Source organism: Mobula birostris, chromosome 2 (assembly GCF_030028105.1).
Source record: "Mobula birostris isolate sMobBir1 chromosome 2, sMobBir1.hap1, whole genome shotgun sequence".
In the NCBI taxonomy this organism is placed as follows: Eukaryota; Metazoa; Chordata; class Chondrichthyes; order Myliobatiformes; family Myliobatidae; genus Mobula; species Mobula birostris.
The window spans coordinates 14,155,471-14,225,334 of record NC_092371.1 but is presented as its reverse complement, the minus strand read 5'-3'; the positions used below and the strand labels follow the sequence as shown (position 1 = coordinate 14,225,334).

At 44.7% G+C, this 69,864-nt stretch overlaps 1 protein-coding gene, 1 long non-coding RNA gene and 1 pseudogene across 2 annotated transcripts; all 3 read right to left on the bottom strand.

The window, feature by feature from the left end:
* Positions 1 to 15,507: 15,507 nt before the first annotated feature.
* LOC140212648 (immunoglobulin lambda-1 light chain-like) lies at positions 15,508 to 18,232 on the bottom strand. Its single transcript, XM_072283732.1, has 3 exons — positions 18,078 to 18,232; positions 17,614 to 17,967; positions 15,508 to 16,145 (listed from the first exon to the last, which is right to left on the bottom strand). The coding sequence occupies exons 1-3, from the start codon at positions 18,175 to 18,177 to the stop codon at positions 15,817 to 15,819; spliced, it is 783 nt and encodes a 260-aa protein (XP_072139833.1). The 5' UTR covers positions 18,178 to 18,232; the 3' UTR covers positions 15,508 to 15,816.
* Positions 18,233 to 22,266: 4,034 nt separating this feature from the next.
* Positions 22,267 to 28,464, bottom strand: LOC140212657 (uncharacterized). The gene is made up of 3 exons (XR_011889763.1): positions 28,247 to 28,464; positions 27,746 to 27,884; positions 22,267 to 23,018 (listed from the first exon to the last, which is right to left on the bottom strand). It is a non-coding gene; the product is annotated as an uncharacterized lncRNA (long non-coding RNA).
* Positions 28,465 to 61,101: 32,637 nt separating this feature from the next.
* LOC140207736 (immunoglobulin lambda-1 light chain-like) lies at positions 61,102 to 63,626 on the bottom strand (annotated as a pseudogene).
* Between the last annotated feature and the right edge of the window lie 6,238 nt (positions 63,627 to 69,864).

Sequence of the window (69,864 nt, the reverse complement as noted above, 5' to 3'; positions counted from 1 at the left end):
TCAAGTGGTTTATGAGTCCAATATTGGCTTTGAAAGTTCTTCCGCATTCAGGGCAGGTGGCAGATCAGACTTTGGTTGCTGCTGCCTCTCTTTCCATTTTCTTCTCTTTTCTTCTAATTCTGCACATCTGTTGCCTTCGAAAGTTGATGTTCCTTCTCGGATTATGGCTTGCCAGAGATTCCTGTCCGTGCCTTTGGTTTCCCAATTGTTGATGTAGATGTTACGTTTCTTCATGTTGGATTTTAAGACGTCTTTGAATCTCTTCTGTTGTCCGCCCCTTTTACGTTTGCCTTTTTTAACTTGAGAGTAGAAGGTTTGTTTCGGCAGACGTTCGTCTTTCATCCGACCGCTCATTCTTAGTTGGTTCTTGATGACGTAGGCATCAATGCATGTTATTTTTGCTTCATTTAGCACGCTGATGTTGGTTCTTCTATCTTCCCAGCTGATATTTAAGATATTTCGAAGACAGCGTTCATGGAATTTCTCAAGTGCCTTCAAATGTCGTCTGTATTTTACCCAAGGTGTTTTCCATTTCTGCTGGTTCTCTAACCCGTCACAGTGTACGTGACAGGTAAGAATAAATATATCGCACCTCCCCTCTCGAGTAATCTACGCTCCTCTTTCTACCTTCTCGGATTATCGACAATCGGTAGATAAACAAAACATGGAATATAGAACATAGAAGAATTTATGTTTACTGTTACACGGTAACAGGCCCTTCAGCCCATAATATTGTGCCGAACCAATTGCATTAATAATTAGCTACCCATCTAATCACTTCTGACTATATAATAGCCATTTTCATCACATCCATACGCCTATCTAAACGGCTCTTAAAAGTCCTAAATCTGTCTACCACTACCACCACCCCAGCGCATTCCAGGCTCCCACCACTATCTGTGTAAAATCCTGCTCTTCATATCTCCACTGAAATTAGCCTCTTTTCACCTTGAAATGTAAGACCTCTAGTGTTGGAAGCTCCTTATTTGTTCTACCAAATTGTTTTTTATGCCTTCTGAATTAGCTGCCCAAACTCTTTTCCGCACGACATTTGGGTCGCTGAACTTGCAGTAGGTGAGAGAGCTGAAAGACCGCCAAGCATCTCATCGTTCGTGACCGAGTTAAACTCTGGGTGTTAATTGCAGGCGCATGTCCATCGCTTTGTAAGTTCGATGCAAGGGAGGGGGGAGATCCTATGCAATTGATGAAAATCAAACGCAATGCTTATTAATATATGTTTGGTTGTATTGGAAACAGGCAGAGGCGCGCTGTGGGTTTTCTGTTTACTGGAAGCCAGGCACACATTGATGGAACGTGGTTTGCAAACATATAAAAATACACGTCTACTAGCTTTGGTCAGATCACAGTTGGAGTCTTTACACAGTGCTGAACCTGGGGTATGAGACTGTGGGCAGAAGTCTGATTAGATTTATCAGCAGTCCTATTGATAGCAGGAAATCTTTCTCCAGAGAAGTGAGATGAGTGGGTTGTGTTGATGGCGAATTCATCGGGATTGATTTTAATGATGAAAGTATTCGATAGGGTGGGTATGCAGATATTTCCAGGTAGCAATGGTTATGTTGGAACAGGGCGAGTGGCAACGGACGCCGAAGCTAGTGGCCATAAGTTAAATTATAAAAGCAAGGAAGCAATACTGAGGCTTTGTAACGCATTGGTCAAACATCACCTGGAGTACTGCGAGTAGCTTTGAGCACCCATATCTACGCAAGACTGTGTTGGCGTTGGAGATGGTCCGGAGGAGCTTCACGAGAATGATTCCACGAATGAATGCGTTAACATATGAGGAGCGTTGATAGATATGGGCCTGTATTCTTGCTGAAGTTTAGAAAACTGAGGGGGGATCACATTGAAACTTGTCGAGTATTGTAAGGCCTAAATAGAGCGGATGTTTTTAAGAATGGGGTAGGCTGTGAACAGAGGGGGCAACCTCAGAAGAGAGGGGTGTGCCTTGAGACCAGAAATGAGGCGGAATTTCTTTAGCCAGAGTGTGGTGAATCTTTGGAATCCATTGCCGTAGGCGGCTGTAGAGACCCAGTCACTGAGTATACTTAGAGCGAATATTTATGAGTCTTGATTCTGAAGGGTTTCAAAGGTTAAGGAGAGAAGGCAGAGAATGGGTTTGAGGGGAAAATAATATCAACCATGATGGAATGACGTAAGGATTTCTGGGCTGAATAGCCTAATCCTGCTCCTGTTTCTTATGGTCTGAAAAGCGACTCAATAAGGAAGGAAAGTCAGGAAAAGCCATTCTAAGGGATCTTATCAACTCCCTTCCCAACGAGTTTTATCGGTGACGAACTCACGCTTCCATTATGTTCCACGTCTCTTGCGCGCCTTTCCAAACACAACGGAGTGTTTTTGTAATCGACCAATATGTGCACAGAAAGCTTCCACAATTCGGCAATGCACTGCTGACTGGTCTTTATGGGTCAGTTTTTCTTGTTTTCAGAATAGTGGCGATGAATAGACGGTCGTCAGTTTAACTTCTCGCCAGAAGACGGCACAGTGGGCACGGCGGCTCCCTTCCTCTCAGGATTCCTTCTGGACAGTTACGTAGAAATTGAAGTTAAATAAAGCTGGGTACGCAGGTGAAGAGGACGGTGTGAAGTGTTGATGAGAGTGGAGGGAAGAGGAAGTTATGGAGGGAGTCGGCAGCGATCAATAGGAGTTGGACTGATGTGATGAAATGATCTGTATACATGAGTCGCAGGAAAAGGTAAATTTTCACTGTTCATCGTTACAATTATAAACCAATTATATTGAGTGTACGATTGTTTTGATCGAAAAGCTCATCATATGCACAGATAAAGACATGTGCAGGACCCTGCTGAAGGGTCTCGGCACGAAACATCGACTGTACTCTTTTCCATGGATGCTGCCTGGCCTGCTGTGCTCTTCCAGCAGATGCTGTGTGTCTGCTGAATTCCTCCATCATTTTATGTGTGTGTTTCCAGCAATTGCAGATTCTCTTGTGTTGGAGATTGTATTTTTTTCCGGGCAAATATGTGTGGTTTTACACCGCAGGTAAGGAGGTGGTCAAATATAAGGGGAAACTATACCGCTTACGTCAGGACACCTAAAATCTTAACTGCACAGCGGGATCATGGGTTCGAAGTCCTTAACTCTTTGGAAGTAGCCACACTTGTAGATAAGGTGGTAAGTAATGCATATGTAATTCGTGCCTTTATAGGTCGGAGCATTGGGAATCTGAGTCGGGGTGACATGTTGCAGCTGTACTGAAGTTTGGTTAAGCAGCTAAAAATATTGTGTGCATTTCTTGCGCCCCGTTTCAAGCAGGATGCGGTGACTTTGGAAAGGGTGCAGAGAAAGTTTGCCAGTGTTCTGCCTGGATTAGACGGCATGAGCCATATGGAGAGGATGGATATTTTATTTGTTTTCTCAAGAGAGTCTGATGGTGAGAGACGACCCGCTCAAAACTTGAAAGATAGTGAGAGGCCGAGACTTAATAGAACGCAGAATGAGATTGCCTAATGCTAGGGGATTTAAGATGAGATTGAAGGAAGTTTAAATGAGATATGTAGGGCAGGCTTTTTACACATAGAGTGAGGGGTGCCTTGTACGGGCTGTCGGAGGAGATAATCGACGCAGATACGATAGTGATGTTTAAGAATAACACACACACAAAATGCTGGAGGAACTGAGAAGGTCAGGTAGCATGTATGGAGGGGAATGATCAGTCAACGTTTAATTATTTCATTCCACAGTTGCTGCCTGGCCTACTGATTTCATCCAGCATTTTGTGTATTTTACTCAGGTTTTCCAGTATCTCCAGAACCTCCTGCGTTTATGACAGCGGCGTTTAGGAGTCTGTTGGACAAAAACATTAATATAATGTACACGGATCACGTTCAGGCAGTCGACAATTAGTTTATTTTGCCACTGTGTTTGGCGGACACATTGTGGGCCGAAGGGCATGTTCCTGTGCTGTATTGTTCAACGTACTGCTTATTGAAAATATTCCAGAGCATTTGGTCTTTAGTTCCTGATCACAACCTCCTGCAAAAAAATCTTCTTTGTTCCCTGTTTTGAATATTTGGTAACTGCGACTCGGGCTCCAGAAACAATTCCCCTGTCCTATCGGATCCATTGTTTTGGTTGAAAAGCTTATCATATGCACAGATAAAGACATGTGCAGGACCCTGCTGAGGGAGTCTAGGAATAGACAATTTAGCCAGAGGGTGGTGAATCTGTGGAATTCATTGCCACAGACGTCTGCGTAAGTCAACTCGTTGGGTATATTTAGAGCAGAGATTGGTCTGTACTTGACTAGTGAGGACTTCAAAGATTACAGGAGAATGGGGTTGAGATGGATAATAAATCAACCATGACGGAATAGTGGAGCAGGACCGATGGGCAGAATGGCCTGACTCTGCTCCTCTATCTTATGATCCTATGGTTTATTTTCGAAAAACACCCTAATCAGTTTAGGATCAAGAAACAATTTTGTGCTGATGGTGATTGTGGAAGAGATGTTGCTGTCAATGCGTACTGACTGGGTTCTGCCAGTAAGGAAATCCAGGATCCTGTTGCACAAGGAGGTGTAGAGGCCCAGATCTTGGTCTATTGATCCGCCTCGAGGGGCTAATAGCTAAATCCGGGAGAATGATGAGTGTTTGATGGCTATTGGCTTGTACTCACCCATTTGTTAGGTTTCGATATATTTCCCTGACATGTAATAAATTTAATTAAAACAGCGATACAGACATTTATATCTTAATTTTATCATATTAGCCCACCAAATCTACTCGGCCTTCTGGTGGCGTCGTTCTTCATTTCAGATATTTTTTCCTCCAAAATAGGCAACACCATTCTGGAGGTCAACAACGTCGACTGCAATCCGCAGTTCCCCTCTATACTACATCTGTGTTTGAGAGCTTGTCTATATCCCTCTCTGTCCCTCTGTAAACCCCTGCTTTTGTCTGTTTCTCTATCTCACTCTATATCTGTGGCTGTGTCTTCCCGTCTGCTGTATGACTGCCTGTATGTCATTATCTCTCTCTCCTTCTCACCATCCCCCTTTCCGTCTACCCATCCATTCTGTGTCTGCGTCTGCCTCTACCCGTCTCCCTCTCTCACCCATTTCTCCTATCTTTCTCTCCCTTTCTCTCGCCTCACTCTACCTCTCCTCTCACTATGTCCCGAGATCCTATGCTGATTAATGCCATCTCCTGATCCTGCTCCATGACCGTTGTTGGATATACTGTTATGTGTGTGGTTACACCTGTTTTACCGTTTGGCACTTCACGGTCTGGTTCTTTGTGCTAACCCATCTCTGTTGTGAATCCCGCAGGTAACTTCTGGACCCGAGCAAGATGAGATGAGATGAGACATCCGACAACCACGGTGATCATCTTGCACAGGCTCCGTGTATGAACACAGATTCTCCAAGCTGTTAACTGTCAAGTTGCCCCACCTATTAACCAATCACCAAGTTCCCAGTGTAAGTGCAAGGAAACTGGTATCTTCTCTAAGTATCCTGTACACAGGGAGTTACCTCACACACTGATATCAATACGTGAAATCAAGTAGATCAAGCTAAGGACTACAATCTGTAAAGGAGGGAAGGCGAAAGGTCAAGTACTAACAAATAGGACGACAGTAGATGGGTTCTGTATGATCAGCATATACGTTGTGGGCTGCAGGGCCTGTTATGTGCTCTTTGACTTCAAAGCATGTTTGCATACAATCACATACATGCAACAGACATTTCTGGGATTCACTTTAGTTGTGAATAACAAAAAAAAACAAAAGAGAGAAATCGATCACCACAAATAATTATTAATCCTGGGCATATTCCATTGTTCTGTGTCTGCCACGCCCCACTGACCAGCCTTCATTCTGACGGGCGTTAGTTCGTTCAATTCTGGGAGTTTAAGTCTCAGCCTTGAACTATTGGGTTTAAGTTGTATTGGGGGAAGGCCACGCCGTGGGAGGGGAGGTGCTGAGGGAAGGGCACAATATGGTTGCAGAGAGTAAAGAATGCTGCGCTATGGAACTTGTGATGTTTTGAATAATTTTCTAATCAACCTCCCATCGACCTGTTCTAGGGATATGATTGAGCACAATATTTATCCTTCAGTCACCACGACAACACTAAGCAGGCACTTTTCTATCTGTGGCATCCTGTGCATAAATTAGCCGATCTCATATCGTAGCGTTTCCTGATCTGTAGGGAGTGGGGCTTTAAAGATTCCCGGTGCGAGGAGCTGGGGAATTTTTGAGCCGCTTTAACCGTTTGTTCTCTGCGCTGCCACCCCATCCACGTCTGCAGATTTTCCGAGAGGATTGCATGGTGAGCGGCTTCCGTAACCCACAGAGCTGAACCACGGACTGTCTCCTAGCACGTTCCATATGACTAACAAGATCTATTTCCTCCCCAATTTGTTACGCGTTGGAGCCAAACATGGCAACAGGGAAAGATGTTGCTGGCAGCAAAAGTTCAGACACTCTTCGGCCCCTCGGCTCCGTGCTTGTGTTCACTGCTCCACTCACGGCTGATCCAACCTGAAATAAGTAGGTTAGCAAGTTTTGAAGAAAACGCAACCTGCGTGCAAATAGGCGGTGGAAATGGTGAATGCTTGATGGTTCAGTACAACATAGCATGGTGTTTAGGATGAAAAGTGATTTGTTATTCAACTGGAATATGTTCGAAATTTTCACGAAACTTCCAGTCTCCCCGATGGCCCCATCTGTCCCAGGTTCATCGAGATGTAGCTCCTTAGAGACGGTGTTATGGAACTGGAGCTGCACCTTTTGCTTGCTAGTAAAATTGAAGCAGTGGTCGACTGAAGCTACGGGGAGGTAGTTACCCCAAGGCTTCAGGAGAAAGATAAATGAGTGATTGTCACAAGGGGGAAGGAAGAATGTCAGATAGAGGACAGCACCCCTGTGGCAGTCCCAATATATAATACGTACTCCATTTTGAACACTGTTGACGGGGGGACGGCCTACCTGGGAGAAACAACAGTGGTCATGCCTCTGGCACCGTGTGTGGACCCGTGGCTCAGAAGGGTAGGTAACCGAAGAGGATGGCAACAGTAATACGGGACTCCATGGTCAGGAGGACAGATAGGCAATACTGAGACGCAAAAATGAAACATGGATGGTGGCTTGCCTCGCTGGTGCGAGGGTCGAAGGTGATTCTGGACGTATCTGTAATATCCTGAAAAGCGAGTGCGAGCAACCAGAATTACGTGTACATTTTTTTTCTCTGCATTAAGGTATTTATTTACTTTTTTATACTTCATTTTCAAAAGTTTCAAAAAAAAACAATGCAATCAACAAGAACATACCAACTCAGACATGTATAAAAATGAAATAAGTAAAAAAAAAGAAAGAAAGAGACATAACATTAGAGGGATGCCTATTATATAAAGTGCTCAAAAATACTAAAGATTAAATCTCAAATGAGGTCCGTGAGAAATCAGCTGGAGGGAAATTGCTCATCCGCCACCGGACTCGTCCAGGTAGGCAAGAAACGGATCCCTGTTGTCGATTTTTTTTATTTCAATTTGTTCTCAAGAACCTAAGTTTCTCCATCTGTATGACTGAGATCATATCAGCCATCCATCTCCGAAAGGAAGCGGGAGAAGGTGATTTCAATTCCCTCAAGATAATCTTTTGGCAACAATCATCCCCAGCATCAGAGACTGTTGTATGGCTGCAGGGAAACAAATGGTAGATTGCGAGCAGCCAAATATAGCGAGACCAGCTTCCAGGGAAAGGATCTTATATAGGCCTTTGAGTACAAGTGGAATATTTTGGACCAAAATCCAGTCAGTAATGGGCAAAAACAAAAGGTGTCTGACAACGTGGCTTCCGTTCCTTGGCATCTGTCACACATAGGCGACACAGAAGCGTAAATATTTGTGCCCCTCTACAACGACTACACGCGGGGTTTTTTTGTTCAAAGTAGTTAAAGATCACTTTGCTTATCTTGGCTTGACAATCCCCAAAGATCCTAAATTAATATTCAAATTAAACTTCGCGAAGATTATTTCAAAACTTAAACAGAATATTGAAAGTTGGAAAACCCTACCTCTGTCCATGATTGGTCGTATAAATTCAATTCAAATGGTTTCCATTCCAAGGTTTCTTTATCTTTGTCAAAATCTCCCCGTTCTTCCTACACCAGCTTTCGTTAATAAATTGGACTCCATAATATTGTCTTATATTTGGAATTATAATTATCACAAGATTTCGAAAATTCATTTACAAAACCCTAAGTCTGAAGGAGGACTGGGAGTACCTGTATTTAGACACTATTATTGGCATGTCAATGCTAGGGCTTTAATGTTTTAGCAACAGGGGACTCAGGGTAACCTTGCCCCTGGGGCTCCCTTGTGGCTATGTATGGAGTTAACTTTGTTGTCAATTCCTCCTTACCAGCCATGCTGTTCTCTAAGTTAGAGAAGCCTGGGACTTCAAAAAGTTTGAGTTCTGTTTTAAAAAATTCCATCAGAATTCTAAATCAGATTAGGAGCGTTCTGAATTTACCAGAGACCTCTGTGCAAACAACAATCTGTTTCAATCACTTCTTTCTACCCTCTTGGTCAGATAAAGCCTACCATGCTTGGAGGGAGAAGGGTCTAGTTTCTGTTGAAGACCTGTACATAGAGGGACGGATTGCAACATCTAGTCTGCTGAAAGAGAAATTTGAGCTGCCTCATTCGCACTTCTTTCGTTACTTACAAATTAGACTGTACATTCCATCTAAGATTTGTAATTTTGAAATCTTTCCAGGGAAACGTATGCTTTTTGATATTTTAAAGAACCCTCCTGACTCCAGGCGCCTCGTTTCTAACTCTGTACGTTTGTTTGCTAATTGCACTGTTGCATCTACTGTGAAGATTAGAGACGCCTGGAGAGAGGAGTTGGGCATTGAATTATCTGAAACTGCCTGGGATAAGTGTTTGTCAATTATACAGGCTTGCTCTGTTAAAAGCAGGCATCAACTGATCCAGTTTAAAGTTGTCCATCGTCTCCATTACCCTAAATTTAGATTGGACGGGACTTACCCTTCTGTCTCGCCAATGTGTGATAGATGCCAAGGGACTGGTACATATTATTAAAGGTTAAAAAACCAGGTAATGATAGAGATCTAGATTATAAGGCCAGCAGGAAGGAGTTGAAGAATGAAATTAGGACGGTTTTGGCGAGCAGGATTAAGGAAACCCCAAGGCATTCTACAACTATGTTAAGCGCAAGAGGATAAGCTGTGAGAGAATACGACCAATCAAGTGTGATAATGGAAAAGTGTTTATGGAACCGGAGGAGATAGCGGAGGTGCTTAATTAATACTTGGCCCCAGTACTCACTACAGAAAAGGTTCTTGGAGATTGCAGGGATGACTTACAACGGAATGAAAAGCCTGAGCATATGGACATTAAGAAAGAGGATGTGTCGGACCTTTTGGAGAGCATCAAGTTGGATAAGTCACCGGGACCAGACGAGGTTTACCCCAGGCTAATCTGGGAGACAAGGGAAGAGATTGCTAATCCTCTGGCAATGATCTTTACATCATGAGTAGGTGCGGGAGAGGATCCGCAGGATTCGATGATTGCAGATGTTTTTCACCTTATTCAGGAAAATGAGTAGAGAAAGCCCAGGAAATCATAGACTGGTGACCCTTACTTCAGCGGTTGGTAAATTGGTGGAGAAGATCGTGAGAGGCAGGATTTACGAACATTTGGAGAGGCATAATGTGATCGGGAATAGTCAGCATTGCTTTGTCAAAGGCAGGTCGTGCCTTGCGAGTCTAATTGAATATTTTGAGGATCTGATTAAACTCATTGATGAACGTAGAGCAGTAGACGTAGTGCATACGGATTTCAGCAAGACATTTGATAAGACATGCAGGGCTTATTAAAAAAGTAAGGAGGCATGGGATCTAAACGAACGTTGCTTTGTGGATCCAGAATCGGCTTGTTCACAGAAGGCAAAGAGTAGTTGTAGATTGTTCACATTCTGCATGGAGGTCGGTGACCAGTGGTGTGCCTCAAGGATCTGTCCTGGGACCCCTCCTCTTTGTGATTTTATAAATGAGCTGGATAAGGAAGGGGAGGGATGGGTCAGTCAATGTGGTGATGATACAAAGGTTGAGGGTGTAGTGGATAGTGTGGGGGTCTGTCAGAGGTGACAGCGGGACATCGATAGGATGCAAAACTGGGCTGGGAAGTGGCAGATGGAGTTCAACCCAGATTGTGTGATGTGGTTCATTTTGGTATGTCAAATATGATGGCAGAATAGAGTATTAATGGTAAGACTCTTGGCTGTGTGGAGGATCAGAGGGATCTTGGGGTCCGAGTCCATAGGACACTCAAGGGTGCTGCGCAGGTTGACTGTGTGGTCCAGAAGGCATACGGTGCATTGGACTTCATCAACCATGGGATTAAGTTTAAGAGTCGTGAGGTCATGTTACAGCATTGTAGGACCCTGATCAGACCCTACTTGGAGTACTGTGCTCAGTTCTGGTCACGTCACTACAGGAAGTATGTGGAAACTATTGAATGTGTGCAGAGGAGATTTACAAGGATGTTGTCTTGATTGGGGAGCATGGCCTATGAGAATTGCTTGAGCGAACTAGCCCTTTTCTCCTTGGACCGACGGAGGATGAGAGGTGCCTTATGGAGTTGTATAAGATAATGAGAGGCATTGATCGTTTGGAGAGCCTAAGGCTTTTTCCCAGGGCTGAGATGGCTAACACGAGAGGACACAGCCTTAAAGTGTTTGGAAGTTGGTACAAAAGAGATGTCAGGGCATTTTTTTTCTACTTATAGGGTGGTGAGGTCATGGAATTACAATTTTTGAGGAAATTACCAGTAGGCTAGACAAGGGAGATGCAGTGGACGTTGTATATTTGGACTTTCAGAAGACCTTTGACAAGGTGCCACACATGAGGCTGCTTAACAAGATAAATCCCATGGAATTACAGGAAAGTTACATACGTGGATAGAGCGTTGGCTGATTGGCAGGAAACAGAGAGTGGGAATAAAGGGATCCTATTCTGGTTGGCTGCCGGTTACCAGTGGTGTTCCACAGGGATCAGTGTTGGGGCCGCTTCTTTTTACATTGTACATCAACGATTTGGATTATGGAATAGATGGCTTTGTGGCTAAATTTGCTGACGATACGAAGATAGGTGGAGGGGCCGGTAGTGCTGAGGAAACGGAGAGTCTGCAGAGAGACTTGGACAGTTTGGAAGAATGGGCAGAGAAGTGGCAAATGAAGTACAATGTTGGAAAGTGTATGGTTATGCACTTTGGCAGAAAAAATAAACGGGCAGACTATTATTTAAATGGGGAAAGAATCCAAAGTTCTGATATGCAACGGGACTTGGGAGTCCTCGTACAGGATTCCCTTAAAGTTAACCTCCAGGTTGAGTCGGTAGTGAAGAAGGCGAATGCAATGTTGGCATTCATTTCTAGAGGAATAGAGTATAGGAGCAGGGATGTGATGCTGAGGCTCTATAAGGCGCTGGTGAGACCTCACTTGGAGTACTGTGGGCAGTTTTGGTCTCCTTATTTAAGAAAGGATGTGCTAACGTTGGAGAGGGTACAGAGAAGATTCACTAGAATGATTCCGGGAATGAGAGGGTTAACATATGAGGAACGTTTGTCCGCTCTTGGACTGTATTCCTTGGAGTTTAGAAGAATGAGGGGAGACCTCATAGAAACATTTCGAATGTTAAAAGGCATGGACAGAGTGGATGTGTGCAAAGTTGCTTCCCAGGATGGGGGATTCTAGTACGAGAGGGCATGACTTCAGGATTGAAGGGCGCCTTTTCAGAAAAGAAATGCGAAAAAATTTTTTTTAATCAGAGGGTGGTGAATCTATGGAATTTGTTGCCACGGGCAGCAGTGGAGGCCAAGTCATTGGGTGTATTTAAGGCAGAGATTGATAGATATCTGAGTAGCCAGGGCATCAAAGTTTATGGTGAGAAGGCAGGGGAAGTGGGACTAAATAGGATAAAATGGATCAGCTCATGATAAAATGGCGGAGCAGACTCGATGGGCCGAATGACCTACTTCTGCTCCTTTGTCTTATGGTCTTATGGTCTTATGGAATGAACTGCCGGCGACTGTGGTGGAGGCGGATATGATAGGGTCTTTTAAGAGACTCCTGGAAAGGTACATGGAGCTTAGAAAAATAGAAGGTTCCGGGTAACCCTAGGTAATTTCTAAAATGACTACAAGTTCGGCCTCTGAGGCCATCTAGAAGACTGATTACAGCACTTTATAACCCTTATTGGCTTAAATATATTTACCTTCACTTACGCCTTGAAGTTCAAGTTCAGGTTCATAGTCATTCAATCAAACGAACTATAGTTCCACCTAGCCAAAGTACACAATAGGTGCGCAGAATTCATAAACAACACAGAAAGTAATACCACCATTAACTTAACACATAATGACATACATTCCAGAAGATTAATATTCATCATAAGGTGCATTTACGACACAAGTCGGAAAGTGAGCTGCGTAACACTATTGATCCTCCAGAGGTGATGAGACCTGTGTGGTCGCAGGGAGTTCAGCAGTCTTATGTCCTGAAGGAAGAAGTTATTCCCCATCCAAATAGACCTTGTCCTAATGCTCTGGTACTTCCTGTCTTATAGGGGAGGAGGGTGGTCAAAGGGGCGTTGTCGGAAAGCGCATCTCACCATTTTTTTCGTTGTTGAACCTGGTTACAGACTGCATGCCGGTGTATGGCTGGCTCCGATCCCCACCATATTATTAGTGCTCACCATTCCAGTGGGCACTCTTAAGGTTTTATACCAAGTAGTATTTATAATTCAGTAAACCACAATGTTTAAATGTTTATTGCAAATGTGCGTGACTATTTCAGGTGCTTTTCAATAAAGGCTATGAAAATTTTCATGAAATTTTCCAGTTATCTACAATACCCACATGCCAGTTATAGAGTTTAAGGGGCTGTCAGGACGCTGGCGCAGGGATTCAATCGCAGACCCAGTACTGTGCACACAGTGATATTAATTGAGTAACAAATCCCAAGGTGCAAACAAAGTCGGCGTCAAAGTTCAGGCAGAGATCAAATAATCCAGAGAAATCCAAAAACCAGAATCGGAAAACAGACAGAGTCGATTTTCAGACGTACAGAATACATTACGAATGCTGGAAAGGCTCAGGAAAATTCACAGGGGCAATCTCACAACAAACAGGTGAAAACACAGTACTAAAATGCACTCAGCAATAAACAGAGAGGCAGATGAGAGGTGGAGCACAATGAGACGCAGGTGGCAGCAAAACAGGTAATAATCAGAAACAGGTGAGAGGCGGAGACTTCAGCAATACAAGGGCCAAAGTAGAGCAGGAGCGGGGACAGCGGCACGTGGGGAATGAAAACAAACAAGAGCACTTGGTAATACCAAACTACAGACTGAGGGAAAGGGGGAAAATACACAAAAAGACAAAGTTCTGCTGGAGGTACTGACAAGCGCATCATCTTCCAGGTTCTCTGGTTTTGTTCCACAGTCAAAAGAAGTACCGGTTAGTAGGTTAGCTGGTTATTGTAAATTGTCCTTTGGGGCCGGCTGGTGGCGCAATGACATCAGCGCCGGGTCGCATCCCGAGTGAGCTTTCCATCCGTGCCGAGTTGAGTGTCAAGATCGTAATAAAGGAAAAAATAGTGCGAAATGTCCGTGTGCAGGCGTGCGGAGTGGCGCGCCACACAGTCTCTCTCTCTCCGTTCGCGCCTTGTAAAGGCATGAAAAAGACATCGTCCCGCCAACATCGCACACGCACACAGACAGAGAGAGAGAGAGAGAGAGAGAGACGCTGTGGGTCAAAACAGTGGGTTGTTGGATGGCATAAAGGGCCTGTTACGCACTGTATCTATGAATGAATGAAGGAATAAATAAATAAATAGATAGATAGATACACAGATAGACAGAAAGTCAGATAAAAAGATATAAAGAGAGATAGATAAGTAAATGCATAAATATCAAATAAATACATGTTGTCGCCGAAATCGTGGCGACATTTACGGTCTGTCCCCAGCACAATCCTTATTGATTTGATTTGACGCAAACTGCGCTGTATGTTTGTTTCAACGTATGCCAAATAAAGCTAATGTTTTATAATATTTAATGTATTCTATTTATGTACATTGATTTTTCTGCTTTCAGTGTTTTATAATGTGCTTGACTGTCCCAGTATTTTCAACGCAGTTTTAAAACGTTAAAAATGTTAATTATTCCAGTAAACCAAGTGTGGGCGTCATTTGCCTGATTGTTCAACGGATATCCATCTTATGGACAGGATTTATTTTCTCTGATGTCGCGCACGTTGCTCTATATAGTCCACAAATAGAGTGATTATCACGGTCCAGGGACAGGTTGACACCACCCAACCAACATAAAAACCCCATTAATGCGAAGTGAGATTTCTACACCAAATTCTTGAAACAAAAAGCAGCAGGTCAGGCAACCGTAAGTAACTTGTGTGAAATGTAGTGAATTTCTTGTGTGTGCGTGGAGCTAACACTCGCAGTCGTCTTATCAGTCACACCCTCTATAAATACCACGTTATTGGTCAGACAAGATATAAGTTTAACATAATTAATCGGGTCTCTGTAGTCATCTCACACTTGTTTCGCTCTTCAGCAACTCTCTCCCATCTGACAATTACAGTCTTAGATCCCTCATTACAAGTTTCAGGAAGAGTTCAACTATCATGGACTCACTTTCAAACTCATGTCCTCAGTATTGTTTATGTATTTATCCATTATCCTTTTATCCGTTCGTTTGTTTAATTATTTATGATTGAATATAATTGATTTATGTATTTATGGGTGCTTTGTTTAATTATTGGTCTATTTTTCTATCTATCCATTTATTTCTTAGCTGTTATTGGTCTTTGTGCGTCTCAGACTTTGTGTGTAGTTTTTCATTGCATCCATTGTACTTCTTTATTCTACTGTGAATGTCAGTAAGAACATGAAACTCAGGGTCGCATATGAAGACGTATACAGCCTTTGATAACAAATTTACCTTAAACTTTGAAGATAACTATGAGTTAGAGAAGCTAGTGTGCGGATGTGGCAAGTGGTGACGGTGGTGTCAGGGCGGGAATGGAGGTCGATCGCCTTCATTCAGGAACTAATGGAATCGATGGAGAGAATGGTCACGTCACGGGGAAACATCCCTACAGTGTAACACTCCCAGTGGTAAGACGTTGGCCGAAAGACAGTGAGAATGTTGATCTCCCTCCTACAGGGATGGTTATAAATGAAGAGCAGAAGTGCAGGACGACGAGGAATACAAAGCTCCGGTGATGAGTGCCGACGGACGAAGCACGCTCAGGACACAGAGAGGAGAGAATCGGAATAAGTTGTGTGACTGGATTTAACTGCAATTCTGATTGAGGGTGCGATACGGCACGTTATCCGCGACCATTCCACCCAACGTACTGCCAGCAGCCGAGTAAAGACAAGACATGATAAATCTACCGCTGTTTCCTCTTTTATTCAGAGTTGTGTACACAAGTTCAAACCAGCACGGGAGATCGCTCCTGAGACCACACAGAGCGGTAGTTCAGACACAGCACAGTGGGGGCAATTCTACACAGAATTATCCGTCGCAAAAGATGGATTATTATTGCCAACTGTTCTGAAATTTTTAAACATTCTGATTGTTTCCATAAGCGAACATGACTACACAAGTACATTGCAATGGGCTGCTGCACAGACACAATGATTGCTTCACTGCATTAAACAAAAACAAACAATCCACATGTGCTGCCAGCCGGCACACTCTCACTGCGCACAGGCGGACGAAGAGATGGTGTTGCGCAGCGATGAGCTCAGTGAGCTGTGGCTCACGCTGCAGGAATAGCTCGAGCCCTTGTTCCAGGCAGCGGTGGTTACCCGCAGGTAACTGCTCAGCCTGTAGGTCTGGTCGGTGTCCAGGGCCACGGCGCCTGTTGTCACCCCGCTCTCCGTCTCGACTCCATCCACGGTCCAGCGCAGTGCTACCAAGCCCGGCTTAAAACCACTCACCAGACAGGAGAGAGTGGCCGAACCCGTGCCGGTCTCCTCCGGGGAGGGAGGGAGCAGAAGAACTGAGGGCTCCCGGGAATCGCTACCTGTGTGAGAGAGGAGACGAAGGGGAGTAGAAACAATATTATTTCATAGATGTTCAAAGATAGAAACACCAGCGCCGAAATTAACACAGTCATTGGGACACAGTAAACGGCACATTTGACCCCTCGGGTATAAAGCTTTGAGTGAAGAGTTGCCCAGATTATTCGTAGCCTTGCGCGGCTACGAAGTGACATCTTTTCTTTAAAAAAATGTTTTTGAATCCACTCTGCTCCCGGCACTGCATTGTGTTAAAAGATAACTTCAACACTACTCAATCTCTTTGCTGACTGCCCACACCGTGCCCATATGATTGGTCCTTCTAGTGAGATCAGTTCCTTGTTGTTCTCCAATAACTCCCCAAATCTTCAACTCTTAGGACAATAACTGAAAATATTACACCTTCAGTTGGGATGTCCCGAGTTCGGGAAGCTCAATCGATATCTAAGACTCAGTACCCAGTGACTGAGGAGGAAATGGCGGAAAAAAGAGCAGGTCTGTGAACCGGTGAGAAGCGGGAAGAGGCGAAACTACTCATTCAGACCCACATTGCATTCCGAACCCCTAGTAACCCGGTTTATTACCGCTCGACTCTGTGACCAGCCTGTTTTCCACCCAGCACCTTCCCCTAGTGTGTATTATTTTTAAAGTAGGATGTTCTTCTCCTGTGTTTTCTACATAGACGATGACACGGTTCTTAACAACACACTGTCAACTGCGTTAACTTGAAGTGGTGAACATCTTGCTCTGTGGTGCAGGATTTACCCCAAGAAAAATTATGGAATATTCGCTCAGAGGTGGTGAATGAAGAGGAAAGGGAATATGTCATGCTTGTGGTAGCGATTATTTCCCCAAATATGTGTGAACATTATTTAAGACCTACGGGAGATAGCGATAGGATCGACAGTCAAGATTTTTTTCCCCGAGGGTAGAAATCTAAACCGAGAGGAGGAAAATTTAAAGGAGAAATTCGGTGAATGTTTACTTTTAATAGAGAGTGATGGGTGCATGAGGTGGAGGAGTCAGATACGAATGTTTAAAACAGCTGTTGGACGAACACAAGAGTGTGCTGAGAATGGAGGGATATGGAGTATGTGTAGACAGCAGGAATGGGTTTAATTTGACATCAAAGAGGGGCCGCTGTAATGAGACAATTAAATGGTTTTCTCGTACAATAAGATGGACGATTGACCTCGCAATCTCCTTCCTTATGATCTTGCAATTTATCTACCTGCACTACATTTCCTGTGTGGCTGGTCCATTTTATTCTGCATTAAGCTGTGTTCAACTCAATGCACTGCCATCACGTGATCGTTATGGACAGTATGCAAGAATAGCTGAACGGCCTCTCTGCCGGACTGAGGCAAATGGAACCTCCCACAATGCAGAAATATGAGCGTGTTTTATCCAGTTGTGGGGAATGAGATTGGCTGTAATAGGAATTGCTTGCAACATAATGAGGGAGTCACTTACTCTTAATATCCAGGATGGTGCCTGGACCGAGGATAACTCCATTATCCCACGTTGCACAGTAATAGACGGCGGAATCCCGGGGCTCCAAACTGCTGATGGTCAGGATGTGACTGTTCCTGGAGGTGTCTCTGGCCGGCTGAAAACGGTCTGTGATTCCTGTACCTCGGTATATGCTATTGCCTGTGGTATGTATTAACACCCACTTCGGTCTCTCCCCGGGAGGCTGTCGGTACCAGTTCATGTAGTAACTTCCAACATTACCGTTCTGTATCCGACACTCTAAGCGGACGGTTTGTCCCGCGGAAACAGGTCCGGACATTGGGGTCTGATTGAGCACTGGGGCCGCATGGATATCTGCAATTAAAAAAAACAATAAAGCCACTGGGTGACTTGGAGCAAAATAAAAATCAAGAGTAATCCCAATATTAACGGATAATCCGTGCGTAAACCAATCCGACTCTCACCTGGTAAATGAACCAGCAGAACCCACAGGAGATGCAGCGCTGGGGACATTCCTCCGGACAGGTGCAGACAGCGAGCACCCAAAAATTCCGACCGAACCATGCGTTGCTCTGCAAACTTCGGGAGACTGCTCAAATTTCAGAGCCAACAAACTGGGGTCTCTGTGCCCGTTTATTAACTGCGATGTAAATTAGTGGGCGGCGCCAGGGAAAAAATGTGGGCGGAGATTAACTTGTTGACCTTCGGAAACTTTGAATGGCCACCTTGTTGATGTTTAAAACCTTAACTTCGAATTTCAAGATTGTTCCGTCTTCAGTTGTATCACATATCTAGGCGTGGAGAACTTTGGAGAATACTCAGTCTAAACATACTTTAGACATTTTTTCGTCTACTTCCCTCTAGAATAGTGGGTGTGGGTGGTGTTGGCACTCGGCCCCTCGTCTCTGCTCAGAATGGCTAATGAGAACAGAATTTTTCAAGGTCACGTCAAATTTCTACAAGGTCTCTATGCATTCCCAAAACTACCTGGACAACTCATCGGTTCCTATCTGAGAATATGTCATTCCTGCAGAAAGCATGTCGCCGCTTTTCTTATGATAGAATATTTTTTTATATTCTTTTTATTTTTATTACAAACAAAAATAAAATAGCACATCTTCAAAAGCTACGACCTTAACAATATCTAATTAAATATTGAGCGGCAAAAGGGAGAAAAATATAAAGGGAAAAGTAAACGTACACAGCAGAGGTGTCCCCCACCAAAAAACCTCAGTCCTCACGCCGTAAGTCCAAAACAAGGCTCCATATCCTTTCAAAGATGTTCTCTCTGTCCTCAGTACATAGTCTCAGTCTCTCCAAATGTAACGTATTTGCCAGCTCGCTCAGCCACAGATCGTACGTAGGCACAGAGTCCATTTTCCACATTTGCAGGATTTACTTCTTAGCGATCACCATGCCAAACAATACAGCCTTTTTTTCATACTTATTGGCTGAAGATAGGCAGCTTGTTACTCCAAGGATGGCTATAAGCGGGTCTGGTTCCCATGGCATCCCATAAGCCTCAGAGAAACAGTGAAAACTACTTTTCCAGTATGCATCAATCTTACCACATGACCAGAGTAAATGTGTCAAGTTACTGTTCACAGATTTATATCTATTACAAACTCGTGAAGCATCAGGGTAGAAACTGTGCAACTTTTCTTTGGAGTAATAAAGAATATTTATTGTTATAAACTGTCTAAGTCTATGTTTGACGTTGACCGAACAATCATGTATACTCTTTAAACACCCATCCTAGACCTCCTCTGTCAGTTCTATACCCAATTCATCCAATTTAGAAAATAAATTTTGTCGCAAAAATGGTTAACTCCCAACGGACAAGTGTTTTTCTCTATCGTCTCTAAAGCAGACTTGGGCAGAATTCCATTTAACGACGGACATTAGGGTCATTCATTGTGCAAAGAGGTTGCAATGAAACGCAATCAACGCAGCTGGGCAGTAGGAGTGCTCCTCTCCGCAGTGATTCTTACGCATATCATTAGATGGGAATTTCAGCAATAATTGCACCGATGCTGGAATCTGGAGCAACTCAGAAAGAGCTGGAAGGACTGAACGGGTCAGGCAGCATCTCAGCAGGGAAATAGACGGTCGCCGTTTACGTCCGAGAACGTTCACCTGAAATCCCAGTCATGTAATTTTCCGACAGTGAGATATTGAGGCATGGAACAAGACTCCAAAAATGGTCAGGGAAGGCTGGTAGGAGTAAACATCAGTCTGTTTACATTAGTTCCCAGCAATGGCCCCTGTCAACAGGAAAGGACCTGACCACCAGCCCGTGACGTTCCATGACCTTACTTCGCCATCAACATCCGGGGAAACCACTGAACAGAAACCACTGGTTTGATTAATTGAGGCTTATAAATTAGACCGTGGTCACAGGCTTGGGATCATAAAATTCAAAGTTGAATATAAATTTACTATCAAAGTGCGGTAAGACATAACATACTTCCCTGAGTTTCATTAACTTGCGGGCATTCGCAGTAGATATTAAGGAATACAGTAGAATCAAGGAAAAGCTAAATACTAAGACGGTCAAACAACCAATGTGCAAAATAATACAAACTGTGCAAATACAACAAACAAATAAATACATTCACAAATAGATGGATTAATAAACCTTATTCTGCCTTACATAAACATTCACTTCCACTTCATGTCAACCTGTCGATCTTCAGGCCATGCCACTCAGACATCCATACTAATATCCATTTTCTGACTGCGTGTGTTGGATCGTCACTATATCTAATATGTATTGCTTTTCACCTTGGCCTCAGAGTAAGGGAGGTTCTTTTGTGTACATGTGTATGGTTAATTGGCAGTAAACTTCAACATGAACTTGCACACACGACCTCGCCATTTCGCCATTGAAAGAGACTCCAATTTAAAACGTTTTTCTGCACATCACCTCAAGTTTTCCACATTTTATTCAGTATTTTGCATTCCTGCCTGTTTTCTTAATCTATGAACATCATCTCAGTCATTCTGCACTGCCCTGATAACCTTGACAATCAACAAACATGGCACTATTACACTTCATTCCCTTGTCCAAGTGTTTACATATACACTGTGAACAGCTGGATTTTTTTCTTCAGCAAGCTCTTGCGAATCACTTTACGGGCGGCCTTCTGATAATCAACATTCACTGCGACCGCTTATTGCCAATCTTTCTACTGCGTAAGTTATGACACGATTACCAAGAGATCACCAAGAGATTTGCCGATCACGTTTTCTAACCCTGTTTCCCGGATGATCTGCAGGAACTTCCTTAATGTGAGGAGAGCGGAGATACAGTGATCAAAGTTACACGGAAATAGTCACCCCGAAGTTGCAGGAGGCGAGGACTGTCAGGAGAAATGGAAATGGGCAGTTAGAACAGAGCACCCCTCTGGCTATTCCCCTCAAAAAGAAGTATACCGCTTTGGATAATTTTGTGGAGGATGACCACCCGGGAGAATGCCACCGCGACCGGGTTACAGGCACCGAGCATGGGGCAGTAGAGTAAAAGGGAAAGTGAGAGAGGAAAGGAGCGGCATTGATAGAGGACTCGATAGAGAGGGAAATAGACAGGAGATTCTGGAGGCGTGAACGAGACACCCGAATGGTATGTTGCCTCCCAGGTGCCAGGGTCAGGGGAGCAGCCAGACTTCTTGGTACATATTGGTACCAATCATAGGAAGGAAAAGAAATGAGATCCTGAAAAGAGAATTTAGAGATCAAGGTAGAAAGCTAAGACGCAGGACATCCCGAGTAGTAATTTCTGGATTGCTGCCTGAGCCACAGTCCAGCGAGGGTAGAATAAATGCAGATAAATTGCAGATAAATGCATGGCTGAGAATCAGGGTGTCAGGTTATTGCATAATTGGGATTTCTTCTGGGGGAGGTATGACCTGTTCAAAAGTGGTGGGTTGCACCTGAACTCGAGGGTGTCTAATATTCTCGCGGACGGGTTTGTTAGAGCTGTTGGGGAGGGGTTAAGCTAACTTGGCAAGTTGGTGGGAACCGGAGTGAAGGGATTCAGGATAGGACGGATGGTAAAAAGTGAAGATAGCGTGCAGTCAGATTATCCGGAAGGACACGCAATGATGGAACTTAGTTGCAGCCATCAGGTTGATTATCAGAACAATAGGGATGCGAGGTCAGAAAGGATAGTAAATACAGTACCAAAGGTGTTGTATCTAAATGCCCGTAGTACAAGAAATAAGGTGGATGATCTTGTTGCAATATTACAGATTGGCAGGTATGATGCTGTGGCCATCACTAAATCGTGGCTGAAGGATGGTTGTAGTTGGGAGCAGAATATCCAACGTTACACGTTATGTCGGGGGAATATGAAGGTAGGCAGAGGGACTGGTGTGGCTCTACTGGTAAAAATGGGATCAGGTCAATAGAAAGATGTGACATAGGATTGGAAGAAGTTGAATCCTTGTGGGTTGAGTTGGGAAACTGCAAGGGTAAGAGGACATTGATTGCAGTTATATACAAGCCTCGCAACAGTGGCTGAGAGGTGGACCACACGTTACAACAGGAAATATAGAAGGCGATTCAAACGAGCAATGTAGTTACGGAAGACTTTAACATGCAGGTCGGTTGGGAAAATAAAGTTAGTAATCGACCTCAAGAGCGTGAGTTTGTTGAATGCCTTGGAGATAGCTTTTTAGAGCAGTTTGTCGATGTGCCTACAAGCGGATCAGTTATACTGGATTCGGTGTTAGTAACCAACCGGAGGTGATTAGGGAGCTTAAGGAAAAAGAACCATGAGAGAAGGTGCTGAAAAAGCAAAAGGTACATAAGTCACCCGGACCAGAGGAACTGCACCCTACTGTTCTGAAAGAGGTAGCGTCAGAGGTTATGGTGGCATGAGAAATGATCTTTCAATAAAAATTGGACTCTGGCGTATTACCAGAAGACTGAAAATTTCCAAAAGATACTCCTCTCTTTAAGAAGGGAGGAAGGCAGCTGAAAGGAAATTATAGACAAGTTAGCCTGACCTCAGTTTTAGGGAAGATGTTAGAGTCAATTGTTAAGGACGATGTGATAGACAACTTGGTGACACAGGACAACATAGTATATAATCAGCATGTCTTCCTTCAGGGAAAATACTACCTGACGAACCTGTTCAAATTTTTTGAGATTTCAAGTAGAATAAAGGGAGTTCAGTAGATCTTGTATATTTGGATTTTCAGAAGGCCTTTGATAAGGTGCCACACATGAGGCTGCTTACCAACTTAAGATCCAGTGGTATTACAGGAATGTTACCAACATTCCTAGAGTATTGGTTGATTGGTAGTAGGCAGCGTGGAGAAATAAGAGCATCCTTTTCTGGTTGGCTGCCATTGACTCGTTGTGTTCCACAGGGGTCGGTGTTCCGTCCACTTCTTTTTCTGCTGTATATAAATGATTTAGATGATGGAACAGATGGCTTTGTTGCCAAGTTTGCAGATGATACGAAGATTGGTGGAGGGACAGGTAGTGTTGAGCAAAGGACTTAGACGGGATAGGAGAATGGGCTAGAAAGTGGCAAATTAAATACAATGTTGGGAAATGCATGGTTACGCACTTTGGATAGTAGAAATAAATGTACGGCCTATTTTCTCAACGGGGAGAAAATCAAGAAATCTGAAATGCAGAGGGGTTTGGGAATGCCTAGCAGAATACCCTGAAGGTGAACTTGAAGTCTGAGTCGGCGATGAGGAAGGCAAATGCCACTTTAGCATTTATTTCAAGAGGTCTAGCGTACAAGAGCAAGGATATGATGCTGAGGCTTTATAAAGCTCTGGTGAGGCCTCACTTTGTGTATTGTCAAAAGTTTCGGCCCTCATCTTAGAAAGGATGTGCTGGCATTGGTCAGAGTCCAGCGGAGGTTCACAATGATGATTCCAGGAATGAAAGGGTTATCATACGAGAGAAGTTTAATGGCTCTGGGTCTGTACTCGCTGGAATTCAGAAGGATCAGGCGGGGCGGGGGGGGGGTCATTGAAATCCTTGGAATGTTAAGTGTCCAACACAGAGCAGATGTGGAAAAGATGTTTCTCATGGTAGGAAAGTGAAAGCCAAGAGGGCACAGCCTCATGATAGAGGGGCGCCGTTTGAAGTCAAAGATGAGGAGTATTTTCTTCAGCCAAACGGTATTGAACTTGTGGAATTTATTGCCACTTGCAGCTGTGGAGGCCGGGTCAGAATTTAAGACAGAGATTAGTAGGTTTTTGATTGGACATGACATCAAATGTTACGGGGAGAAGGACGGGAACTGGCGTTAGGGAGGAGATGAAAAAAGGATCAGTCATGATTGAATGGCGCAGCAGACTCGATCGTCCAGATGGCCGAATGCTGCTCCTATGTCTTATGGTCTTATAGTCTTAATAATACGTTCCACCATCCCTCCATGAGGAAGATGCTAAAAACATGTTGTCTACCCCTCTGCTCGCTCTCTCTCCACACTATCTCTCTCTCTCTCTCTCTCTCTCTCTATCTCTCTCTCTCTCTCTTAATATATGTATGATTATACGTGTCTATATGCCGCCTGCATACATAGAAACACAGAAACATAGAAGATAGCTGCAGGAGTAGGCCATTCGGCCCTTCGAGCCTGCACCGCCATTTATTATGATCAGGTTGATCATCCAACTCAGAACCCTGCACCAGCCTTCCCTCCATACCCCCTGATCCCCGTAGCTACAAGAGCCATATCTAACTCCCTCTTAAATATAGCCAATGAACTGGCCTCAACTGTTTCCTGTGGCAGAGAATTCCACAGATTCACCACTCTCTGTATGAAGAAGTTTTTCCTAATCTCGGTCCTAAAAAGCTTCCCCTTTATCCTCAAACTGTGACCCCTCGTTCTGGACTTCCCCAACATCGGGAACAATCTTCCTGCATCTAGCCTGTCCAATTCTTTTAGGATTTTATACGTTTCAATCAGATCCCCCCTCAATCTTCTAAATTCCAACGAGTACAAGCCCAGTTCATCCAGTCGTTCTTCATATGAAAGTCCTGCCATCCCAGGAATCAATCTGGTGAACCTTCTTTGTACTCCCTCTATGGCAAGTATGTCTTTCCTCAGATTAGGGGACCAAAACTGCACACAATACTCTAGGTGTGGTCTCACCAAGGCCTTGTACAACTGCAGTAGTACCTCCCTGCTCCTGTACTCGAATCCTCTTGCTGTAAATGCCAGTATACCATTCGCCTTTTTCACCGCCTGCTGTACTTGCATGCCCACTTTCAATGACTGGTGTATAATGACACCCAGGTCTCGTTGCACCTCCCTTTTTCCTAATCGGCCACCATTCAGATAATAATCTGTTTTCCTATTTTTGCCACCAAAATGGATAACTTCACATTTACCCCCATTAAATTGCATCTGCCATGAATTTGCCCACTCAACCAACTTATCCAAGTCACCCTGCATCCTCTTAGCATCCTCCTCACAGCTAACACTGCCGCCCAGCTTCGTGTCATCCGCAAACTTGGAGATGCTGCAGTAATTCCCTCATCCAAGTCATTAATATATATTGTAAACAACTGGGGTCCCAGCACTGAGCCTTGCGGTACCCCACTAGTCACTGCCTGCCATTCTGAAAAGGTCCCGTTTATTCCCACTCTTTGCTTCCTGTCTGCTAACCAACTCTCTATCCATATCAATACCTTACCCTCAATACCGTGTGCTTTAAGTTTGCACACTAATCTCCTGTGTGGGACCTTTGTCAAAAGCCTTTTGAAAATCTAAATATACCACATCCACTGGTTCTCCCCTATCCACTCTACTAGTTACATCCTCAAAAAATTCTATGAGATTCGTCAGACATGATTTTCCTTTCACAAATCCATGCTGACTTTGTCCGATGATTTCACCGCTTTCCAAATGTGCTGTTATCAACATCTTTGATAACTGACTCCAGCAGTTTCCCCACCACCAACGTTAGGCTAACCGGTCTATAATTCCCCGGTTTCTCTCTCCCTCCTTTTTTAAAAAGTGGGGTTACATTAGCCACCCTCCAATCCTCAGGAACTAGTCCAGAATCTAACGAGTTTTGAAAAATTATCACTAATGCATCCACTATTTCTTGGGCTACTTCCTTAAGCACTCTGGGATGCGGACCATCTGGCCCTGGGGATTTATCTGCCTTTAATCCCTTCAATTTACCCAACACCACTTCCCTATTAACATGTATTTCCCTCAGTTCCTCCATCTCACTGGATCCTCTGTCCCCTACTATTTCTGGAAGATTATTTATGTCCTCCTTAGTGAAGACAGAACCAAAGTAGTTATTCAATTCGTCTGCCATGTCCTTGCTCCCCATAATCAATTCACCTGTTTCTGTCTGCAGGGGACCTACATTTGTCTTAACCAATCTTTTTCTTTTCACATATCTATAAAAGCTTTTACAGTCCGTTTTTATGTTTCCTGCCAGTTTTCTCTCATAATCTTTTTCCCCTTCCTAATTAAGCCCTTTGTCCTCCGCTGCTGAACTCTGAATTTATCCCAGTCCTCAGGTGAGCCACTTTTTCTGGCTAATTTGTATGTTTCTTCTTTGGAATTGATACTATCCCTAATTTCTCTTGTCAGCCACGGGTGCACTACCTTCCTTGATTTATTCTTTTGCCAAACTGGGATGAACAATTGTTGTAGCTCATCCATGCAATCCTTAAATGCTTCCATTGCATATCCACCGTCAATCCTTTAAGTGTCATTTGCCAGTCTATCTTAGCTAATTCACTTCTCATACCTTCAAAGTTACCCCTCTTTAAGTTCAGAACCTTTGTTTCTGAATTAACTATGTCACTCTCTATCTTAATGAAGAATTCCACCATATTATGGTCACTCTTACCCAAGGGGCCTCTCACGACAAGATTGCTAATTAACCCTTCCTCATTGCTCAATACCCAGTCCAGAATAGCCTGCTCTCTAGTCGGTTCCTCGACATGTTGGTTCAAAAAACCATCCCGCATACATTCCAAGAAATCCTCTTCCTCAGCACCTTTACCAATTTGGTTCACCCAATCTACATGTAGATTGAAGTCACCCATTATAACTGCTGTTCCTTTATTGCACACATTTCTAATTTCCCGTTTAATATCATCTCCGACCTCACTATTACTGTTAGGTGGCCTGTACACAACTCCCAGCAGCGTTTTCTGCCCCTTAGTGTTATGCAGCTCTACCCATATCGATTCCACATCTTCCCGGCTTATGTCCTTCCTTTCTATTGCGTTAATCTCATCTTTAACCAGCAACGCCACGCCACCTCCTTTTCCTTCATGTCTATTCCTCCTGAATATTGAAGTGACACGTTAGCCTGTCATTCCAATATATTTCCGGAAGGCGTCCTCTGATTTTTCATACATGTGTATGATTTCACCGACGCTTTATTTATGTACTTACTAGTATTAACATTCTCTGTGTGAAATTGATCCACGTTAACCTTTCATAGAAACATAGAAACAAAGAAACCCTATAGCACAATACAGGCCTTTCCGTCACAAAACTGTGTCGAGCATGTCGTTACCTTTGAAATTACCTAAGATTACCCACAGCCCTCTGTTTTTCTAAGCTCCATGTACCATTCCAGGAGTCTCTTAAAAGACCCTATCCGATCGAAAAAATGACTTTCTATTTTAAATTTCTTCTTACATACTTTTTGTGGGAGTTCTGGTGGGTCTTCATGTCTCCTACTACGCCACTACCGCGGGATATAGCAAGGGTAAAATATTAGTAGGCCATTTTTCTACTGATATTGGGTCAGGCAATGACTAGAGATCGTGGCATAAGGTTAAAGGATGGAATATTTAAAGGGAACATCGGAGAAAACTTCTTCACTCTAAGGATGGTGGGAGTGTAGAAAGTGTTACCAGCGGTTGTGATGGATTCGGGTCAATTTCAACATTTAAGAGAAATTTGGATGGAGGGAGGGGTATGGAGGCCTATGGTCTGGCTGCAGAATGAAGGCACTAACCATATTAATATTTCGGAACAGGCTAGATGGACCGAAAGGTCTGATTCGGTGTTGTGCTACTCTATTACGTTATGACATCCCATGTTTATTTTAATCGGGTCCTCAGCACTCTGGGGTACAAACAACACATTTCACGACATATGAATGTGATATTATACCTGATTCTGATGCTGATCCTCACTGTAGTGAGGGACGTTATTAACAGCGAGCCACGTGTGGGACATCAAATCTCCCTTCTCTTGTCCATGATTTAGTTCATCATCACCCAGCCTTCCTTCTGTCACGATTTGTTGGATACTGTGTAACAGATGAGAAAAAATTTCATCCAATTAAATGTTCGACTTAAGTGACACGGTATCAATGTTTACCTAATAACTGCACTGTGAAACATTGGCTTGTTTTTATTTGTGAAATGCTATTGCTTAATATCCTGCAGTCTGGCTTAAGTAAGGCTTGTTCTATCGATTTACTCTTATTGGATAATTAGAGATGGTGATTAAAATTTCGAATACGTGTCGTTCATAACCTAGGATATAGTCAATCTCCCTCAAACTGTTCCTGACCGTAGTACACTGGTCAGTCCAGTTCACCTCTCCCTCATTCAGTCAGGGGCTTTCAATTTTCTCACCCAGGACCCCTTTGTTTTTTTAGTCGCTTACCAGAGTCAAGGATGGGACGGATGGATGGATAGGGTCGGACTGTCCGTGTTGTGAGCGGCACTGATGCAGCTGCGGACCGCGTCATCTCCCCACGGGACCGGGACGGGGTTTGTACAGCCTTTATTTAGCGACAGTTACACAAATTGCTGCTGTTTCTGTCCTGTTTGTGAAGTGGTGCAGGTGGCGCGATCGCGAGGTGCCGGGAAGGTGGGGGCGTTGATGACATACAACGGTTTTTCAATTCTCTCATTCTGAGAAGCTGCAATAATATGAAGAGGCGCATTCTGAAACTAAATCTTAAAAAACAAAGCTTACACAATTGGAATTTCTTGTGACAAGCGATGAATGGGGGACAGAATTGGGACAAGGAAGGAGAGGGGGCAGAGTGAGAGAGGTAGAATGAGTTATGGGAAACAGGAGAGACAGAGGGTGAACGGTGAGACGGTGAGAGCGGGGAGGCAGAGAGATGGGGTGAAAGAAGGAACAGTGAGAGGTGAGGCAGAATGAGTTAGAAAAGAAAGTGAGCGGAGAAAATGTGTGTGAGAGATGGGGAGAGACAGATGAGAGTGGCGGAAGGAAGGGACACACAGACACAGAGGCAGAGAAAGGGAGAGAGAAGAGGGAGAGGGGGAGAGCGCGAGCAGCGAGGGGTAGGGTGTGTTTGTGTGTGTGTGTGTGTGTGTGTGAAAGAGAAAGAGGAGGGGTGGAGGAGATGATGTCTCTCTCAGCTCCGTGTCTGATAAACGTATAACTCTGAAAGCAACGAACAGAAAACTCACTTGACGAACATGAGGATTTGTGACTAGTCCAGAGGGTTATCATGGGCTCGGTAAGTCACCTAAACTCTGAACCAACCCTCAGCACAATCTGAAGACCGGATAAATATTTCAACGCTAGACACACAAGGGAATATATAGGCTCACGCATGGACCTCGCGCAACTGCTTCACTGTTATCCAAGATATGAAATGGTCATATCCCCAGCACTGCCCAGACGATATTCGCAGCGATGATATTTATTAGAAGCCCTAGGAGTGGTTCTTATTGAGCCTCAGTGACAACCGACTATGACACTAGTTCCCTATCCCTGAGAGCAGCGATATTTATACTTACAGAGATATAAAGCACAGAAATGGTTCCTTCTGCCTAACTTGTCCGTGCCGGCCAAGTTGCCTAACTGTGCTCATCCCATTTGTATGTGTTTGACTAATATCACCGTAAAATTTTAATATCGGTCTAACTGCCCGGATGTCTTATAAACTGCACAATTTTACTTCCCTTTACCACTACCTCTGGCAGATTGTGAAAGATATCTACCACTGGTCTTCGGATCTAAGTTTCCGTGTCGGTCGTGTAACCTTTGATTCCCTGGGGGAGAGGACTGACTCAAAGAAATGTCCTAATCTGGCTGAATAGTGCCACATCAACAATGTCTCACTGAATGTCAGCAAAACCAAAGAACAGTTTATTGACTACAGGGGGAGGAAGTCGGAGATCCTTCAGCCAGTCCTTATCAGGATATCAGAGATGTTATCATTTCTGTCCAGGGTCCAACCCACAATCGCCATTACAAAAACGCACGGCAGGGCCACTGATTTCTTTGAAGTCTGTCAAGCTTGGCATGATATCTAAAGCTCTTACAAACTTCTATAGATGCACGATTGAGTCTCTATTGACGGCTTGTATCACTGCCTGCTATGGAAACACCAGTAACCTTGAATGGAAAGACCTACAAGAAGTACTGGCTAAAGCCGAGACTATCACGGGTAAAGTCCTGTCTGTTGGCGTGGGGGAGGTGGCGTGGGTGTTAAGCGATGGTGGACAGGATGAGAAACTGTGATATCACCCAGTTCAGTCAGCAACTGACAACTGATGAAATTCACTCTCTAATAGCCTGGCCAGATTCCAGGCTGGAATTGATATATGTTTGGACATAACATGATTCAGCATCATTCATATTGCCTGTGGTGTCCCTCGGTATCTCTGTTCTACAACACTCCTCAGGTTCTTGCAATTTGACGCGGGAGTTATTGAGTTTATCATCACAAAGTACAACATGCCAAGCATGTCAACCACTTTCTCCTCCAAATGTTTATTATAGTCGAGCAATTGTAGAGCCAACACATGTCCCTGTTGTACGCCATTGATAACAGTCCTCCAGTGTGTAAAAGGATGCTTCACTAACGCTCTCAATCCAATGCCACACCAACTTTTTTCAGGTAATTGGCTCCCTCAATCCTTGTCTGATGTTGTCCAATCTTCCGAACCAGCTTACCATGCGGATCTTTGACAAAAATCCTTCTAAAGTCCACGTAAACACCAAGATGTTCATTACAAAATCCGAATTTACCAAAAGGGCCATACTCTAGACTGGTGCCATCCTTCCTTTCGATACATTCCTTCAGCCATTCATTGACTGTTTATTTCTTTCCTGTCTGAAGGTTTATCACACTTTTGTCATCTTCTCCTATTCAAGGCATACTTCGTGATTGGGAGCACGTCGACTTCATCAATTTTGCCTCCAACTTCCACGCTTCCCTCAAATTTACATGGTCTATTTCCAACAACTCTTTCTCCTTTCTCGATTTCTCTGTCTCAATCTTTGGAGACAAGCTTATCTACTGATATCTATTACAAACCCACTGACTCTCACAACTACCAGGACAATACCTCTTCTCACCCAGAAACTTGTAAAACTGTCATCGCCTTCTCTCGATTCGTCCGTCTCCGCAACATCTGTTCTTAGGATGTGAACGAAGATGTCCTCCTTCTTCAAACACAAGGGTTCCCGTCCTCCACCATCAACGCTGCCGTCAACCGCATCACTTCCATTCCGAGCACGTCGGCCCTCACCCCATTCTCCCGCCACCCTACCAGGGATAGATTTCCTCTTGTCCTCACCTACCAACCACCCCGCCTTCGCGTCCAGCACGTTTCTCCGTAACTTCCGCCATCTCCTACGGAATCCCAACACCAAGCACCTTTCCCTCGCGCCCTATGCGACTTCCTTGACTATTCGTCACTTCCCATTGATTCCTTTTTGGAACTTACCCTTGCAAACGGAACAAGTGCTATGTCTGCCCCTACACTTCCTCCCTCACTGCCATTCAGGTACCCAAACAGCCTTTCTCGATGGGACGATGCTTTACCTGTGATTCTGTTGGGGTAATCGACTGTATCCGGTGCTACCAGTGTAGCCTCCTGCATATCGGTGAAACCCGACTTACATTCGGAGACCACTTCACCGAGCACCTACGCCAGGAAAGGCGGGATCTCCCAATATCCACGCATTTTAATTCCACTTTCCATTCCAATCTCTCACCTTATCTCCTTACCTGTCCATCACCTCCCTCTGGTGCTCTTCCACCTGTTCTTTCCTCCGTGGCCTTCTGTCCTCTCCTATCAGATTAACCCTTTTCCAGCTCTGTATCTCCTTCACCAATCAACTTTCCAGCTCTTTATTACACATCCCTCGCCCTCTCCCACCCCCACCCCCCGGAATCACCCATCACGTTGTGTTTCTACCTCCCCTCCCACCCTGCCACACCTACCTCAACCAATTCTCAACCTTTTCTCTAGCCCTGATAAAGGATCTCGGCCCAAAACGTCGACTGTGCTTTTTTCCACAGATGCTGCTGGCCTGCTGAGTTCCTCCAGCATTTTGTGTCTTTTGCTGCTTCTTTCTTTCGTGCCTGATGGTTTATCGAAATAGGTATTATTTTAAGCAGATGGGGTTGACAGTGCAAGTGCGTTCTGAGACAATTCAGAAGTACATTTTTTTGTGTGTGTGCAGTTTTGGTCCCCTAATCTGAGGAAAGACATCTTTGCCATAGAGGGAGTACAAAGAAGGTTCACCAGACTGATTCCTGGGATGGCAGGACTTTCATATGATGAAAGACTGGATCGACTAGGCTTAGACTCGTTGGAATTTAGAAGATTGAGGGGGATCTTATTGAAACATATAAAATCCCAAAGGGATTGGACAGGTTAGATGCAGGAAAATTGTTCCCGATGTTGGGGAAGTCCAGAACGAGGGGTCACAGTTTGAGGATAAAGGGGAAGCCTTTTAGGACCGAGATGAGGAAAAATTTCTTCACACAGAGAGTGGTGAATATGTGGAATTCTCTGCCACAGGAAACAGTTGAGGCCAGTTCATTGGCTATATTTAAGAGGGAGTGAGATATGGCCCTTGTGGCTACGGGGATCAGGGGGTATGGAGGGAAGGCTGGTACAGGGTTCTGATTGGATGATCAGCCATGATCATACTGAATGGCGGTGCAGGCTCGAAGGGCCGAATGGCCTACCTGCACCAATTTCTATGTTTCTCTGTTTACTTGTGCGTGGAAGGTCATGTTTGACAAATCTTATTGAGTTTTTTGATGAGGTTACCACGAAAGTTGACGAGGGTAAAGCAGTGGATGTTGTCTATATGGAATTCAGTAAGTCCTTTGACAAGGTCCCACACGAAATGTTAGTTAGGAAGGTTCAATCGTTAGGCATTAATATCGAAGTAGTAAAATGGATTCAGCAGCGGCTGGATGGGAGACGCCAGAGAGTAGTGGTGGATAACTGTGTGTCAGATTGGAGGACGGTGTGTAGCGGTGTGCCTCAGGGATCCGTACTGGATCCAATTTTGTTTGTCATATATATCAATGATCTGGATGATGGGGTGGTAAATTGGATTAGTAAGTATGCAGATGATACTAAGAGAGGTGGCGTTGTGGATAATGAAGTAGGTTTTCAAAGCTTGCAGAGAGATTTAGGCCAGTTGGAAGAGTGGGCTGAAAGATGGCAGTGGAGTTTAATGCTGATAAATGTGAGGTGTTACATTTTGGTAGGAATAATCAAAATACGACATACGTGGTAAATGGTAGGGCATTAAAGAATGCAGTGCAACAGAGGGATCTAAGAATATTGGTGCATAGTTCCCTGAAGATGGAATCTCATGTGGATAGGGTGGTGAAGAAAGCTTTTGGTATGCTAGCCTTTATAAATGAGAGGATTGAGTATAGGAGTTGGGATGTAATGTTGAAATTGTATAAGGCATTGGTGAGACCAAATTTGAAGTATTGTGTACAGCTCTGGTCACCAAATTATAGGAACGATGTCAATAAAATTGAGAGAGTGCAGAGGAGATTTACTAAAATGTTTCCGGGGTTTCATCTCCTAAGTTATAGAGAAAGGTTGAACAAGTTAGGTCTTTATTCTTTGGAGCGTAGGAGGTTGAGGGGTACTTGATAGAGGTATTTAAAATTATGGGGGGGATAGATAGAGTTGACGTCGATAGGCTTTTTTCATTGAGAATGGGGACATTCAAACAAGAGGTCATGAGTTAAGAGTTAAAGGGCAAAAGTTTAGGGGTAACATGAGAGGGAACTTCTTTACTCAGAGAGTGGTAGCTGTGTGGATCAAGCTTCCAGCGGAAGTGGTTGAGGCAGGTCGATGTTGTCGTTTAAAGTTAAATTGGACATCTATATGGATAGGAAAGGGATGGAGGGTTATGGACTGAGTGCAGGTCGGTGGGACTAGGTGAGAGTATAAGTTCGGCACGGACTAGAAGGGCCGAGATGGCCTTTTTCCGTGCTGTAATTGTTATATGATTATATGGTTATATACTTCTTAATCTTCAAGTTTGAAACATAGGAGCTGTATTAGGCGAATCAGCCCATCACGCTTCACCCGCCATTCCATCATGGCTGATTTATTATCCCTCCCAACACTATTCCCTACTTTCTCGATGGAATCTTTCACGGCCTTACTAATCAGCAATCCCTTAACCTCCGCTTTGAATATACCCAGTGCAGAAGCTTTCACAGCTGTCTGTGGCAATGAATTCCACATTTAATTTTGATGCACATGATGGAAAACGCCCCTTCTGCTATTCCCCAGTAATGAGCTGGTGATGGAAGAGGCTCAAATATTTCCTCTCCACACTGGACTTGAAGAACAGAAAGCCTCCGTCTTTTCCTCCATTGCAGGCTGAAGTGGCCAAATCTCTCTGCTCTTCCCCATGTAACAGGTCCTGTGTGTTGTACAACTCAACTGTGCATGAATCTGGCTCAAGGAACTCCATTACCGGCGTTGGTGACTGGTTTATGTCAGCTCGTATGTTTCTGAATGGCTTCCAGCTCTCCCCATGTTACTTTTCGACACCTGTGGATCAGTTCTTGGTATCCTCTTTCACTTGTCTCACGTGAGCTGTTCAGGCATGAATATCCTCCCACCAGCCTATCCAAGATTTAACCGAATCAACGAATTATTAGATGGCAGAAGTAAATAGGCGGATTGGGAAGAGGCAGTGGAGGAAATATAATAATAATCTGTACTCCTAACACTTTATCGGGTACCTCCTGTATGTTCATAACCTTCTGTTGCTGTTCGACATATTCTGCGATCAGAGATGTTTTCTTCATCACTGTTGAATCCCCTGGTGTGCACAACTGTGTTAATACAATCGAGTTACCGTCGCCTTGCTGTCAGCTTGATCCAGTCCGACTATTCTCCTCTGACCTCCCTCATTAACAAGGCGTTTTAGCCCATGGAACTGCTGCTCACTGGATGTTTTTCTTTAATTGTTTAATTGTTTGTTTTTCGCATCATTCTCTGTAAACCCCAGTAACAATTGTGCGTGAAAATTCCAGGACAGCAGTGGACTCTGAGATACTCGAACCGCTCCATCTGGCAAAACAATCATTCCAGTCAAATTCATTTAGAGCACTTTTCTGCTCCATTCAGTTGTGTGATCCAAACAACAACTGAACCTCTCGACCACCTATGCGGATTTTTATACACTGAGTTGTTGCCACTTGATTGACTGATTAGATATTTACACTAATGATCGGGTATATCGATGTACATAATAAGTGGTCTCTGGGTGAATTTCTGTAAGTTGGAAGAAGTTCATTCCTAAATCATTAAATTGTACTCAACCCTGAACAAAAGTGGAGCATTGTGGCCAGTGTTAACAGCGATATCACAAAAACTTTAACAAAATAGATCTTCCGGATATGCACATGATGCCCTGCTTAATATATTATTAAACTGCTGAAATTCTGCTAGGAGCCTTCGAAATGTTGGCAGATGAGGACCGACTCCGATCCTGGATGGTTCTCTACCGCCACCACATGTTCACTAGCGGAGCTTCGAGCACCCGGAGTTCTCAATACTCAACCAGCGCCCCACCCCCGTTTATTATTACCCTTTTACTGAGAAATGTGAAGCAATTTGTCATTTTGAAATATACCCTAAAAACTCCGAACATAAATCCGCTTTTATTTTGCGAGCATTTGGTCATGTTGATGGAATAATTCAATTCTGGAAAGAGAAAACTGAGCGCTGAATCTTATAAAGAGTTTCAGCACCAAGGGTCTTTCGGTAACAGAGTTCCAGACCCGTATGAAGATTCAATCACTTCCACTCGTTATCCCCACCACCCAACCCTCATTAAACAAGGAGCCCTAGCTATGAGACGGTCACGATGTGCGCTGACAAACGACTAAACTCAGGTGCTTACGAACCACAGACTCCCATATCGAGACAGTTTTAAGTAAGAATTCCAACAAGAACATCAGTGGCTTCACTGAGCAACAGCGAATCGAATCTTTCCCGAAACACCAGGACACCACAAGAAGTACCAGTGGGGAATCTACTTTAAGAAATCGTAATACACGGATAACCCGTTTCAGTCAAAATAAACTTGACAAGATAAAACAGAATGCAAAATGGCTGAATGACTCCAGATAAAACAACAATTAACAAAGATAGGGCCATAGCCCCATATGGCTCATGACAGTACCTCATTCCCTAAGGCCGGCAACTGACATCTCAATGAGCCCTAGATTACTCGAGACAGGGATTGTGAATTCGAGAAAGACATGATTTTATCGAGAAAGTGCTGGTAAAATCGAGATAGACCTGATACACTGGAGACAGGACCGGTAAACTCGAGGCAGACCTGATTTCTCAGGACCTAACAGGTAAACTCAAAACAGACCTGATGCTCTCGAAGCAGGGCTGGTAAAATCGATAACATGGCATATAACTCAGGAACATGGACTATTCCAAGGAAACCTATAGGTCAGTGGGAAGCACAAGAAAACTCGCAACAGAACCTCGACACCAGCACTGAGAATATAAGGGACGCTTGTCTTCAGCTAACCGTTGTCCAAGCGGATGTTCAAACTCCGCCAGGTTCATTTGTGGCTCAAGATCCTACTGCCACTGTGTGCGCTGACAAACGACTGAACCCAGGTGCTGAGGAACGACAGGGTCCGATGTAGAGACAGAAACAAGAGTTTATTCATAGCAATTCCACAGAACATTGATGGATTGTCCGAGCACCACAGCGAGATGAAACTTTCTCGAAAGATCAGGACCCCACCATACGTGCTAATGAGGAGTCCGCCTTAAATAATATCAGTACACATAACATCCTTTCGAATCAAAATAAACTTGCCAAGATGAAACAGAAAGCACAAGGGTTAACGACACTAGATACGAAACGTATTAACAAATGCAGGTGTACAAACACGCAGGGCCACGAAAGAGACATCATCTACCCGAAAGGCCTGTTGTGCGTCTGAATTATGCAGTCAACAATCTTATAGTTGTCCATATGATACCTAATTCTCCTCTTGATATCATTTTTATGGATAATTCAATTTCCCAATCACGTTGTTGCCCGGTTTTCTATAGTCAGCAACTTTGGCTATATTATATTTGATACATCACCCCTGAGAATGTGCCTGATATTAAAATGGAACATAAAGAGCTGAGGACAAATCAGAGGTTATGCAGCACCAAAATTCTAAACACAATAAGTTCTGTAGATGCTGGGAATCCAAAGCAACACAAACAAGATGCTGGAGGAACGCAGCAGGCCAGGCAACATCTGTGGAAATGAATAAACAGTCGACGTTTCGTGCCGAGACCCTTCTTTCAGGACCAAACTTACAATGAAGTTTCACAGGAATTTTTAATCTTTGCTCCCTGCGTTTACCTATTCTTCTTTTCCAGTTAATATATTACCCCAGTTAATTTGAAACTGCGGCGACACACTAAAACTGCTGAAGGAACTCAGCAGGTCAAGCAGCATCTATGGAAAGGAATAGAATCGTCGTTTAGGGCAAAGATGCATCACCTATCCTGATGAAGGGACTCGACCCAAAACGTTGACTCAATTTTTTTCATTGTTGTTGCCTGACCCGCTAAACTTCCCAGGCATTGTGTGTGTGCGAATGTGTAGGTGCATGTGTGTTTTTGCTCTGGATCTCCAGCATCTTCAGAATTCTTGTGCTTCTAATGTTATCACAGTCCAGAAGCCTGTGTTGTGAAATACAAAATGTTCTATGGAGTCGGACTCTCTGTCGCAGTGATTTGAATCCCTGATTCATCGCTCGGTGATAGTTGTTTTATTTTCATTTATGCAGAGCCGTGTGTGTGTTTTATCACGTCTTAACGCAATTTAGCGTATCTCGAGGACGGGAAATGTCACATTATCAGTTGTGGCTTCATAAGGGAGTAAGGTTATCAGTGAAAATGAGTTAAGGTACTGGACAGGCGGAGCGTGATTGAAGGGATGCAGATTCTGGAAGTTCTGACCCGCTTCTGCTCTTCACTTGTGAGACCTGTAGGGTCGAACGGCCTTCTTCTGCTGCCACGTCACAGGGTCTATGGAATGAATAGTCTCTCCTGTAGGCAAGGTATTGACTGAGGATCTCCCTTAACTTTCTGGAATTTACGGCTGGACTCCGAACAGCTCATTATGAGTTTATAGACATCAGCAAAATAAATGGTAACTTATGTGATATCAGCAATCCAACGGGAATTCGGAAAGGACACTTGCGGAGCGTATGACTAATGCAGTGCGTAACGGTGAAAGACCTGCATTCAATATTCACCTTATGTTTCCAAATAGATTGGACATCAATCCCACGACCGCTCTTGAGGAAGTAAAGGGACTTCTCTCTTTTTCAGATTTAGCAATGCCCTTCTGCCATTATTACTCTGTGTCATACATGTCAATTGCGAGTACGCCATATCATGTCTTTCCTTATTATTAACTTGCTTCCCAGGCTGAAGTGGTGATAAGAACTATGGGAAAGTGAATCTCATGTATCTTCGCCATTGAAATTGGTTTGCCGATTATAATCCCGTGTATGGCTGCCTTCTTCCACTACCACACGGCAGATGTTACTTGGACAAAATCACCCTCCCACTGGCATTTTAAACGTTTATGCCCAGTATGACTTACGATTCAGCAATAATATACTTAGACAGAATATTGTCGTTGTAACTCCGCCGTGGTTTGTCCCAAGACCGGCTGCGAAAGGAGGAGGGTTGGGCCTTGGGCTAACAACCCCAACTTGTAAACCCCAGAGCTACAGAAACGCCATGAGAAGATCCAAAGACCCTATCCATGGGAGAGGAAGTATCTGTCGGCGTTCTAAATTCCAGTGGGGTTGATGAGCTTCAGACAAAGAAGATATTGGCATTGCAGCTGACACGGTTAATTTAGTGTTACGAGAAATAAATCTGCTGTACTGATTCGGAAAATAAATATGTCATTGGACATCCAGGAACGGTGTCAAACTGATGTGTTTTCATTCGTCATGCATTTAACTGCTTTACGACTTTCTTAGTGCGAACCCAGAAAAGGTGAAGCAGGCAATAAAAGGGCACTCACTGAGATGCTGTTGCGCCATCCTTCCCCGAAAGATGGTGCGATGATTACAAGTATATTTATACGGTACCTTTCACTTGTCACGTCATTCCTCTCATGCAAATCAGTCCTGAGTTGCACAAATGGATATTGCTCCGGAATGTGCGGAGTATAAAGAGCGATATCAAGAGCAATACCTCAGCTTCTTATAACTAAACGCAATTTCGGGATTTAATTGTATGCGCATGGGAGCAAACTATTTAGTCTAGCTTTCATAATATATCGTCTCATTCCAAGAACAAAGGCAAGGATATGATCAGTGATATTTGTCACATATACATACATTGAAATACAATGTTTGTGTGAACAACCACCATAGTCCGAAGTAGCTCTCAAATGTCGTAATGCTTTGGACGTCAGTATATCATACCCACAACTAATCTACACACTCAGTGCGCACTTTATTGGGTATTGCCGAACGTTAATGCAAATTTCTAATCAACAATTCATGTGGCAGCAACTCAATCCATAGAAGAATTCAGACATGATGAAGAGCTTCGTTTATTGTTGACACCGAACATCAAAATGAGGAAGAAAGGTGATCAAAGTGTCATTGAATCTGACGTGATTGTGGGTACTAGCCTGAGTTTTTTGGGTATCTCGGAAACTACGTATCTCCTGGATTTTTCTGACACAAAATTCTCTAAAGAATGCAGAGAATGTGCGAAAAATGAACAAAAAAGCCAGTGTGCGACAGCTCTGTGGACGAAAACGCCTTGTTAATGAGAGAGGTCAGAGGAACATGACTATACTGACGCAAGCTGACAGAAAAGCGACAGCAACTGAAATAATCATGCGCTACCAGAGTGATATGCGGAATAATGAACAGAGACCTCAATAAATCCCTCCCTCTGCCAACCCGACGTCGGCATGTAACATCATTTACACTGTCATAGCCAGATTAGAAACCCAGCACCCGAGTGCCCTCATTGCCATCTCGGGTAACTTCAACCAGGTTACCATGGCTAGAACACTGCTCAACTTCACGCAGTATGTGAGCTGTACAACCAGAGAGGAGGGGACTCTGGATTTGATGTACGCTAACGTTAAGGATGCATACAGCTCCTCTCCCTTCCCCCCACTGGGAAGGTCAGATCACAACCTAGTGCATCTAAAACCCTGCTACGTGCCTCTGGTGAAGAGTAAACCTGCAACCTCGAGGACAGTGAGAAAATGGTCGGAGGAGGCTTATGAGGCGCTCCAGGGTTGTTTTGAGGTGACAGACTGGCAGGCACTCTGTGAGCCACATGGAGAGGATATTGATGGGCTCACAGAGTGCGTCACTGATTACATCAACTTCTGTGTGGACTGCATTGGTCCGACAAGAACTGCCCTTTGTTATTCAAATAACAAGCCATGGGTGACAAAGGACATTAAGGACATCCTGAACGCTAAAAAGAGGGCGTTTAGAGATGGAAATAGGGAGGAGCTGAGGGCAATACAGAGGGACCTGAAAGCCAGGATCAGGGAGGCTAAAGACAGGTACAGGAGGAAGCTTGAGTGGAAACTCCAGCAGAACAACATGAGAGAGGTCTGGACGGGGATGAGGACCATATCTGGGTTCCGGCAAACTTGCAACAGAGCAGCAGATGGCAGTGTGGACAGGGGCAATGAACTTAACCTGTTCTTTAACAGATTTGACATTGTGGACCCTGCCCATCCCACACATGAGCTATCTGTTGTCGGCCCCCAACCAAAACATATTCCACTCTCCCCGCCTACTTCTCCTCACAGTCCCCCCACCCTGCTCTCATGACTATACCCCTCCCCCACACGAAACCACCACGGTAGGCTTCACAGCTAAACAGGTGAGAAGACAGCTGAAACGTCTCAACCCAAGCAAGGCTGCAGGACCGGATGGTGTCAGTACCAGGGTGCTCAAAGCCTGTGCCCCTCAGCTATGTGGAGTACTTCGCCATGTATTCAACCTGAGCCTGAGGCTCCGGAGGGTTCCTGTACTGTGGAAGACGTCCTGCCTCGTCCCTGTGCCGAAGTCGCCGCGCCCCAGCGGCCTCAATGACTACTGGCCGGTGGCATTGACCTCCCACATCTTGAAGACCCTGGAGACACTTGTTCTGCAGCTGCTTCGGCCTATGGTCAGGCCACACTTTGATCCTCTCCAGTTCGCCTACCAGCCCCGACTAGGAGTTGAGGATGCCATCGTCTACCTGCTGAACCGTGTTTACGCCTACCTGGACAAGCCAGCGAGCACTGTGAGCGCCATATTTTTTGACTTCTCCAGTGCGTTCAACACCATCCACCCTGCTCTGCTGGGGGAGAAGCTGATAGCGATGCAGTTGGATGCTTCCCTGGTATCATGAATTCTTGATTACCTGACTGGCAGACCACAGTACGTGTGCTTGCAACACTGTGTGTCCGACAGAGTGATCAGCAGCACTGGGGCTCCACAGGGAACTGTCTTGTCTCCCTTTCTCTTCACCATTTACACCTTGGACGTCAACTACTGCACACAGTCTTGTCATCTTCAGAAGTTTTCGGATGACTCTGCCGTAGTTGGATGCATCAGCAAGGGTAATGAGGCTGAGTACAGGGCTACGGTAGGAAACTTTGTTACATAGTGTGAGCAGAATTATCTGCAGCTTAATGTGAAAAAGACTAAGGAGCTGGTGGTAGACCTGAGGAGAGCTAAGGTACCGGTGATACCTATTTCCATTCAGGGAGTCAGTGTGGACATGGTGGAGGATTACAAATACCGGGGGATACGAACTGACAATAAACTGGACTGGTGAAAGAACACTGAGGCTGTCTACAAGAAGGGTCAGAGCCGTCTCTATTCCCTGAGGAGACTGAGGTCCTTTAACGTCTGCCGGACGTTGCTGAGGATGTTCTACGAGTCTGTGGTGGCCAGTGCTATCATGTATGCTGTTGTGTGCGGGGGCAGCAGGCTGAGGGTAGTAGACACCAACAGAATCATAAAACTCATCCGTAAGGCCAGTGATGTTGTGGGGATGGAACTGGACTCTCTGACGGTGGTGTCTGAAAAGAGGATGCTGTCTAAGTTGCATGCCATCCTGGTCAATGTTTCCCATCCACTACATAATGTTCTGGGTGGGCACAGGAGTACATTCAGCCAGAGACTCATTCCATCGAGATGCAGCACAGAACACCATTGGAAGTCATTCCTGCCTGTGGCCATCAAGCTTTACAACTCCTCCCTTGGAGGGTCAGACACCCTGAGCCAATAGGCTTGTGCTGGACTTATTTCATAATTTACTGGTATAATTTACATATTACTATTTAACTATTTATGGTTCTATTACTATTTATTATTTATGATGCAACTGTAACGAAAACCAGTTTCCCCGGGATCAATAAAGTATGACTATGACTATGATTAAAACTGAGTTGGATACGCAACAATAAACTTTAAAACTGTCTCAGATTATCATCACGCTTTATCTTGAATGCAAAAACCATCATTTTACATTAATCCATCACGTTGAAACTCTCCTCCTGTTCTTTGAATTGAGATAGATTCACTTATTTCGCCCACGCAAGCACGTCCATATTTCGTTCACTTTGAACGTCTCTCCTCAACGTTTCCTGTGTGAAGCACAAGTTTCAGTTTCTCTATGCTTTCTCCATGAATAATCACGTGAATGGAATGACCATTGGATCTCAAGGCTTGTAACACTGCGAAAGGTTTCACTGCTAACGTAATGGCCTTCCTTTAGAAGCAGTGTTTGGGTTCTGGTTAGAGATAAAGGATGCTTTGGAATGTGAGCTGGGTCCATCGTTCGGCGTGAGATGAAGAGAGTAGACGCTGGGTAGAACCGGTCATAGGACACGATCTGGTGGGGAAATTGTGATTAGAAGGAGGCAGAAGCGAGATCGACTGAGGATCGACGTATTGTGCTCCAACAGTGCACATTTCACTCTTTAATTATAATAAGCTCTTTTTGTTTTCTCTTTCTTTTCTTTACTAATCCTTTAGTTAAGATTCATAAATATATTTCCTTTAATCGTATGCAGCGTGTTGCCTGTTGTTTCTTTGCACTGAGTTGTTACAGGGTTGCAAATTATACAGCATACGCACAAACGTGTGGGCACGTGGCCAAGGCATTGGACTAGCGACCTGAAGGTCGTGAATTCGAGCCCCAGCCGAGGCAACATGTGTTGTGTCCTGGAGCAAGGCACTTAATCACACATTGCTCTGCGACGACACTGGTGCCAAGCTGTACGGGTCTTAATGCCCTTCCCTTGGACAACATTGGTGTCCTGGAGAGGGGAGACTTGTAGCATGGGCAACTGCTGGTCTTCCGTACAAACTTGCCCAGGCAGGCGCAGATCCATGGTTTCGCAAGACTAACGGATGCGCTTTTCTTTTTTTCTACACACAAACAGTCTTTTCGGTCAGGAAGCTGTCTCAATCTCTCGGATTTCTTGATTTTCCCAGCCCAAGGATGCGGTCTTTGGAGCTTCTGTTTCATTTTCACTAGAAACATAGAAACACAGAAAACCGACAGCGCAATACAGGGGCTTCGGCCCACAAAGCTTTGCTGAACGTGTCCTTACCTCATAACTGCCTATGCTCACCAATAGCCCTCTATTTTCCTAAACTCCATGTATCTATCCAGGATTCTTTTTAAAGTCCCTATGGTTTAAGCCTCCAACATGTCCGCCGGCAGCCCATTCCGAGCACTCACCACTCTGCGTAAGAAACCTACCACTGATATCTCCTCTATAAAGACTTCCAAGCACCTTAAGACTATGTCCTCCTATGCTAGCCATTTCAGCCGCGGGAAAAAGCCTCTGACTAGCCACACGATCAATGCCTCTCATCATCTTGTACACCTCTATCAGGTCACCCCTCATCCTCTGTCGCTGTCACAATGGGAGCGTTGGTAGCGGACCCAAATGCAAGACACAGACACTGAAGTACTAGGAACAGGACTTGACTAGCGTAGGGACGTGTCAGGGTACAGACAAGGAACAGGGACAAGAACGCAGACTAGGGCTAGGACATGGACAAGACAGGGAACCCTGACAAGGAACTCTACACTGGGAACCTCGGCTTGGGCTCTGAGCCAGAGACTGGTCAAGGACCCAAAACCAGGGTCTTGCCTCGGGCTCGGCCCCCAGAACCAGGCAAAGACATGACATGACTGCAGGAGAGGAATTGGCTGGGTTCTAGAGGTTTAGGGCTGCAGGCTGGTGTCTTGGGTCTTGAGGCTTGAGGCTGGGGTCTTGGTCTTGAGCCTTGAGGCTGGGGTCTTGGTCTTGAGGCTTGAAGCTGGGCTGGGGTCTTGGGGCTTGAGGCTTGAGGCTGGGGTCTTGGTCTTGAGCCTTGAGGCTGGGGTCTTAGTCTTGAGGCTTGAAGCTGGGCTGGGGTCTTGGAGCTTGAGCTTGAAGACAGGCTGGGGTCTTGAGGCTTGCGCTTGGAGACAGGCTGCAGCCTGGGAGCTAGGATCTTGGAATGCGGAGGCTGATAACGCGGAGACTGGAGCTCGGAGACAGTCTGGGAACTGTACATTAACGTAGAGCCGGGACCTACCCTTCGAAAAGCCGGGACTCATCTTTGGCACGACACCAACATGAGACTGGACAGAACATAGACATAGAGCCGGGACTTATACTTTGACAAGCCGGGACTCAACTTTATCTCCACACAAAGGTGGGAAAGGTCCCTCCGTCGGGAAACGGCAGAACGGTGTGACCTACTCCATGGAGGCAAGGACAAGACAAGACAGATCTCCCTACAGGGCAACGGCAGAACGGCCTGACTCACCCCACGGAGGCGAGGACAAGAAGAGACAAACATCGAAGAACGACAGACAGTACCATCTCTGCTTCGGGGTTGCTCCGAGTCGCCAGTCGACCTCGGCTGGCTACGGAAACAGCCGGAACCCTACCTAGCTCTGAGTGTCTGACGGCCAATCAGCTGGCCCGGGAAACGTCCCAATCCATACCGCAAAGACAGCTACGACTACTGACAGCAAAGCTCTATGAGGGGATGGTTCCCTAACGGGGCCTAAAGATGGTAAGCGGCCGCTCTAGCCTTGCAGCAGCAGGTTGCTCCCAGGGGATCTTGACAAGACAAACCAGCAGCCCACAGTCGTCCCCAAGGCTACTTATATTCCAAGCCTCAAGTTGGGAATCAGGTGCCTATGATTAACTCAACCAAACCAACGGACAGCTGGAAGACCCGGAGTCCTGAGTCCATGGACCAGACCGTGAACCGGAAAGCGGACTTCACGGACCGGGCCATGACAGTCGCTCCTAGGAGCAGAGGCCGAGTTCACTCAACCTATTCTCTTAAGGCATCTCCCCAATCCAGGCAACATCCTCGTAAATCTCCTCTCTATGCTTTCCACGCCCTTCCTGTAGTGAGGCGACCAGAACTGAGCACAGTACTCCAAGTGGGATCTAATCAGGGTCCTATAGAGCTGCAACAGTACTTCTCTGTTCTTAAACAGACCCACGATTGATGAAGACCAATGAACCGTATGCCTTCTTAACCACAGACTCAACCTGCGTAGCAGCTCTGAGTGTCCTATGGACTCGGACAGCAAGATCCCTCTGCTCCTCCACACTGCCAAAAGCCTTGCCATTCATGCTATATTCTGCCTTCATATTTTACCTACCAAAGTGAACCACCTAAGACTTATCTGGGTTGAATTCCATCTGCTACTTCTCAGCCCAGCTTTGCATCCTGTCAGTGTCCCGCGTAATATCTGATAACCCTCCACACTATCCATAACACCCCCAACCTTTGTGTCAGCAGCAAATTTGCTAAACTATCCCTCATCCAGGGAATTTATAAAAATCACAAAGAGTAGGTGTCCCTGAACAGATCCCTGGTCACCGGACTCCATGCAGAATATGACCCGTCTACATCCGCTCTTTGCCTACTGTGGACAAACCTGTTCTGGATCCAGAACGCATTGTCCCCTTCGTCCCATGCCCCCTTAATTTCTCAATAAGCCTTGCCTAGAGTACCTTCTCAAATGCCTTGCTGAAAGTCCATATACGCTACATCTGCGGCTCTACGTTCATCAATGTGTTTAGTCACATTCTCAAAATATTCAATCGGATTTGTAAGGTACGACGTACTTTTGACAAAGCCATGCTGACTATTCCTAATCATATTATGCTTCTCCAAATTTTCATAAATCCTGCGTCTCATGATCTTCTCCATCAACTTACCAACCATTGAAGTAAGCCTCACTAGTCTATAATTTCCTGGGCTACCCCTGCTCACTTTCTTGAATAAGTGAATAATATCGACAACCCTCCAATCCTCCAGAAACTCTCCCGTCCTCATTGATGATGCAAAAATCGTCGCGTGAGGCTCAGCAAACTCGTCCCTCTCTTCCCACAGTAGCCTGGGATACATCCCGTACGGTTCCGGTGAATTATCCAACTCGATGCTTTCCAAAAGCACCAGCACATCCACTTCCTTAATATCTGCATACTCAAGCTTTTCAGTCCGCTGCAAGTTATCCTTACAATCGTCAAGATCCTTTTCCGTAGTAAATACTGAAGCAAATTATTCATTAAGTACCTCTGCCATCTCCTCTGGTTCCATACACACTTTTCCACTGTCACACTTGATTGGTCCTATTCTCTTACATCTTATCCTCTTGCTCTTCACATACTTGTAGAATGCCTTGGATTTTCCTTAATCCTGTCCACCAAGACTTTCTCATAGTCCCTTCTATCTCTCCTAATTTCTTTCTTAAACTCCTTCCTGCTAGCCTTATAATCTTCTAGATCTCTATCGTTACCTTGTTCTTTCAACCTTTCATAAGCTCTTCTTTTCTTCTTGACTAGATTTACAACAGCGTTTGTAAACCACGGTTCGTGTACCCTACCATCCTTGCACTGTCTCATTGGAACGTACCGATGCAGTTCTCCACGCAAATATCCCCTGAACATTTTCCACATTTCTTCCATATATCTCCCTGAGAACATCTGTTCCAAATTTATGCTTCCAAGTTCCTGGCCTGATAGCTTCATATTTCCCCTTACGCCAATTAAACGGTTTCCTAACTAATCTGTTGCTATCCCTCCCCAGTGCTCTGGTAAAGTAGATAGAATTGTGATTACTATCTCCAAAATGCTCTCCCGCTGAGAGACCTGACAGCTGACCAGGTTCATTTCCCAATAACAGCCTCTCCTCTTGTAGGCTTATCTACATATTCTGTTCAGAAACCTTTCTGGACACACCTAAAAAAAAAACCCTACCCCATCTAAACCCCTCACTCTAGGCAGATACCAATCAATATTTGGGAAATTAAAATCTCCCACCACAACAACCCTGTTATTATTACCCCTTTCCAGAAACGTCTCCCTATCTGCTCCTCGATGGCCCTGTTACTATTGGGTGGTCTATAAAAAACACCCAGTAGAGTTATTGACCCATTCCTATTCCTAAATTCCACCCACAGGGATTCCGTATACAACCCCTCCACGACTTCCTCCTTTTCTGCAGCAGTGGCACTGTCTCTGATCACGCTCCCACCTCTTTTACCTCCCTCCCTATGCTTTCTGAAACATTTAAAGCCTGGCAATTGAAGTAGCCATTCCTGCCCCTGCACCATCCAAGTCTCTGTGATGGACGCAATATCATAGCGCCAAACCTAGTGCGCATGCGCCGGTCGTGCATGCAGCCTGATACAGCCGTTCCGATCTATTCTCTTACTTTCTTCTTCTTACTTTTAATTTACGTTATTTTTTGTATTTTTTCTCATGGTAACATGTCGAAGCTGCACCCTCTCTAGCATGCTGGTAGAGAGAGTTTTATTTGGGTTTTCTTTAGCGCTGGAAATGGTTACATCCCTACACGCGGGACAGAAGCAACGTCGTATTGTGTATTCCACGGACCAGCAAATACCGGCCGGCTTAGCGAACAGAGCGGCAGACACCCCTGCTGAAATCCGGAGGAAAACACACAGAGGTGGATCACAAAGCCGAGGAAAGAGGACCGGGTCGAGACAACAGAGACTCTTGGAGAAGAGGAGTTCGGTGGGTAATACCGTTCCGGCTGACCGGAAGTGCAGCGAGAGCGGTAAGCGGCGTGAAGGATTGGGGTGCTTGCTGATCTGGCTAACAACGGATGGTGCAATCCGGGGTATATTACGATCGAGGAACGTGTTTGCAGACTGGATATTGAACTTTTTACTGTTGAACTTCGGCCACATTCCACCGTGATACAACACTTAGCGGCACGGGAGGTCGTTTCTGCCTGTGGACATTGAACGTGCAGCTCCTCCCGTGGAGGGTCAGACACCCTGAGCCAATAGACTGGTCCTGGACTTATTTTCCATCTGGCATAGTTTTGCGTTTTGTTGTTTGATTGTTTGTGGTTTTTGTATTGCTATATTTACGCTCTATTCTTGGTTGGTGCGGCTGTAACGAAACCAACTTTCCCTCAGGTTTAATAAAGTATATCTATCTATCTGTCTATCTATCTAAATGCCGATCCACGCTCTGGCTCTGGGTTTTTGCAGGATGGGTTTTCTCGCCTCGTGCCCAACAAAGGGACAACAAAGGAACGGTCGCAGAAAGCGGGGGATGGGCTACGTGACTGCTTCTAGTCGGTGGACTGGACCGCGTTCAAGGACGAATCTGAGTATCAGAATGAACACAAATCGATTGTCACGGAGTATCTAAAAAGAGCTGCACACGACTGAGTACTCCGAAAATCATTCAGAATCTTTCCCCACCAGGGACCCTGGTTGAACTATGAGATCCGCAATCTGAAGAGAGCTAGATCACTGGATTTCAGATCTGGCATGAAAGTAAGATGCAAGACGTCCAGGTACGATCTCCGGAAAGCCATCTCACGGGCGATGTAGCAATTCCGCACTAATCTTCAGTCACTGGAGGATGCTCGACAGCTGTGGGAAGGCTTGAATGTCATTACCTCTTACCAACTGAAACTAAACGACATAGGCAACAGCAGGACATCGGAGCCAGATGAGCTCAATGCATTCTAAAGTCGATTTGACCATCAAAACGTGGAGGAACGTTCAGGAACTTCTACAGCCCATGATGGCCCTGTGATCTCAGTCTTGAGTTTGAAGTGTCAGCATCCTTCAGACGAGTGAACCCACGGAAAGCATCGGGCCCAAATGGAGTACCTAGCCGAGTATGAAAATCCTGTGCTAATCAACTGGCTGGAGTGTTCACCAATATCTTTAACCTCATGCTTTAGAAGTGTGATGTACTCCACTTCTTCAAGCAGGCTTCAATTATACCAGTGCCTTCGAAGATGGTGGGAATCTTCCTCAGTGACTCTCGTTCAGTAGCACTTACTAGATCCACCGAGATTAAGCGCTTTGAGATGCTGGTGATGAAAACTTATCAACAGCTGCCTGAGAATCGCCCTGGATAGTCTCCAATTTCCCAATTGGCGTAACAGAAGCGCAGCAAGCACTTTTTCATTGCCTTCTCACTCACTCCTGGAGCATCTGGACAGCAAGAATGCATACAGCGTGTTGGTCTGTATCAACGACAGTTCGGCATTCAGCACCATCACCTCTGAAATCTAAACCAATAAGCTTCAAGAGCTGGGCCTTAATGCCTCCTTGTGCAATTAGATCCTCGATTTCCTCAATTCCAGACCCCAGCCCGTTTGGACTAGCAAAAGTAATTCTTACACAATTTTCATCAGCATGTCTGCACAAAAAGGACGTGTAGTTAGACCACTATTTTACTCGCTGTACACTTATGAAGGTGAGGCTAAGCACAGTTACAAGCCATATATAAGTTTGCTAACAACACCATTGTTGTTGTCCCAATCGAAGCTAGAGACGAATCAACAGAAAGGAGGAAGATTGAAAATCTGGCTAAGTGGTGCCACAACAACATCCTTTCACTCAAGGTAAGCAAAGAAGGAACTGAGGAAGGAGGAGGAAGCTGGAGGTCCAAGAACCAGTCCTACTTCGACGATCAGGGGTGGAGAGGGTCAGCAATTTTTAAATCCTCGGTGTTTTTGTTTCAAGAATCTGTCCTGGGCTCTGCACGGAAGTGCAGTTACAACGAAAGCACGGTGCTGTCTCTACTTCCTTAAAAGCTTACAGACCATCGGCATGATATCTAAAACTTTCACAAACGTCCAGAGATGTGTACTGGAGGGTGTATTGACTGTTTGCATCGCGGCCTGGCATGGATACGCACCAATGCCCCTGCACGGAAAATCCTATAGAAAGTAGCGGATGACGTCCAGTCCATCACGGTCAATCCCTTCCCACAATTTGAGACATCCGGAAGGAGGGGCTGTCCCCGGAAACCAACATCAATCATCGAGTACACTACCACACAGACCATACTCTCTTTGCTCATGTTCTCTATGTATCGGTTATTTATTTTTTATTATTATTTATTTATTATTATTTACTTATTTTAATTTTGTATTTACACAGTTTGTTATCTTTTGCTCACAGAGTGTATTTCTATTCTATTGGGTGTGGTCTTTCATTGATTCTGTTGTGGTTCGCGGACTTATTGACTATGCCCGCAAGGAAACGAATCATAGCTTTATATTTGGTGACATATGTGTACTTTGATAATAAAATTACCTTGAACTTTGCAATTTGATCCAAATGTCTTTACCTTGGAGCACTTAAGCAATTTCTACGCTGACATATACAACTGGTTTCATAACCATGGATTCAGCAGCGCAATTGCGCTTGTGGATATGCACGTGTCAGCTAATTATTATCTCATCGTGATAGTATTTGACTCCACTCGTTCCATCATGGTGAGTGTTGAGATTGGAACCCAGCACAGCAACGCTTAGCTGCCTGCTTACCTTCGGCCTTGCCTAAGAAATCGGACTGTCCAGTCAACTAGCTCTGAAGACTGGCAGTATTGGTTTTATATTTAGTTATTCCTTTCAGCCGCAGTGTAGGCTTCGTTTTCTATTTGAGAGTTTTATTTGACGGTCCTGTTTGGCCTAGAGTTTATTGTATTCTTTTCCCTCTAACTTGGTTCGCATTGAAGTCTGTGAAATTGGGAAAAGGTTCTGTATGGGGCCACTGCTGAACAGTCTGTCTTTGTTTTCAAGGTTTTCTGCCTCATTCTGAGCTTTCCCATAACTCACCTCAACCGTCACCAAGAACAGCAGCAATAGTTTTCGCCTTCTTTCTAACCAGTCATCAGAACCGCATTTCAGATCACCTTAATTTCCACATTAAAATCAGCGCTGAAACTTCAAACTCACAGGGATGTTAAACCTATGCTATGAAACTTCCACATTGCTGGTTTTCGTGCGGCAAATAGGCAGCCGAAAACTCACGACCTAAGTAGGTGCAAAGGCTGAAATTCCGCTGACACATGACATTAAGGCCAGAAGCACAAATAAATCGACTGAAGAAACCTGCGGGTTTAAGTTCTCTGGAAAAGAATGTGATAGGAGTCTTCATAATTTTTCTGAAGTATTATTAAGCCGAATTTGCATGCGCTTCTGGATACTGTGTGGAGTTGATTTGTTTCTTTTCAAGCAATGAATCATTGCATCGGTGAAATTGAATTTTGGCAATATATGAACAACATTATGCGCAGAATGCGTATGATGTTTCAGCACGTCAGAGTATTGTAAAGCACTATTTCCAAGAATACCCAGCAAATTCTGAAACCAATTGGTTTGTCAGCTGTATAAATTAAAATGTATTGGTCAGGAGATAGGCACAGGCCTGGCCGGCGGTGCGTAAGGGGCATAGAAGCGGGAAAAGCCACTGATGGAAGTTCCACGAGTGACCATGCAGCGGTAGCAGAGAACACTAAGGAAGTGTCTCAGGCGAGACATGATAAGCTGACAAATAATGAGCTTTCATTTCCGTATCGCCTGTCACAATTGCTGACATTCCAATAAGAGTGAAAAATCAATAAACGTCTTAGTTTGTGTGTTGTCTTCCAATGAATGGAACAGAGTAGTCAAATAAACAGACTGTGTCAGCAAATTTCTCCAGTTGTTTTGGTGACTGTCGTCACCTCTATACACTGGGAAGGAATCAGTATTGTTCGAACGTGGGATTATTTAAACAAATATGCTTTAGGCAGATTAGGTTTGAGATGCTTGTACGGCCTAGCAGTGCAAGTACAAAAATGCACCTACTCCGCCAATGCAATTTGCCAAACCCCTTGCACTGTTATCCTCCACTAACCTGTCAATACCGCTGACTTCAATGCATTCCTAATTTGGGGATTCAACAAGAGATTTATTGGGTCATAGGACATTTCAGCGCAGAAGCAGGCATTTGCAACATTTAGTCTGTGCCGAAATATTAAGCTGCCTCGTCCCATCAAACTGCACCCGGAGCATCGCCCTCCTCACCTCTCCCATCCACAAAACTCTCCATTTTCTCCGTAAATGTTGAAGTTGAACCCACATCCACTGCTTCAGCTGGCAACTCGTTCGACACTCTGGTTGCCGTCTGAGTGAAAAAGTTCCTCCTGATGTTCCGCTTAATCCTTCTATCTTTCAACCTTATCCCATGGCCTGTATTTGTAGTCTCAGCCAACCTCCGTATGAAAAAAACTCTTGCATTTACCCCTCATAATTTTATATACCTTTATCAAATCACCTCCCAATCTTCTACGGATAAGGCAATAAAGACCCAACTATTGAACTATTCCAGGCAATACTCTTGTACATTTTCCCTGCACTCTTTCAATCTTATTAGCATCCTTCCTGCAGGTAAGTGGCCAAAACTACGCACAATGCTCCAACTTAGGACTCACCAACATCTTATATAATTTCAACCCACATTCCAACTCTTCTAATCAATACATTTATTTATGAAGACCAGTCTGCGAAATGTATTCTTCACTAACCTATCGGCCTGTGGCGATGTTTTCATCCGTGTTCCCAGTTCCCGCTCTTCTGCTGAACTCCTCAGTGCCCTACTGCTCAGCGTGTAAGAGCTGGTTGGTCGAAATAAAGTGCAGCACATCACAATTCACTGCATTTAATTCCTTCTTTCATTCTTCAGCCCATATTTCCCGCTGGTCCAGACCCCAAGCTTTGATAGACTTCCAAACTGTCCAGTATACCCCCAGTTATCGGCAAATGTGCTAATCCGGTTTACCACATTATCATCCACACCATCTCTCTTAATCTTTCCCGCTTTCTCACGTCTAAGACAACGGAACCCCTGCACACTGAGTTCCTCCTGCAACCAAGTCTCATTAATGGCTACAGTACCTGGGTTTCTGGGTTGGGCTAGTGCTGGGTAGCAGACTTCAGACCGGCTTTGCGCGCTGTTTGAGAGAGTGTGAGAAAGAAATTTGGTTGGTTTGGGCTGTCGCATTCTTTTGATCTATTTTTAAATTTTGACGCGGCCGCTCATATAACTTCTTTCAAATTTTTTCCTGCCTACCGCTTGTTTTGATGGCCGGGTTTTTTCGCCTTTGCGTGAGCGGTTCTCTAGCCCCAGCGGTATTAGAGGAGCTTGCTGTACTTTTCAATGTAAAAATGGCGAACCGATCATTCGAATGATGGTGGGGAGGTAGGCCTAACAAAATGGGAGTAAGAGTCGCTTCGCGGTATAGTTTACCGGCGGAGGGAGCGGAGTTTTCCGACTTTGGCACAAGAGGCTTCGGTGAGGGGTCACAGCTGAGTGACGGGTATAGCTTTTTCCGTAGTTGAATAAAAGTCACCAAAACTACAACTAATTAAGTAAAGTAAGGAAGGTGCAGGATCAGGTGATGTGAGGCAGCGTCTTCCAGCAATTGTACTTCCTCAATGAAAGAAGACTGCAGTACTCTACATAACGGTCACCCGTCCCCCTCCCCCTATTGCACCATCATCCACTCCCGGTTCCTCCTCCCCGGGACCCGGTGACCGCACCATCTGCACCGCTTCACAAAGAAGATAAATCACAGCAGCAATTTACGTGACTGTAGCTGTATAAAGGCTGTCCCAGTTGGTCCCAACTGAGAAATGACGAGGTCCGCAGCTGCATCAGCACCACGTATGGACACAACTGACACCTGGCTGTTAAACCCTATGAACCACCATCTAGGGTGGATTAACTGGTTGGATTAATCTGATGGTGGGGTGGGTTTGATTGGGAAGGGTAATGTCCGAGATTATTAACAAACTGTTTTACAGCTCTCAAATCCAAACTCCCACAACTCAACACCGACACACACACCCTTACTCCCGATTCGATCTCTCTGGTAAAAAGGTATGGAAGAGCCGGAGTACATAACTCGTTCTCTCGACTCTGGACCACAATAATAAGACCACCGTCTGCAATCCTCATTCCTTAAGCGCTTTCCATATCGTCCGATTCCCTTTCTGTGAGTAAGACAGCAGGCCCCTTCTTATATAATGTATATTTACCAACTCCGGAGGGTGCCCCTAAGGTGGCTGGAGGTCATTGAACATAATTCCGGAAGCTCCTGCTGCCGAACTGGTGCCAAACGTATTGTTTCTTAAGTTTTCTTCTGGAAAGGCGAGAGGGTGATCTTGAACGACTGGGATCTCAGAATCTCCATACCTTCCGCCTAGGCTTCTGATGATCATCATCATTACCCATTGTCCTTCGAGACAGATGGGTGCCAATCAACCAACACATATACTCGTGGGACAAGAAAATATAGAGTTTCGAGGCCTTTCCCAAATAAAGACATCGTTCTTATTATTTCAGAATGGCTGTGGTGACGCTAATCAGAAGCACCCAGACATTGCCGGTCTCTCTGGTGACTGTCTTTCGGGCTGCTCACTTTTCACTGAACTCATTCTGCACTGTCTCCTACTTTAGCCCGTCTACTCAGCCTCCGTTGGTGAAATAGCCTATCAGCCCAGCCCTCCATTCCTACTGAAAAAAAAAATTATCAGTCAGGCACAGCACGATATTTCATAAGTGGGATATGGGTTTCATTCAATGAGGAGTGATAGCATAAGAGAAGCCAACCCTCACTCAACTGCAGTTCAATGAAAGCTCATTGATTAAATTTCCTTTACTCCACTGAAATACTGCTACGTCAGACTTTAATTTTTTTCCTATTAAGGTTCAAATTGAACTCAATCATATTATGATAACTGACTCCTAAGGGTTCTTTTACCTTAAGCTCGCTAATCATATGCTGTTCATATCCAATTCAGTATAGCTGATCCCCTAGTATGTTCAACGACAAACTGCTGTGAAAAGCCATCCCGGAGGCATTCAACAACCTCGGTATCCTGAGATCCATTTCCAACCTGACTTTCCCAATCGACCTGCATGTTGAAATCTACCATGACGACCATAACTTCGCCTTTTTGACACGCGGTTTCTATTTGTAGTTGTAATCTGTGTTCCACATGCCAGCTACTGTTGAGCGGCCTGTATATAACCGCTATCATGGTTCACTCTTCCTTCAGTTAGTCCCGACGAAGGGTCTCGGCCTGAAACGTCGACTGCACCTCTTCCTACAGATGCTGCCTGGCCTGCTGCGTTCACCAGCAACTTTGATGTGTGTTGCTTGAATTTCCAGCATCTACAGAATTCCTGTTGTTTGCTATCAGGGTCCTTTTAGCTTGCAGTTTCTTAACTAAACCCACAAGGATTCAACAACTTCCGATGCTATATTATAACTTTCTACTTTTTGGATGCCATTCTTTACCAGCGGAAACATGCTACCCCTGTTCCTACCTTCCTATCCCTTCGATACAGCCTAGGGCATTCATCTCTCGACTGCAACCATCCTTCAGCCACGATTCAGAGATGGCCACAACCTCATACCTGACAATCTGTAATAGTGCAACAAGATCATCTACCTTATTTCTCCAACTCTGTGCATGGAGATGTAACAGTTTGAGTAATGTATTTGTTATTCTATTTGATTCTGCATCCCTAATGCACTGATACACACCCTGCTGTCTATAATTTTGTCCTATCATCTGCCTGCCTTTCTTGAACGCTGACTGCACTCTATATTTGCTTTTTCACCATTCATCCAAACCTGGGTGTCATGGTCCGGTCCGTGAAGTCTGCATTCCGGTTCACAGTCCGGTCCGTGGACTAAAGACCCCAGCCGTTCTCCAAGCTCAAACCTCAAGACCCCAGCCTGTCTCCCAGCTCAAACCTCAAGACCCCAGCCTGTCTCCCAGCTCAAGCCTCAAGACCCCAGCCAGTCTCCAAACTCAAGCCTCAAGACACCAGCCTGTCTCCAAGCTCAAGCCTCAAGACCCCACCCTGTCTCCCAGCTCAAGCCTCAAGACCCCAGCCTGTCTCCAAACTCAAGCTTCAAGACACCAGCCTGTCTCCAAGCTCAGGCCTCAAGACCCCAGCCTCTTGTCCTATAGTCATGTCATGTCTTTGCCAGGTTCTATGGCCCGAGCCCGAGGCAAGACCCAGGTTCTGGGTCCTTGTCCAGTCTCTGGCTCCGAGCCCAAGCCCTGGCTCCTAGTTCATGGTTCTTAGTCCTGGTCCCACTTTCCCAATCCCAGGTTCCTAGTTCATGGTTCCTAGTCCGGTTCCCTGTCTATTCCATGTCCTAGCCCAAGTCTGTGTTCTTGTCCCTGCTCCTTGTCTGTATCCCGACACGTCCCTACTCTGGTCAAGTCCTGTTCCTTGTACTTCAGTATCTGTGTCTTGCATTTGGATCCGTTCGCAACGACCCCCACTGTGACACTGGGTCCCTTCACTTCGATTGCCACCTTCCCCTCCCCTCTCAACAACAACCCCCCCCCCACCAGCACTCTAACAAATCTGCTGGCGAGAATATTGGTCCCCCTTGTGTTGACGTGCAACCCATCACTTTTGAGTCAGAATCAGAATCAGAATTATTATCACCGGTATGTGATGTGAAAATTTTTAACTTAGCTACAGCAGTTCAATGCAATACATAATATTGGAAAAACTAATAAGAATAAAATAACCATAATAATAGCTAAATCAATTACAGTATTCCTGTGTTGAATAGATTAAAAATAGTGCAAAGGAACAGAAATAGTATATATTAATATTTCAGGTAGTGTCCAAGGGATCAATGTCCATTTAAGAATGGGATGGCAGAGGGGAAGAAGATGTTTTGAATTGCTGAGTGTACGCCTTCAGGCTTTTGTATCTCCTATCCGAGGGTAACAGTGAGCAAAGTGCATGTCCAGGGTACATCTATCGAAGTTTTTGAGGGTATTTGTTGGCATACCAAATCTCTTTAAACTCACAATGAAGCATAACCTCTGTCTTGCCTTCTTTAATATTAATAGCTACAATAATATGTTGGGACCAGGTTCGGTCCTCAGAAATCTTGACACCCAGGAACTTGAAACTGCTCATTCTCTCCACTTCTGATCCCTCTGTGAGGATTGGTATGTGTTTCATCGCCTTACCCTTCCGGAAGTCCACAATTAGCTCTTTCGTCTTACTGACGTTCAATGCCAGGTTTTTGCTCCGACACCTCTCCACTGGTTGGCATATCTCACTCCTGTCTGCCCTCACTTCACCAGCTGAGATTCTGCCAACAGTGGTTGTATCATCAGCAAATGTTAGTTCAGCTATGCATAGCCACACGACCATGGGCATATAGAGAGTAGAGCGGTGAGGTTAGTACACACCCCTGAGGTGCACCAGTGTTGATCGTCAGCGAAGAGATGATGCCATCATCAATTTGCAATGATCATTGTCTTCCGGTTAGGATGTCGGGGATCTAATTGCAGAGGGAAGTACAGAGGATGCTGGCCAGATAGTCTAAAACTTCGTGAAGAGCCATTGAGATTGCATCTGCAGTTGAGCTGTTGCAGCTATCGGCCAATTGCAATGGGTTCAGGTCCTTGCTGAGGCAGGAGTTCAGGCTAGTCATGGCCAAGCTGTTCAAGTATTTCATCACTGTAGATGTAAGTGCTACCGGGCGCTATTCATTAAGCCAGCTCGCATTATTATTCTGAACAGGTCATACCTCCTCCTCCAGATGCACAGGCAGCAATCCAGAAATTAGGCCCCTCTCTCTAAATTCTCTTACTTAATTCTCAGAACCTCTCCGCTTTTCTTTCCTATGTCATTCGTACCATATGTACCAAGACGACTGGCTGCTCTCCCTTCATCTCCAAAATTTTTGTAGGCGCGATTTGACACGTCCCTGACTCTGGCACCTGAGACGCAACATACCATGCGGGTGTCCCATTCACGTCCACTGAATCTCCTGTCTTTTCCTCTGACCATTGAGTCCCCTGCCACTTCCGATCCCCTCCTCTTCCTCTTTCCCTTCTGGACCATGGATGCATGCTCAATGCCAATAGCCCGGTCTCCGTGGTTCTCCTGGGAGGTGATCTCCACAACAGTATTCTAATCGGTATACTTATTGTTAGGGGAATTAACAAAGGGGTGCTCTGTGCTAACTGTCTATTCACATTTATCTTTCTCCTAACAGTCACTCAGTCATAATCTTGCCATTGACTGGCACTTCTCAGAAAACGCATTGGGAAGGAAAAGTCTCTGGGCAGCATCCAGAGCATGAAAGGAGCTATGGAAATGCAAGACCGTCTCATCGCATCGTTTCCAACATTTTCAGAATGGATGCATAGAGATTGCTGACCTTTTGGCGGTGATCTTTGCATCATCAATGGGGACGGGAGAGGTTCTGGAGGATTGGAGGGTTGCGGATGTTATTCCATTATTCAAGAAACGGAGTAGAGATAGCCCAGGAAATTATGGACCAGTAAGTCTTACTTCAGCGGTCGTTAAGTTGATGGACAAGATCCGGAAAGGCAGGGTTTATGAAAATTTAGAGAGGCATAACGTGATAAGGAATAATCAGCAGTTACATGCATAGTGAAAGGGAGGTGAGAGTTGATATTGGACCACTGGAAAATAATGATGGTGACTTAGTAATGGGGGGATAAAGAACTGGCAGATGATCTTAATGGGTACATTGCATTTGTCTGCACAGTGGATGACACTAGCAGTATGCCAAAGGTCTGCGAGTGTTAGGCAGCAGGAGTGAACGTTACGGCTATGACAAAGCAAAAAGTGCTAGCCAACTGAAGGGTCTTAAGGTGGCTGAGTGAGGTTACTGAAGAGCTAACGGACGCATTGGTCATGATTTATCAAGAATCACTACATTTTGGCATGGTCACGGAGGACTACAAAATTACTGATTTACTTCACTCTTTCGGAAATGAAATTGCATGCCCGTTAGCCTAACCTCAGTGTTTCGGCATTGTTGGAGTCTATTAGTAAGGATGAGGTTTCGGGATACTTGGAGACTAATGATAAACTAAGTTAAAATCAGCATAGTTTCCACAAAAGGAAATCTTGCACTGCTCTTTTAGTTCTTCGAGGAAGTAACGAACAGTGTGGACAAAAGAGAGGCAGTGGACGTCATTTACTTGAATTTACAGAAGGCGTTTGATAAGGTGCCACACAGCGCTGTATGTTTCTTTCTATGTATGACAAATAAAGCTAATTTTGTAATATTTAATGTGTTATCTTTACGTCAATTGATTTTTTTCTCTTTTTAGTGTCTTATAATGCGATTGACAGTCCCTGTATTTTCAAAGATATTTTAAAACGTTAAAAATGTTAATTGTTCCAGTAAACCAAGAGCAGGCTTCAACTGCCCGATTGCTCATTGGATATCTATCTTGTGGACAGGATTTATTTCCTCTATTGTAGCTCATGTTGCTCTGTATTGTCCATAAATAGAGTGATTAGTATGGTCATAATTGGTCAGTGGAAGTCCAGGCACAGGTTGGCACCAGCCAACCAACATAAAAAAAACTCACTAATCAAGACGTCAGATTTCTACACCAAATTCTAGAAGAAATCAGCAGGTCAGGCAACAGTAAATAACTTGTTTGAATTGTTACTGAATTCGTTGTGTGTATAAGGAACTAAAACTCGCAGTTGTCTTATCAGTCGCACCCTCCAGAAAGACCACGTTATTGGTCAAGCAAGGTATAACTTAAAGGTAACGGGTCTCTAAAGTCATCTTACACATGTTTTGCGCTGCAGCAACTCTCTCCCATCTGCAATTACAGTCTTAGATCCAGCACGACAAGTTTCAGGAAGAGTTCAACCATCAACCCCTGAACCAAAGTGGATGACTTTAATCACCACATCTCTGAACTGATTTCACGATCTATAGACTCACTTTCAACCTCATGTCCTCAGTATTCTTTATGTATTTATCCATTATACCTTTATACGTTTGTTTATCTATTTATGATTGATTGAGCTTAATTGGTTTATCTATTCATGTGTTATATTTATTTATTTATTTATTTATTTATCCATCTCTCTTTCAATCTATCTATTTATTTATTTACGATTATTTGTCTTTGTGCTTTGCAGTCTTTGCGTGTAGTTTTTCATTCCATCTATTCTACCTTTTTAGTCTACTGTGAATATCTGTAAGAACATGAAACTCAGGATCGCATATGAAGACGTATACAAACTTTGACAACAAATTTACTTTAAACTTTGAAGATAGCTATGAGTTACAGAAGCTAGTGTGCGGGTGTGGCGGGTGGTGACGGTGGTGTCAGGGCGGGAAGTGAGGCCGATGGCCTTCATTCAGGAACTAACGGAATCGATGGAGAGAATGGTCACGTCACGGGGAATCATCCCTACAGTGTAACACTCCCAATGATGGTAAGACATTGGCCAAAAGACTGGGAGAATGTTGCTCTCCCTCCCACAGGGATGGTTGTAAGTGCAGGACGACGAGGAATAGAAGGTTCCGGTGAATGCGGGGGTGAGTGCGACGGACAAAGAATGCTCAGGACACAGAGAGAAGTAAGCGGATTAAGATGTCGGAGTCCATTGAACTGTAATTCTGATTGAGGCTCCTATACGGCATGTTGTCCACGACCATTCATGACAACATACTTCCAGCTGCCCAGTATATGCAAGACACGATAAATCTACCATTGTTTCCACTTTTATTTTGAGATGTGTTACACAAATTCCAATCACAGCAGGGGAGATCGCTCCTGAATCTAGACAGTGCAGTAGTTCAGACACAGCACAGTGGGGACAATTCTACACAAAATTATTCTTCGCGATAGATGGATTATTGTTGCCAACTGTTCTGAAATTTTTAAACATCCCGATTGTTTCCATAACCGAACATTACTACACAAGTACATTGCAATGGGCTGCTGCACAGACCCAATGATTGCTTCACTCCATTAAACAAGAAAAAAAAATCCGCGTCTGCTGCCAACCAACACACTCTCACTGCGCACAGGCGGACGAAGAGATGGTGTTGCGCAGTGGCGAGCTCAGCGAGCTGTGGCTCACGCTGCAGGAATAATTCCTTGTTCCAGGCAGCGGTGGTTACTCGCAGGTAACTGCTCAGCCTGTAGGTCTGGTCGGTGTCCAGGGCTACGGCACCTGTCGTCACCCCGCTCTTCGTCTCGACTCCATCCACGGTCCAGCGCAGCGCTACCAAGCCCGGCTTAAAACCACTCACCAGACAGGACAGAGTGGCCGAACCCGTGCCGATCTCCTCCCGAGAGGGAGAGAGCAGAAGAACTGAGGGCTCCCGGGAATCGCTACCTGTGTGAGAGAGGAGACGAAGGGGAATAGAAACATTATTTCATGGACTATTCAAAGATAGAAACGCCAGGGCCGAAATTAACACAGTCGTTGGGACACAGTAAACGGCGCATTTGACCCCTCGGGTACAAAGCTTTGAATGAAGAGTTGCCCAGATTATTCGCAGCCTTGCGCGGCTACGACGTGACATCATTTATTTAAGAGAGATGTTTTTGAATCCACTCTGCTCTCGGTACTGCATTGTGTTAAAAGAGAACTTCAACAGTACACAATCTCTTCTCTAATTGCCCACACATTGCCCATATGATTGGTCCCTCTTGTGACACCAGTTCCTTGTTCTTCTCCAATAACTCCACAAATCTTGAACCCTTAGGACAATAACTGAGAATATTACACTTTCAGATAATGATAGAAAGAAGGCTCTTTGGGATGCCAAGAGGTCGGGACAGCTCAGTGGATATCCAAGACTCGGTACCCAGTGGCTGAAGAGGAAATGATGGGAAAAAGAGCTGGTCTGTGAAGCGGAGAGAAGCGGGAAAAGGCGAAACGACTCTTTCAGATCCACATTTAATTCCGAATCGGTACTAACCCGCCTATTGCCTCTCCACTCTGTGACCAGTCTGTTGTCTGCCCAGCACCTTCCCCTTGTGTGTGTTATTTTAAGTCTAACGTTTTTCTCCTGTGTTTTCTACAATCATAATGACGCGGATCTTAATCAGAAACTAAGAATTGCGTTAACTTGAAGCGGTCAATATCCTGTCCTTTGGTCCAGGATTTACAGCACCCAGAAAAATTATGAAATATTCGCGACAAACATGTTCAGAGATGGTGAATGAAGAGGGAAGGGTAAATGTCATGCTTGTGGTAGGGACACAAAATTAGGTGTGAACATCAGTCAAGACAGTATGTGAGATAGCGATAGGATCGACAGTCAAGATTTTTCCCCCCGGGCAGAAAGCTAAGCCGAGAAGAGAAAAAATTAAAGAAGTTCGGTGATTTTTTACTTTCTATACAGAGTGATGGTTGCATGAGCTGGAGGAGGCAGATACGACAGGGACGTTTAAGAAGCTGTTAGACGGAGACATGAGTGTGTTGAGAATCGAGGGATATGGAGTATCTGTAGACAGCAGGGATTGGTTTAAGTTGACATCATAGAGGGGCCGCTGTAATAAGACTATTAAATGGTTCTCTGGTACGATAAAATGGACGATTGACCTCACAATCTACCTCCTTATGATCTTGCAACTTATCTGCCTGCACTGCACTTCCTCTGTGGCTGTTAACTTTTATTCTGCATTAAGCTGTGCTTAACTCAATGCACCGTCATCACGTGATCTTTACGGACAGTATGCAAAACAAATTTTTCATTGTATTTTGTGAAAAGTAGCAAAAGTAAACCAATACTAATAATGCAATGCACGGAGCCTATTGTGTTAAAGAGAAGGGATGTCGGAAAGTATTGAATTCTGCTACACCGACTGAAGTAGATCAAAAGTGTCCAACAAAAAATTTGTTCACAAGTCAAGCTGTCATTAATTTGATTGTTGGGGCTGACTCGATGGGCTGAACGGCCCTTATGCCAGACTGAGACAGATGCTACCTGCCCCCCTTGGCCGGGACTTTATCCAGCTGTGGGGCATGAGAGTGGCTGCAGTAGGAATTGTTTGTAACAGAATGAGGAATCCACTTATTCTTAATATCCAGGATGGTGCCTGGACCGAAGATAACTCCATTATCCCACGCTCCACAGTAATAGACGGCGGAATCCCGGGGTTCCAAACTGCTGATGGTTAGGATGTGACTGTTGCTGGAGGAGTCTCTGGACGGTTGAAAACGGTTTGTGATCCCTGGTCCTCGGTATATATCATTATCCGTCTGATGTTCTACCAGCTTCTCCGGTCTCTCCCCGGGACGCTATCGTAACCAGTACATCTCGTAACTTGCAACATTACCGTTCTGAATCCGACACTCTAAACGGACGGTTTGTCCCGCGGAAACAGGTCCAGACATTGAGGTCTGACTGAGCACTGGGGCCGCGTGGATATCTAAAATAAAACACAATAAAACCACTGGGTGACTTGGAGCAAAATAAAAATCAGCAGTAATCCCAATTTTAACGGATAATCCGTGCGTAAACCGATCCGACTCTCACCTGGTAAATGAATCAGCAGAACCCACAGGAGGTGCAGCGCTGGGGACATTCCCCCGAACAGGTGCAGACAGCGAGCGCCCAAAAATTCCGACCGAACCATGCGTTGTTCTGCACACTTCGGGAACCCGTCCGCTTTCAGAGCCAACAAACTGGGGTCTTCGGGTCCGTTTATTAATTGGAATGTAAATGAGTATTCGGTGCCAGAGAAAGAATGTGGGCGGAGATAGACAAACTGACCTTCGGAAATTTTGAATGGCCACCTTGCTGATTTTTAAAACTTTAACCCCGAATTTCAAATGTTTTATCTTCAGTTGTAGCACATATTCAGGCCGGTAGAGCCTTGGAGAATGCTCAGGCTAAACTTATTTCAGACATTGTTTCGGCTGCTTCCCCCTGGAACAATAGGTGTGGGTGGTGTTGGCTCCCGACCCCTCGTCTCTGATCAGAATGGCTAATGAGAACAAAGCATTTCAAGGTCACATCAAATTTCTACAAGGTCTCTGTGCCACCTCAAAAATGCCTTGACAATGCATTGGTTCCAATCTGCCTATATCATTCCTGTAGAAAGCATGTCGCCACTCTGCTTATGGGAACATAAAGTTTGTCGCTAAAATGCGTAACGCTCAACCGACAAGTGTTTTTCTCTGTGGCCTCTAAAGCGGGCCTGGACAGAACTTCATTCAACGTCAGACATTGGGGTCAGTCATTGTGCAAAGGGGTTGCAGTGGAACGCAATCAACGCAGCAGTGCATCAGGAGTGCTCCAATCGGCAGTGAACATTCCGGGTAACATTAGGTCGGAATTAGGGATGTTTAGCAATAATTGCACCGGTGATGCAAACGGATGCAGATGCTGGAATCTGGAGCAACTCAGAAAGAGCTGGATGGACTGAACGAGTCAGGCAGCATCTATGCAGGGCAATGGACGGTCGCCGTTTACGTCCGAAAACGTTCATCTGAAACCCCATTCATGTAATTTTCCGACAGTGAGATATTCAGGCATGGAACAAGACTCTGAAAACAGTCATACAAGGCTGGTAGGAGCAAACTTCAGTCTGACTATATTAGTTCCAGCAATGGGCTCTGTCAACAGGAAAGGATCTGACCACCAGCCCATGACATTCCATGACCTTACTACGCCATCGACATCCGGGGGTGGGGAGCGGGGGGCACTGATCAGAAACCACTGGATTGATTAAATCGAGACATCTAAATTAGTCCGTGTTCACAGGCTTGGGATTTTAAAATTCAAACTTCAAATTAAATTTACTATCAAAGTGAGGTAAGTCATCATACACAAGCCAAAGCTTCATTGACTTGCGGGCATTCAAAGTACATATCAGGAATACAATGGCAGCACTGAAAAGCTAAATACTAAGACGAACAAACAGCCAATGTGCCAAATAAGTCAAACTGTTTAATACAAACAAACAAATAAATACATACATGCATAAATAGATAGATAAATGAACGTTATTTTGCCTTACATGAACATTCACTTCACACTTTATGTCAACTGGTCGATCTTCAGGCCATGTCACTCAGGCACTTGAGCAAATGTCTATTTTCTAACTCCATGTGTTGGATCGTTACTGTATCTAATGTGTATGGCTTTATCTACTGTGTTTTTCACCTTGGCCTCAGAGGAAAGGTGTTTCGTTTGTGTACATGTGTATGGTTAATTGGCAATAAACTTCAACATGAACTTGCACACATGACCTCACCCTTTCGCCATTGAAAGAGACTCCAATTTAGAACATTTTTTCTGCACATCACCTCAAGTTTTCCACATTTTATTCGGTATTTCGTATCCCTGCCTGTTCTGATCTGTGAACATCAACTCAGTCACTCTGCACAGTCCTGATAACCCTGATAACCAACAAACATGGCAATATTACAATTTGTTCCCTTGTCCATTTGTTTGGATGTACACTGTGAACAGCTGCATTTCTTTTTAAAGCCAACTCTTGAGATTCACTTCACAGGCGGCCTGCTGATAATCAACATGCACCATGTCCGCTGATTGCGAATCGATCCATTCCGTAAGTTATGACACGATTTCCAAGAGCTCAACCAAGAGATTTGCCGATCACGTTTTCTAACCCTGTTTCCCGGATGATCAGCTGGCACTTCCTTAATGTGAAGAGACCGGGGATATAATTGATCAAAGTCACAGGGAAGTAGTCATCCCGAAGTTGCAGGAGGCGAGTAGCTGTGTGACTGTTAGGAGAAATGGAAATGGGCAGTTAGAGCAGAGCCACCTGTAGCCATAGCCCTCAAAAACACGTATACCGCTTTGGATACTTTTGTGGAGGATGACCACCCGAAAGAATGCCACAGCGACCGGGTTGCGGGCACCTCGCATGGGTCCGTGGTGCCGAAGGGAAAAAGAGAGAGAAGAAAGGCGCGGTAGTGATAGGGAACTCAATAGAGAGGGGAACAGGGAGACCAGCAATAACATGTGTTTCTGGGGGGAAATGAAGAAGGTGCAGGACATTTGTATTCCAAAAATGAAGAAATACTCAAATGATAAAATAGTGCAAGCATGGCTGAGAAGGAAAGCCAAAGCTATTGTAAAAAGAAAAGGAAGGGCATACAACAATGCAAAAATTAGTGGGAAGATAAAGGATTGGAAAGTTTTAAAAATCCTACAGAGAGAAACGTAAAAGAATTATTAGAAGGGAAAAGATGAATTATGAAAGCAAGCTAGCAAGTAAGCAAGCAGTGTAAGTGATGTTGTAGTGTGTAAAGGAAGAGAGAAGGTGCCAAATATACATCAGTCACCCGAACCAGAGGAATTGCACCCTAGTGTTCTGAAACAGGTAAGTGTTAGAGTTTATGGTGGCATGAAATATGATCTTTCAAAAATAATTGGACTCTGACATGGTACCAGACGACTGTTAAATTTCAAATCTTACTCCACTCTTTAAGAAAGGAGGAAGGCAGCAGAAATGAAATTATAGACTAGTTAACTTGACCTTAGTGTTTGAGAAGATGTCAGAGTCAATTGTTAAGGATGAGGTGATGGACTACTTGGTGACATAGGACAACATAGGACAAAATCAGTATCCGTTCCTTCAGGGAAAATCCTGCCTGACGAACCTCTTGGAATTCTTTGAGATTGCCAGTAGGATAAAGGGGATGCAATAGATGTTGTATATTTGGACTTTCAGAAGACCCTTAACAAGGTGCCACACATGAGGCTGCTAACCAAGTTAAGAGCCCATGGTATTACAGGAAAGTTAGTAACATGGTTAGAACATTGGCTGATTTGTCGGAGGCAGCGAGTAGGAATACAATAATCCTTTTCTGGTTGGCTGCCAGTGACTAGTGGTGTTCCGCAGGGGTCGGTGTTGGGAACACTTCGTTTTATGCTGTACATAAGTGACTTAGTTGATGGAATAGATGGCTTTGTCGCCAATTTTGCAAATGGTAAGAAGATTGGTGTAGGGACAGGTAGTGTTGAGAAAAGGACTTAGTCAGGTTAGGAGAATGGGCAAGAAAGTAGCAAATGAAATACAATACTGCAAAATGCATTGTCATGCTCTTTGGGTAGTAGAAATAAACGTGCGGTCTATTTTCTAAACGGTGGGAAAATCGAAGAACCTGAGATGCAGAGGGACTTGGAAGTCCCTGAGCAGAACATTCTGAAGTTTACTTTCAGTTTGAGTCGGTGATGAGGAAGGCAAATGCTACGTTGGCATTTATTTCAAGCGGTCTAGAATACAAGAGCGCGGGCCCTTCATCTCAGAAAGGATGTGCTGTCATTGGAGACGATCCACAGGAGGTTCACAATGATGATTCCAGGAATGAAAGGGTTATCATACGTGGAAGGCTCTGGGTCTGTACTTGCTGGAATTCAGAAGGATGAGGGGGGATCTCATTGAAACCTTTCGAATGTTGAAAGGCCTAGAGATAGTGGAAAGGATGTGTCCCATGGTGGGTGAATCTAGGACAAATGGGCACAGCCTCAGAATACAGGGGCGCCCTTTCAAAACAGAGATGCAGAGAAATTTCTTTCGACAAAGGGTGCTGAATTTGTGGAATTTGTTTCCATATGCGGCTGTTGAGGCCGGGTCGTTGGGTGTATTTAAGGCACAGATTGACAGGTTTTTTTATTTGGGTTGAGGAGGAGATTTAAAAAAGGATCAGCAATGATTGAATGCCGGAGGAAACTCGTCGGGCCAGAAGGCCTAATTCTGCTCTGTGTCTTATGGTCCTATGGTGTTAATAATACATTTAGCCATCCCTCCATGACTAAGATACTAAAAACATGTTTTCTAGCCTTCCCCTCTCCTCTCTCTCTCTCTCACTATACATATTTCCGTATTGGATTTCGGTGCCTTTTTCTTGACCAAAAACACCTTCTTAGTCATACCGCCTGCAAAGAGTGATAGAGTGTCACGTGTGTCACGTTGGCCTTTCGTTTACCGACGCTTTATTTATTTACTGTCGGGTGTTACCACCCTGAATGTGAAATTGATCCAAGTTAACATTCCATTTTAACCATTTTCCTACATACTTATAGTGGCAGTCCTGGTGGATCTTCATGTCTCCAACTACGCCACTCCAGCGAAATATAGCAAGGGTAAAATATTAGCAGAGTATTTTCCAATGATATAGGGTATGACTACAACTGGAGATACGGTATAGGGGTAAAATCTGGAATGTTTAAAGGGAACATCGGGAGAATCGTTTTCACTCAAAGGATGGTGAGAGTGCAGAAAGTGTTACTAGCAGTTGTGATGGGTGAGGGTCGATTTTAACATTTAACAGAAATTTGGATGGAGAGAGGGGTATGCATGCCGATGGTCCGGGTGCAGAATGACGGGACTGACCATATTAATAGTTCGGAACAGACTAGATGGACCGAAAGGCGTGATTCGGTGTCGTGGTGTTCCATTACTTTATGACATTCCATGTTTATTTTAATCGGGTCCTCAGCACTCTGGGGCACCAGCAACAAATTTCACGACATATGACAGTGATATTATACCTGATTCTGTTGCTGATCATCACTGCAGTGAGGGACGTTATTAACAGCGAGTCACGTGTGGGACATCAAATCTCCCTTCTCTTGTCCATGATCTAGTTCATCACCACTCAGCCTTCCTTCTGTCACGATCTGTTGGATATTGTGTAACAGATGAGAAAAAATTTCATCCAATTAAACGCTCGACTTAAGTGACACGGTATCAATGTTTACCTAATAACAGCACTGTGAAACATTGGCTTGTTTTTATTTGTAAAATTCTATTGCTTAATATCCTGCAGTCTGGCTTACGTAAGGATTGTTCTATCGATTGCCTCTTATTGGATAATTAGAGATGGTGATTAAAATTTCGAATACGTGTCGTTCATAACATAGGACATAGTAAATCTCACTCAAACTGCTCCTGACCGTAGGACACTGGTCAGTCCAGTTAACCTCTCCCTCATTCAGTCAGGGGCTTTCAATTTCCTCTTCCAGGCCCCCTTGATTTTTTTTAGTCGCTGACCAGAGTCGAGGATGGGACGGATAGATGGATAGGATCGGACTGTCTGTGTTGTGAGCGGCACCGATGCAGCTGCGGACCGCGTCAGCTCCCCACGGGACCGGGACGGGGTTTGCACAGCCTTTATTTAGCGACAGTAACACAAATTGCTGCTGTTTCTGTCCTGTTTGAGAAGTGGTGCAGGTGGCGCGATCGCGAGGTCTCTGGAAGGTGGGGGCGTTGATGACACACGACTGAAGATTTTTAAAAATTCTCTCGATCTGAGAAACTGCAATAATACAAAGGGACACATTCTGAAACTAAATCTTAAGAATAAACCCTTACACAATTGGAATTGTTGTGACTAGCGATTAATGGGGCACCAGAGGGACAGGGAAACAGAGAGGTAGAATGAGTTATGGGAAACAGGAGAGACAGAGGGTAGTCGGTGAGAGCGGGGTGGGAGAGGGGGATGGGGTGAAAGGAAAAGCACTGGCAAGTGATACAGAATGAGTAAGATAAGAATGTGAGCGGAGGGAGTGTGTGTGAGAGATGGGGAGAGACAGTTAGGAGACTGACAGAAGGAGGGGAAATAGAAACAGAATCAGAGAAAGGGAGAAAGAGAAGGGAGAGCGCGAGGAGCGAGGGGAAGGGGTGTGTGTGTGTGTGTGTGTGTGTGTGTGTCTGTGTCTGTGTGTGTGTCTCAGAAAGAGAGAGAGAAAGAGGAGGGTGCAGGAGATGATGATTCAGCCCTGTGTTTGATGAGTGTATAGCTTGAGACTGGGGAACAGAAGACTCACTACAGGAACATAAG

What these genes read in the sequence shown, in the direction of transcription:
- LOC140212648 (XM_072283732.1), bottom strand. Translation starts at nt 18,177, where the DNA reads ATGGTTCGGTCGGAATTTTTGGGTGCTCGCTGTCTGCACCTGTCCGGA. An exon ending in TCTGCTGGTTCATTTACCAG is followed by an intron (nt 17,968 to 18,077) that starts GTGAGAGTCGGA and finishes TTTTAATTGCAG; the next exon opens with ATATCCATGCGGCCCCAGTG. An exon ending in CACCATCCTGGATATTAAGA is followed by an intron (nt 16,146 to 17,613) that starts GTAAGTGACTCC and finishes TCTCTCACACAG; the next exon opens with GTAGCGATTCCCGGGAGCCC.